Raw genomic sequence first — 72,089 nt, forward strand, 5'->3', positions numbered from 1 at the left:
AAAACCCAAATTTGAATTCAAAGCTTCAAATCCTTTTAATGATTGTCAATGGTGGAATTGCTGCTCTCTTTTCCTTTGCTTTATATTACTGAAATTTGGACATAATTGCAATTGATGTAGAAGAATTGTAGAAGATTTAGTCGTTTTTGATTTGTGAAATCAGGAAAAAGTTTGAAACACAATGTATCAAAAAAGCAGAGACGCTAAATTTGAAACGAAACTGACGAAGAAGATTAATGTGCGTTGTGGAAGATCTAGAAGAATATTTAATCCCCCCAATTTTAGCGCGCTTAAATAAGGAAGCCTACAGTTACAATGATTCCTTATTTAATGCATTGTCTATATTTTGTAGAAATACTATTAGCATGAGGGTAATATGCAAACTATGAACATATTTGGTAATATAGTTTCCTATATGGTATAGGAACAAAAATTTTCCTAAATCTAAATAGCCGTCCGCCCAGTCATTTTAATTAAAATTAGCTGACGAATATATAATATATGTATAATCATATAAAATTAGTTTATAATTTATATAAACCGAGTATGAAAAATAAATAATAAATTCGATCAGTTATTGTGTAAAGACCCAAAATGATGTTGTGTCAAGTACTTTCACAAATAGCCGTATTTAGGACCCTTATTTAAAGAATAATTGAAGTTTATAATATTTTTAAAGTTTAACCGTCTCAAATTTAGCTTCATATTGCGAGACTAAACTTTAGACATATGGCTCATGTTAGTAACTTATATTTATTATGCACACTTTAATTGTGTTGTATTAGTATGCAAACTTTAATTATGGTGATAAAATAAAAATTGGTGGCAACTTTTTGAGGATGTTATGTATTTGGCCTATATAGTAAAACAAAAGGTTGAAACCAAACGTGTGAGATCCAAGGGTGGAATGCATCAATAGTCCCTTTTAAACTTGCTTTTTAACATATATCTACAATTATAATATATTTAAAGATTAATTAATTCATCCAAAATTCAGGATTAAATATTCTAATTTTTGTATTCTGAATTTTGAACTGCTAATTTGGAATTAAGGACTTAGTGCTCTCAATTTTAAGCTGCTAATTTAAAATTTACAGCTTGTTTGGATGGTTGTTACATGTCGTTCCATGATGCATCATATTATATTGTATTGTTTAATGAATATAATGCCGGGATAAATTGTATCGTTTGTCATTATTTGATGATGTCACACACCAACATGCAACACTGCTAAGAAAAAATAGAATACATGTAGAATTATTATGTAAAAAAATTGGATAAAGAATAAAATATGATTATTTAATAATAAGAAAGGACAAGATGAGAAGGAAAAGCAAAGTAACGACGCCATCACACCAAATCCGTAGTCACATAAAGTGACACTTTTTGTTGTTATATAATGACGGATTTAACGATAGGATACAATAAAATTAAAATAACAATCAAACCAAATATTGTATTTAAAGTAATAATACAATAGGTAACAATCATTCTAACAAGCTGTTAAGACTAACCGTCGTTAATTTTTGAATTCTTAATTTAAAATTAAGGACATAAAATTTAATTTTTTGAATATAATTTTTGAATTTGAAATACGATGTCCCGAAATTTGAACTCTGAGGTTTAAACTTTAAACATATTTTAAAGATGATTAAAATGGCTACCTGATGTAATTTCCTGATCCAAACATCACAAAACGGAAACCTGCCATCACACGGCCAACTTTGCCTTCCTCCACCCGCTACAGTCCTATGTCAATTGGGTTAAAGAAAAAAGTATCAGTCACTTTTTTTTTCTTATTTTCTTTTAACTTTTTATTCAGCGAATCTACGGTTGAAATAACTGAAAAGATTATTCTTTGATCAGAATATCTATTCAGAAAAAGAAATACGCGATAAAGAAAAGTTCTTTGTCTGATCAGAATATCTATTCAGCTTCATCAATTCTTGCAGCCTTTTGATTTGAAGGGGTTTTCACAAAAGAAAAAAATGGAGAAAGTAATGAATATATTGAAGCCAAAACCGAACCCTCAACAGCTTTTAAGGGATTGGCAACGTAGGCTCCGACAAGAATGTCGGAATATTGAACGTCAAATCCGAGGTAAAAGCTTTTTTTTTTCCTCTCATTCAGCTTAATTTTTCATAGTCAAGAAGGAAAAGGGTTTTTTGTTTCTGTGTTTTTTTGGGTGATTGTAAAGTTCGATTTTTTATCTTGGGTTTGTGGATTTTTGGGGCTTTTGATCAGATATACAAAGAGAGGAGAAGAATGTGCAGAAAGCAATTAAAGAAGCTGCAAAGAGAAATGATATGGGTTCTGCCAAGGTGATTTACTGCTCTCACTTGAACTCTATAATTTAAAAAAAAATCACATAATTATTTTCGGGTTATGACTGCTATTTTTCTACGCTGATGCTTATATAAGGACTATAGAATGATAGACTGAGAAAGAGTTGAAATTAAGCTCTTTAAATATTGTCATTTTAGAACCTTACTTTATCCACACACACAAAAAAAAGTTGATACTTTGGAAAACTTGTTAACTTTGAAATTTTGTTATTTCTCTTAGTTGCTTGTTCATATTTTTAGTTTTTAGGTTTCAATCTTAGGCGTTTGCTAAAGGACTCGTGAGATCCATCAAAAGTGTATAATTGCGTGTTTCCCCCTGTCTTGCTAATAATCTAGGTCTGTAACATTGGTAAACTGAGAAGTAGTAAATATACTTAACTAGATGTTTGAAAATTTGTTATTTCAGATCAGGAGATGAAAGAATAATTCTTCTTTTTCAAATCTTTTAAATGTTGGCGAAATGAGAAAGAGAAGAAGGATGAGTGAGCTGCTTTTAGAAGATGTTCTTCATCTATGTCAATGTACTTGAACCATTAAGTCGTTTTGCATAAAAAGCTTGGCGTAGAAGTGCATTATTGTAATTCTGTTCTGGTCGTTCCAGGTTGTTGAGAAGTGCTTTGTCCTATGTCATTTAGGAGCTTTCTTATGCAGCTTATGTGGACAAACCACTATGCTTTTTTCCAGACTTCTAGGAACACCTATTTAAGTAGTTAGTTTAGTACTTATCCAAGATTTCTTTTTCTTTTACGGTAAGAGCATATGCTGAATTCAGACTGATATTTTATATGGTTATGAGGCATATTTTTGTTGTTTTTTGTATCCTATTGCTTATTCATATCGGACTGTTGATGTATTTACCGCAGTCACTTGCAAAAGAGATTGTGAGATCTAAAAGAACTGTGAACCGATTGTACGAGAATAAGGCGCAGTTGAATTCAATATCCATGCACCTTGGAGAAAGTGTTGGTATGATCGTAGTCTTGCTTCACTTTTTGTATGTATGTCTATCCTCCTTTTATATTCAGGAGTGTGCATTTGGTCCTCTTAAGCTTCTTGACGAGCAAGCTGTCAGGAGAACAGTATGCAATCATTGAGAACATAGCCTGATAAAGATTGCTAAAGTCAATATAGAAATAATAAAAAATACATGCATTATGCCTCTTATTATATATCGAAAAAGAGACTGAACATCCATTGAGAACATAGCATATAATATATGGAGTGTGAAGATGCATAATATGTATTTTATTATTTATATAGATGTTGAAAATGCAGAAGCAGGATTGTATAGTTTCTTATACTTTTGATTTTCTAAATAAAAGGTGAATATTTTCATTTTACACTGGATAACTGGAAACAATTTTGCCAAAACCGAATATAGAATTCTGCCTTTCCAATTTGATTGTATGAAATAGAGGGAGCAGCTAAGAAAGACACAGACTGGATAAAATAAATGGAAAAGGGCCATATTTGCCTCTCTACTATCAAAAATAAGATATATCTACCTTTTGTTTCAGTTTTTTAGTATAACTACCCCTACCGTCATACTTTTGGATCATACTTGCCCCTCACATGTTAAATGGCTTGGTCCCATATTAAAAAAGACACATGGCTGGCCCTAATTGGATAAAATAGACCCGCCACATTTCTAATTAAAACCCACCAGACCCATACAAATAATCCACCCATTCCAAAAAAAGAAAAAAGGAAATTGAACCCATTCCACCCATTTCCTTCACGTTCACATTCTCCTCTTTCATCCTCTCACTAGCCAAGTGCTCCAAATTTCAATTTGTTATGCTGGTGCACTTCTGTTCTAGCAGTTTATTGTTGAAAGTGCTTTTTGGAGGATTGCATGTCAAACTCGGTCTTCAACTTATAAGTTTGTCTTTTTTCATTTTCCCCGCTTTAGCCTCTTTGAGGATTGCATATTAAACTCCGTTTTCTTGTTGATATACTCTAAAAGAGAATATGAAATAAGAATCTTATAAGTTCATGTCTTTGTTCCTTTACCCTGCTATATATTATCAGTTGCATTTACTTTGTTACTTACATCTGCATAGAACATTATATGAAGCTCTCATATATATTTGATTCCTCTGGTGCTACCAGTATCAATCTGTCCTTGTGAATACACTCATAGGTGCAGTACAAGATTATCTTTTAAGGAGTTTGAACTTATTAGGCGTAGAAGTAGCATTTTGGCTAATTAGAAGATGTTTAGGCCAGTTTTCCACTTCATACTTAATATAAGATAAAGCTATCGGGGCATTCTCATATTCTCATTTGCTAGAGACCTAATTTTCACAAAGAAATCATCAGAAGATTTATCAAGCTAGATTGATTAGCATGGTAATAGTATAAAGCTATTCATACTACACTGATTATTTAGTTTCTTCTATACTTAGTTCAAAGACCCACAAAGCCTGTTCAAAAGGGATTAATATTTGGTTGATAAGAATTCAAAGCAAAGTTTGGATTCAACAGTAGGGTCTAGTTACTGAAACTGGGAATGCTAAGCTCCAGTTTATGCTTTACATTTTATAAACGGGTGTTTATACTTAGAGGGAAAGAGGGGAACGGGAATGGGAAGGAGGTGGGGTATTATAGTATAGATCGGGTGGGTTTTAATTAGAGATGGGGCGGGTCTTTTTTATCCAATCAGGGCCAGCCACATGTCTTTTTTATCCAATCAGGGCCAGCCACGTGTCTTTTTTAAGATGGGACCTAACCATTTAAAGTTGGAGGGCAAATACGATCCAAAAGTATGACGATAGGGGTAGTTATACTAAGAAACTAAAACGGAGGGTAGATCTAGCTTATTTTCAATAGTAGAGGGCCAAATATGACCCTTTTACATAAAATAAAATAACTGGATGCTATTTTGGCAAAACCGATAATTGTATTCTATATCGAGGTTGTTAGCAGCAGCTAGGAAAGTAGCATCTATTAGAATGTCTGTAGCTAGACAACCATATACTGTTGCTAGTTGGACAACAAATTGAAGCCAACCCTCTTGACTTATACTTAGTGTTAGTTTATGTGTTGGCTTCTTCCAGTGTCCCATTGACTTGTAATTGGTTTTGCAGCCATTGCTCGAACAGTGGGACATTTGTCTAAGAGTGCTGAAGTCATGAAGCTCGTCAATAATCTTATGAAGGCTCCAGAAGTGGCTATGACAATGCAGGAATTTAGTAAAGAAATGACCAAGGTATATATCTATTTGGCTTTATCATTTTGAGTTTCAATGATATTCTTGATCTTTTCTCCTGGTTGCGAATCGCCTTTAAACCAGTTTGATTCCAATTCTTAAATATTGCTGTATGCTAGATAACATATCAGAATCAGTGTTTCTCTGTTTGCTATTGGCTGTATTTTTTTGAGCGTTCATACTATATGGAATCCGTGCTTTTATCTCCTTTACTTCTCAAGGAACTTTTCTAGTGTCTCTTTCTAGGTGCCAAATTTTATACTCTCATCAAGTGCACCCCTTCGATTATTTTCAGCTTCTTTACGTGTTAATATGCCTATTGTAGTTTTTCAAAATCTTGTGCAACTTGATCAGAAATTTGTGTTTTAGCTTATTATTGTCTTTCTTAAATGGGGAAAGATATTTGGATATCACATGTCAAGTTTTATTTCCTTGTTTCTCATGCAATTTAACAGCATATGACCCATGTTACATGAACAAGGGTGTGGGATAAAATAAGGAAGAAAATCTAGGAGTCAGATTCGTCATCACATAAATCTTAGAATTCAGGGATATGGTAGGGTTAAACGTACGGGCGCTAAGATACGACTAATAAAATATTTTATAGTATAGAATATTTATGCTTCATTTTATATGATGTCATTTGTCACGCCCCAAAACCGAGGGGCGCGACCGGCGCTCGATCGGGCAGCCCCAGCCAAGCGGACCTGGGTGCCTTTCCTATTCCACGTGTTACCCCGCGTTTCCATTTCCCATTAACCAAGTGAAATAGCCATTTATAAATTTAAACACATTCTTACGAGATTTACATAGCATACATAGTTACTTAGCATGGTTTACAAGTTATACTGCCCAAAATACATAAGTACATAACCCACATTTACTATCTACGGAGCCTCTAGGGATACAAATGAGTGATACAATACTTGCCGGTAACAAGGCTCCGGCTATACCTTACACCAAAAACCAAAACAAGACTCCGAAATAAAAAGCGGCACACGCAAGGCCCCGGGAGGAAAAGGGCTCACCAATGCTTCTGGCGGAAAGTGAAGGGGAGCTACGGTCGGTGGACTGGAGTACCTGCTATGGATCCACCTACAATCATAACACGAATGTAGCGCCCCCGGCAAAAGGGACGTCAGCACATTTGAATTGTACTGGTATGTATGAACAAACTTGCCCTAAGTAAACTCAAACCATACACAAGTAACAAGTAGTCATGGAACCAACAATCAAATACACATGAAAGAAAACCATCAAGCCAAACAAGTTACAATCTCTCCATTTCCCCTTCAACATTTTCACATCAATGATTTCACAACTTTCTCATATTTTCATTTCAATAGTGATTTCGATCACTTTTCCACCCTTATTACCTCGGCCAACCTTATCACCACAACCCACACCTTATTACTTCGTGTTGCGGCGCGCAATCCAATTCCACCGAACAATCACAATTCACAAACAACACAACAACAACAACAACAACAACAATTCACAAAGAACAACAACAACAATTCTCAAAGAATTTCTATAGCCATCAATACTATTTCCATCATATTCAACAACTCATATGCATTTTATGTCACCGCGATAATTGCCAATACAAGCCATATATGTTCTTACCACAGTTGTTCCAACTGCATCATTTACGATTTCCTTCCATCATTTATTTCTCAACTGTTACCACATAACACATTCACAATCACACATTTGGTTTATTGCCAATTACGTACACCATTATATCGGGAGACTTAACTACGATCAATCAAATCATACCAATCACAAGAATTCCACAAATAATCCACATAGATATCACATACCAAATATTCGTACACCAAACAAAGTGACTTTACAAAGGTCAAAGTTAGCCATACATACCTTTCTTGATCTTTCCTTTAATTACTACGATATTCTGGAAATTCTAGCAACTTCAATCTATTTTGAGACATAACAAAATTTGAACACAAATTAGGAAGATATTCATAATTCTAGCTCATTTGAGAATTTTATCAATTACTAGTTGTGCATCTTGATTTCAAATCTCTTTTACAAGATTCCCTTCATTTCCCAACCCAATCTTTACTTGTTTATATTCAACAATCTTCCCACAAACCTAATTTGTACATGCATGAATAATGAATACTCTCACATCCAAGAATCATCTTACTAATTACCCATTTCTAGTTAGATTTCAAAGTTGAAGAATTGGGGAAAAGAAATTCTTACCTCTTTGAAGCCTTAGCAACCCTTTGATGCGATTTCAAGGTGTGATTCAAGGAATAGTAGTGAAATCTTTAGTTTTCCCCTTTCCTCTCTCTAGAATCGCTCTCCCTTCACTCTAGAATACCAGAAATTTCTCCAAAAATAAACCTCAATCGAGTTAAATGAAATGGGGTTCGGGTCTTAAAAACCCGTTTTTTGTACTGCCACGCCGCGTGCGGGGCATGGGGCGTCTATGCAAAATGTGTCTAGAAATGAAATTTCGGACCATACTGGAATTACTACTGGCGCGGCGCGCCGGGCGCCGCATGGGGCGCCGCGGTAGTTCAAATTTCTGCGCTGCTTTGGTAATTTGGTCATAACTTTGTGTAGGAATGTCCGAATGACGAACGGTTTGAAGCGTTGGAAACTAGACTCAAAGACCTTTTATTTAATAGGCTGTGCATCACACAAATCCTTATATAACTGGAGATATAATTGTCCAAAGTGAGGTCTTGTGTGCACTCATTTGCAACTTTCGTCTATTATGAAATTTTATAACTTGGCTTAGACTTAGGCCTCTCCTTAGACCCCAATTCACTTTTAATATGACTTATACACTTATTAATATATCCAATTAATATCCATAATATCCTTAATCCTCATTTGTACGCAAGATAAAAAATTTAGCCTACCTTGACACCACGAAATCTTAAATTACTAAGCAAAATTTTCTGGGGCTTTACATTCTCCCCCGCTTAAGATCATTCGTCCTCGAATGAGGATCAAGTTTCATTCATTAGTCATCCTTATGTAACTTCTGCTTTTCACATTATGAAATATATCATCAGCCCCGAATTTGGCTAACTCCTTAAATTTCCGAAAATTTCGCCAGAGTTTTCTTTGTAACTAGGACTATCCACCTGTCAGAGGGCCCCAGATACATATCCTAACAGCATATACATGTTCCATAGACATAACATAACTTGTTCAACACCAACCATGGCCGCATAGGCAACATACATAATCAAAATGGAATAGTTTAACATAGATCAAATCAAAAGATAAGAGTTTATAGGAACCAAATGCATGAAAGCTATTATATAACTATTCAAACAAATGTGGGTACTTCTTTCTCATTTCTTCCTCGGCTTCCCAAGTGGCTTCCTCAACTTGCTGGTTCCGCCATAATACTTTCACTGATGCAATTTCCTTATTTCTCAGTTTTCGAACTTGCCTATCAAAAATGGCAACTGGGACTTCTTCATATGATAGCTCTTCATTCACCTCAATAGTCTCGACTGACACGATGGTGGACGAATCCCCTACTACCTTCCTTAACATAGACACATGAAAGACCGGGTGTACCAATGACATCTCGGGTGGCAGCTCGAGTTTGTATGCCATCTGACCAATTCTCTGAATGATTTTGTATGGTCCGACATACCTCAGACTTAATTTTCCCTTCCTTCCAAATCGCATGATACCCTTCATTGGGGAAACTTTCAAGAATACCCAATTGTCTTCTTTGAACTCCAAATCTCTGCGACGCACATCCAAATAGGATTTTTGGCGACTTTGAGCAGTTTTCAACCTTTCTTTAATAAGCTTGACTTTCTCTATGGCCTGATACACGAGGTCCGGCCCTATCAATTCCGCTTCTCCAACCTCGAACCATCCGATGGGAGACCTACATCTCCTACCATACAATGCTTCGAACGGTGCCATTTGGATACTAGCATGGAAGCTGTTGTAAGCAAATTCTATGAGCGGCAAATGGTCATCCCAACTACCCTTGAAATCAATAGTACAAGCACGTAACATGTCTTCAAGCGTCTGAATAGTCCGCTCTGCTTGCCCATCGGTTTGTGGATGAAAAGCTGTGCTAAGGTTTACCTGCGTACCCAAACCTTGCTGAAACTTCTTCCAAAAGTGGGCTGTAAACTGAGCCCCGCGATCTGAAATGATTGAGACTGGAGTGCCATGCAACCTGACTATTTCTTTGATATACAGCTGAGCATACTGTTCCGCTGTGTCGGTAGATTTAACTGGCAAGAAATGCGCTGATTTCGTGAGTCGATCCACGATCACCCAAATTGAGTCGAATTTGCGCGGAGTGCGCGACAACCCTACCACAAAATCCATGTTAATCATCTCCCATTTCCACATTGGAATTTCTATGCATTGAGCCAATCCACCGGGCCTTTGATGTTCGGCCTTCACTTGTTGACAATTCGGACATTTCGCCACAAAATCCGCCACATCCCTCTTCATGTTGTTCCACCAATAAATTTCCTTGAGATCATGATACATTTTTGTAGAACCTGGGTGCACGGAATACCTGGAAGTGTGAGCCTCTGCCATGATCCTTTCCCGAAGACCGTCGATATCAGGAACACACAGGCGGTCTTGGTACCGTAGGGTACCATCATTCATGCCAACGGAAAAAGCTGTGGTCTTGTGTTTATGAATCCCCTCCTTCAGTTGTGCTAACAACGGATCGTTAAATTGCTTCTCTTTCACCTCTGCCACGAGCGATGATTCAGCCCCATTCTATACAATTACTCCTCCTTCATTAGAGTCTGCAAGGCGAACTCCCAAACTGGACAATTGATGAACCTCCCTGGCTAACGGTCTCTGATATGCCTCCAAATGAGTCAAACTTCCCATGGATTTTCGACTAAGAGCGTCTGCCGCAACATTAGCCTTCCCCGGGTAATAGAGAATATCAATGTCATAGTCCTTGAGTAATTCTAGCCATCTTCGTTGCCTTAGATTTAACTCATTCTGCTTGAAAATATATTGAAGGCTCTTGTGGTCCGTGAATACATCCACATGGACCCCGTATAGATAATGTCGCCAAATCTTTAGTGCGAACACCACCGCTGCAAGCTCTAAGTCATGAGTTGGATAGTTCTTTTCATGATTCTTGAGTTGCCTAGAAGCGTAGGCTATAACCTTTCCATGTTGCATCAGCACACACCCGAGCCCGACTCTCGAAGCATCGCAATACACCACAAATCCCTTTGTATCCTCTGGCAGGGCTAATACCGGTGTTGTTGTCAACCTTGATTTCAATTCTTGAAAACTCTTTTCACAAGCATCGGACCATTGGAATTTAACTGCTTTCTGCGTCAACTTAGTCAAAGGGGAGGCGAGGGTAGAGATCCCTCCACAAACCTCCGATAATACCCCGCTAAACCCAAGAAGCTACGGATCTCCGTCGGGGTCGTGGGTCTAGGCCAATCTTTTACTGTTGCAATCTTCTGGGGATCCACCTGAATCCCTTCACTGAAAACAACATGGCCCAGAAAGGTAACAGACTCCAACCAAAATTCATATTTTGAAAATTTAGCATACAACTGGTGCTGATAAAGGGTCTGCAGAACTGCCCTGAGGTGATCGGCATGATCCTCCCGGCTCCGCGAATAAACAAGGATGTCATCAATGAAAACAATCACAAAGGAGTCTAGAAATGGCTTGAAGACCCGATTCATAAGATCCATGAAAGCTGCCGAGGCGTTGGTTAGCCCAAAAGACATGACCAAGAATTCAAAGTGACCATAGCGAGTTCTGAAAGTGGTCTTAGGAATATCCTGCTCTTTGCTCTTCAATTGGTGATACCCGGACCGTAGATCAATTTTGGAGAAGAACCTTGCACCTTGCAATTGGTCAAACAAATCATCTATCCGAGGCAAAGGATATTTATTCTTGATGGTGACCTTGTTAAGCTGCCGATAATCAATACACATCCGGAGCGACCCATCCTTCTTCCTGACAAAAAGAACCGGAGCACCCCACGACGACACACTTGGCCGTATGAACCCCTTTTCTAATAAATCCTTCAGCTGCTCCTTTAACTTCCTTAACTCCGCGGCGCCATCCTGTATGGTGGAATAGATATTGGCTGCGTATCTGGCAATACATCAATCCCGAAATCAATCTCCCTATCTGGTGGGATCCCTGGAAGCTCGTCCGGAAACACTTCAAGAAATTCATTCACGACTGGCACGGACTCGGGGGCAGACACTTCTGAAGTGGTGTCCGCCACCCGGACCAAATGGTAGATACACCCCTTCCTAATCATCTTTGAAGCCTTAAGGTAGGAAATAAACCTACCTTTCGGCACCACACCATTTCCCTTCCACTCAATAACCGGCTCATTAGGGAACTCAAGCCTCATGACTCTCGTTCGACAGTCAAGTTTAGCAAAACACGAATAAAGCCAGTCCATTCCCATAATCACATCAAAATCCACCATTCCAAGCTCAATAAGATCGGTCGTGGTAGCACGACCACATACCGTGACAACACAATTCCTATAAACTTGCGCGGCTGTGATAGAATCACCAACCGGAGTTGATACAGAGAACGGCTCATGAAGCTGTTCGGGTTCTACCCCAAAACTTGAAGCAATGAATGGGGTGACATAAGACAAAGAGGACCCCGGATCAATAAAAGCATAACAATCAATGGCCTGAACAGACAAGATACCTGTGACAACATCTGCAGAGAAGCCTCTGCACTCTGGCGACCACTCAAAGCGTAAAATCGGCTAGGTCCACTTCTACCACGAGCTCCACCCCTAATTGCACCACGCCCTGCTGGAGCTGGAGGGCGCGCGGATGACGTAGCAGCTGAAGAACCGGATGGCTGAGCAAATCCCCTACCCGTGCCCTGTCTGGGCGCATGACAGTCCCGCTGGATATGACCTCTCACCCCACATCTATAACACACCGGGATATCCAAATAACAAGCCTCCGTATGGAATCTCCCACACTTGGGGCATAGAGCTCCCCCTGCTGCTGTGATCCCCCTCCTGGACGACCGGACTGATGGGGTCTCCTGCTATCTGAACCTGGTCTCAAGTGACTGCTCTATTGATAACTGTGCACAGATGGCGGTGCGCTTGCTGAGGACTGAGCATATGACTGGGATGACCCTGATGGCCCCCTTCTCTGAACTGGTCTCCCTGAGTGACCCACTGATCGGGCCCTGCTGTTACTCTCCCTTTCTGCCCATATTTTCAACTTCCTAGCCTCTGTGGCTTGAGCGAATCCCACAATCTTCCCATAATTCATATCTGAGTGTAAGGCCGCTGTAGCAGCCTCGTTCACCACCAAGGGACTAAGACCCCGAACAAATCGCCGAACTCGATCACCCATGGTCGACACTAACTGGGGAGCATACTTGGACAGTCTCACAAACTCCATATGGTACTCCCAAACACTCATATTGCCCTGCTTGAGGACCTCAAACTCAGTGGCACGGGCCGCCATTGTCTCGACAGGCAGGAAGTGGTCCATGAATGCATCTACAAACTCATCCCATCTAGCTGGAGGTCTTTCCTCCCCACGGGAATCCTCCCACATCTCGAACCATGAATACGCTGCTCCCCTCAACCTGTATGAAGCCAACTCAACCCCCTCCGTCTCTGTAGCCTTCATCACTCGAAGGGTCTTATACATTTCATCAAGGAAATCCTGCGGATCGGCCTCTGGGTCTGTGCCTGTGAACTCTGGAGGGGCCAACCGCAGAAACTGGTTGACTCTGGAGCTGGCGGAATCTCCCTGTCCGCTGGAGGACGTAGGGGCATCATGGGATCTCTGGGCCTGAGCGGCCACTAACTGGGTCAACATATGGATGGCTCCTCTAAGGTCCCCATCAAAAACCCCGGGACCGAAAGCTGGAACTGCATCAGGATCTGGAATATCAGTGGGAGGGATGGTAACACCCTCTGCCGCAGCTGGAACAGGAATACTTGGATCTGGAATAAATGGGCCAGGCAGATTCAAGACCGGGGAGTCACTCTCACCCACGGCATCAGGTACATGATTCATAGCCACACTTGGGGTGGAAATTATCCCCGAGGCCGAGTCTAGCTCTCTTCTTAGGTGCCATTACTGAAAATTTGGAACAGAGCACGAGTTAGAGGTAAATATTTCCACTTTTCACTTCACCGCACGATATAGAGTAACCAAGAAGAAGGTAATTTCCTAAATGCCCATGTAGCCTCCAACTTATAGATGTGGTCGACAACACACCGATAAGAAGGACTCTACTAGACACGGCTCCGAGACATCCTAGGACCCTTTTAAAACCTGGCTCTGATACCAAGTTTGTCACGCCCCAAAACCGAGGGGCGCGACCGGCGCTCGACCGGGCAGCCCCAGCCAAGCGGACCTGGGTGCCTTTCCTATTCCACGTGTTACCCCGCGTTTCCATTTCCCATTAACCAAGTGAAATAGCCATTTATAAATTTAAACACATTCTTACGAGATTTACATAGCATACATAGTTACTTAGCGTGGTTTACAAGTTATACTGCCCAAAATACATAAGTACATAACCCACATTTACTGTCTACGAAGCCTCTAGGGATACAAATAAGTGATACAATACTTGCCGGTAACAAGGCTCCGGCTATACCTTACACCAAAAACCAAAACAAGACTCCGAAATAAAAAGCGGCATGAGCCACGCAAGGCCCCGGGAGGAAAAGGGCTCACCAATGCTTCTGGCGGAAAGTGAAGGGGAGCTACGGTCGGTGGACTGGAGTACCTCCTATGGATCCACCTACAATCATAACACGAATGTAGCGCCCCCGGCAAAAGGGACGTCAGCACATTTGAATTGTACTGGTATGTATGAACAAACTTGCCCTAAGTAAACTCAAACCATACACAAGTAACAAGTAGTCATGGAACCAACAATCAAATACACATGAAAGAAAACCATCAAGCCAAACAAGTTACAATCTCTCCATTTCCCCTTCAACATTTTCACATCAATGATTTCACAACTTTCTCATATTTTCATTTCAATAGTGATTTCGATCACTTTTCCACCCTTATTACCTCGGCCACCCTTATCACCACAACCCACACCTTATTACTTCGTGTTGCGGCGCGCAACCCGATCCCACCGAACAATCACAATTCACAAACAACACAACAACAACAACAACAACAATTCACAAAGAACAACAACAATAATTCTCAAAGAATTTCTATAGCCATCAATACTATTTCCATCATATTCAACAACTCATATGCATTTTATGTCACCGCAATAATTGCCAATACAAGCCATATATGTTCTTACCACAGTTGTTCCAACTGCATCATTTACGATTTCCTTCCATCATTTGTTTCTCAACTGTTACCACATAACACATTCACAATCACACATTTGGTTTATTGCCAATTACGTACACCATTATATCGGGAGACTTAACCACGATCAATCAAATCATACCAATCACAAGAATTCCACAAATAATCCACATAGATATCACATACCAAATATTCGTACACCAAACAAAGTGACTTTACAAAGGTCAAAGTTAGCCATACATACCTTTCTTGATCTTTCCTTTAATTACTACGATATTCCGGAAATTCTAGCAACTTCAATCTATTTTGAGACGTAACAAAATTTGAACACAAATTAGGAAGATATTCATAATTCTAGCTCATTTGAGAATTTTATCAATTACTAGTTGTGCATCTTGATTTCAAATCTCTTTTACAAGATTCCCTTCATTTCCCAACCCAATCTTTACTTGTTTATATTCAACAATCTTCCCACAAACCTAATTTGTACATGCATGAATAATGAATACTCTCACATCCAAGAATCATCTTACTAATTACCCATTTCTAGTTAGATTTCAAAGTTGAAGAATTGGGGAAAAGAAATTCTTACCTCTTTGAAGCCTTAGCAACCCTTTGATGCGATTTCAAGGTGTGATTCAAGGAAGAGTAGTGAAATCTTTAGTTTTCCCCTTTCCTCTCTCTAGAATCGCTCTCCCTTCACTCTAGAATACCAGAAATTTCTCCAAAAATAAACCTCAATCGAGTTAAATGAAATGGGGTTCGGGTCTTAAAAACCCGTTTTTTTGTACTGCCGCGCCGCGTGGGGCGCCGTGGGGCACGGGGCGTCTGTGCAAAATGTGTCTGGAAATGAAATTTCGGACCATACTGGAATTACTACTGGCGTGGCGCGCCGGGCGCCGCATGGAGCGTCGCGGTAGTTCAAATTTCTGCGCTGCTTTGGTAATTTGGTCATAACTTTGTGTAGGAATGTCCGAATGACGAACGGTTTGAAGCGTTGGAAACTAGACTCAAAGACCTTTTATTTGATAGGCTGTGCATCACACAAATCCTTATATTACTGGAGATATAATTGTCCAAAGTGAGGTCTTGTGCGCACTCATTTGCAACTTTCGTCTATTATGAAATTTTATAACTTGGCTTAGACTTAGGTCTCTCCTTAGACCTCAATTCACTTCTAATATGACTTATACACTTATTAATATATCCAATTGATATCCATAATATCCTTAATCCTCATTTGTACGCAAGATAAAATATTTAGCGTACCTTGGCACCACGAAGTCTTAAATTACTAAGCAAAATTTTCTGGGGCTTTACATCATTGCTCTTTTGAGAGTCAAACAATCTTTTATTACAATCATTTCAAACATATCTTAAATGTTTTTAATTAATTAAAGAATTATGACTTATAGTACTTGTTGATGTAGTTATTAGAATTTAGATGTGAAAGTATTAATTTTTTTGTTACTTGTTGATGTAGTTATTAGATGTGAAAATATTAATTTTTTTGTTCTAAGAAATCCCGAATGACTAGAGGTGCACGGTTCAAAACTCGGTTGATCATGGGCTTGCCCCTATACCCTTCTAAGTATGAAAATATTACTTTAAAAATGGAAGAAATAGTTCCGATTGAGATTGTAAATGAGAAGGCTTGAGACCTCCTTTTCAGCCTCTTCATTCTGTTTGAAATGGATGGAGTATATATGTATGTTGTGTGTATATATTCCAGTAATTAACTAAAAGTCTTTGAACCAAAACAAGTATAATTAAGTCCTTTTAAATACCTAATATTTTATTCCATAAGTATATATGGTACAATAGCAAAGTTTTCGAACACTTTATGTGAATATATATGTAGATAATTATAAAAACTGAAAATCATAACCAGAAAACCCAGCATAAGCATGAAGTCAGCCAAATAATGTACGTTATCCCTTTCCCACATCTAGATCGTGTGAGATTGATGTGGATGCAGCTGGCTTTTGATGGTTCTGTTTAACATAGTATATGACTATGAATTCCTTCATAATTCAGAGAGCATGTGCGCTTATTCTTTAGGAGTTTCATGGAGAAACTAGGTGTTTCTTGTGTGACTAGATTGGCTTCTTCTACAAACCTACCCCACCCTCCAGGTCGGGGGGGGGGGGCTTGGCTGAGAGACAAGTTATTTGTGGATTGGGATATTGTATGAATTATTGTTAACATGAATGAGAATACTCTCAGATGCAAGAGTATCCAATAGGCTGTTCCATAAATCTGTTGAAGATAGTTTAGACTTTAGTTCTACCCATGTAAATACTAAGTTTATATTAAAATCTTCTTGTTGCTGAATAAAACATTAGAGGGCAAGTATTATTTAGTGATTGGTTGTATGCCAAATTGAATGCAACTCACGCTCACATGTTGCACAGTTCGTGAAAGAAAAATGAAAGCTGATCTCAATATGATAGACTGTCCTATTGCCTGCCTCCCCCACAAGAAGCTTCTCTCTCTCACACACACTCACGCACGCACACACATACATTTTCTTTTTATCTGGAAATTACCCGATCTCTTCTTATTGCAGGCTGGTGTGATGGAGGAAATGGTAAATGATGCAGTGGACAGTGCACTGGATTCAGAAGACATAGAAGACGAGATTGAAGAAGAAGTTGACAAGGTTTTGACTGCAATTGCTGGTGAGACTACTGCACAACTTCCTGAAGCAGTCCGAAAGCAGAAGTTAAAGCAACCCGTGCAGACAGTCGAGGATGCAGAGGTACGTCCTCTCATCTTGTGACGATTACATATCATAGATCTTCTCTATGATCAACCAAACTAAATTGACCGACCATTGATTTGTTACTTCTTGCAGGGTGCTGATGAAGAGGAAGATTTAGAAGAACTAAGGGCACGTCTCGCTAAAGTTAGATCCTAAGTGATTTTTAAATTGACTTTCAATGCCTAAGGCTTCGATGTAAAATAAGTTTGTATGTGAAGCACATACCTCTTCTATGGTCTGCCGAGCTCCAGTTTCTTTCTGGAAGAGAGGATAGTAGGGTATCTTCTGTATCTTAAAATCAGTTAACTCATGATTTCTTGTATTAATTATCCGATGTGAGTTATTTTCTTCATATGTTATTTCTGGCCGTTTTTCTTTTTATTATTGTTGTGCTTATGCTTTTCTGAACCTACGGCCTATTGGAAACATGCTCTCTATCTCCTCAAGGTAGGAGTAAGGTCTGCGTACATACTATCCTCCCTAGGCCCTACTATGTGGGATACATTGGGTATGTTGTTGTTCTCTCGAATGGAAAATGAAATACTATGTTAACATTTCCTGCTATTTAGTGGAATTGGTTGTCCAATACGTATTTACGTAGGACGCTCTCTTCTCTTAAATTGTATTAATGTACTTTTATTTTTTATGAAAAATAGTTACTCCATTAAAATAGAAAATTTTCTGATGTTTCAAATTTTGCATAACTATTCATATTATACTTCGGTAGTTTTCATATAACTAAAATAACATTTATAATGGACCACAAAATTAAATCTCCCGAATATATTGTTAATCACACGCTACAACTAATAATAAAACTATGTAATTGTGTAAAAGCTCTTCATAATCTTGATTCCTTTTCTTAGTCGAACTTTGATTTATTGTATTTAGTAAATAGTAAAAGAATTTTTAGAGCAAGATCCATCGCAATAGGTTACTTACCTTCTTTTTCATGTTATCACTCACGCACACTGTAAACTGTAACATGCTGGCTTTTAAGTGAAATAATTGTTTAAAGAAAATCAGTCGATAATTAAATCCAAATTTTATAAGTACTTCATATAAGACTGATTATATATTTTTTCCAAGAGAAAATAAAATTACCTTAAAATATGTATATGGTTTTTTTCCCTCTTCGTAACCACTATAACAACAAAAGGATCATATCGCCTTCTAAATGAGCAGATCGTCCTCCTAAATTATGGCTTTCTATAAAACAAACAGTTGAAATTAGATCATGCTTCGGTTGTGGCATGTTTCTTGTTTTATTGCATTAATTATTAATTTTTTTTAAAAAAAATACAAAGCAACTTCCAACACGATTCCCATTCCCTGACGTAAAATCAAGCAAATATTCCATTTTTATCCGACGGACTTGAATAACAACACCCTTTCTATTATAATATTTTATGGTCAAGAATGGATGAAAATAAAGAAAACCGTTGAAACTGGCGAGCTCGAACCCACAGCTTCCACCTTGGTATATTATTATTATTATTATTATTATTATTATTATTATTATTATTATTATTATTATTATTATTATTATTATTATTATTATTATTATTATTATTATTACTACTACTACTACTACTACTACTATTATTATTATTAATAAAATTATTTACCCTTAAAATTGGATAACAATTAAACTTATAAGTGATTTTAAGGATATGTGATTTCACTTGGCACAAACTGAGAAATATGAGAATTAACGTTAGAAATTAACTGTAAAATAAAGCAAACCAATATAATGAGCGGTTATGGCCTTCGAGCTAGATCGCCCTCGAACCAATAGAGAATGCTAATAGAAAGTATCAACTGAACAACAGAGCTTAAGAGAGAAAATGTAATGTATTGCTTTGTTATACGTGAATATTATCATTACAAAATGATTAGAACCCCCTTCATATAGTAGAGGAATTCTACTTGCTCGATCACGGATATCTCGGCTTTCTGTTATTTGGTTTAGCAGGCTTCCTTCAATCTCGCTTGGTCTCTATCTCGCTTCGGTCTCGATCTTGATCGATCATCGACTCATGAGCTTAGCAATCCATCTTCGTGCCATGGTTCGATGTAATGCGAGGCCGAGCCTTGGTCTGCCACCCCGGTTTCGATTAGCCATACAAAATTAGGGAAGCCTGATTCTGACCGTATACAGATAGTCCCCTCGTTTTTTGGAGTGTAATGACAAGAAACGAATTGAGTCTTCGAAATTCCCCTCGGTTTACCATGATGTAAGCATCGTGACGCAAGTGGTAGAGGTGATCGAAACGTCTTGTCGGTTCAGTTTCCTAGGCATTTAATGCGCGTCAGTCGACGGTCGGCTACTACCAGTGTTGAACCGTCGTTGCGAAACCAATAAATACTACCTTCTTCATTCTTTCAAACTTTACTTTCAATTTCTTTGCCCTCTTCGGATCTTTGTGTTTTCAGTTTCATGGGTTTCTTTACTTGTTTCTTCACAAAATATCCAAGCGTTCCTCCTCCGTTTTGTTCTTCCCCATTTATAAAAATGGCTAAGACTTTAAAAACTGTCTCACACAAGGAAATCGCTTCTTCATCAAAGCCTGTCGGTTCCGTAGCCGCGGTGGATCCTCCCCTAGAGGACTTCGTTCCGACAAAGTGCCCTACTGCAGCCGATTTTAAGGTGGAGAATACACCCTACTCACCGGGTCGATGTGAACTAATGTCGAGATACATATGTACAATTACCGATGGTCTCCTCCAGAAGGTGAAGGAGGAGTGTAACTAGGTAGGCAAAGATGTAGTAGTTCCTACCCCCGAGGAATCTGTCACCACTCATATGGAGGGGTATCTAAGTGTTTATACTTACCCCTTCACGATAGGTCCCTTAGACCCCATCATCGTCACCTTTTGCAAGAGGTACGATGTCACTCTTGGCCAAATCCAATCCATCATTCCGGAGGATCGTGATCCTCCTTCGATTTTTTGTAAGCAAGATCAAAGGTCATCTTTTTACCCTCGGTCACCTTATGCGTCTCTACAGCCCCCAGCTTTATCGTGGAGGCTTGATCAAGCTTTACCGCCGAGCCACAAAACCCCCGTTCTCAAGCATAGATGGGACCCGAGATCGAGGTTGGATGGGCCTATTTGTCCGAATAAAGACCTCGGACCTGATTCCTGCCGAGGACATGCCGTTTCCTGAAAAATGGAACATGAATCGTAAGTATTGCTTTGCCTTGAACATCTATTTTTGATGTTTTACTTCTCATCTTTTTTCCTCATCTAAGTTTTTGTGTTGTAGTTGTGGCCCACATGCCAGAAGTGATCCCTGATCTCGAGCAATGAGTCAAGGGCCTAGTGTAGCAGAGGTCATACTCCGAGTGTGCTTGGATGGAAATATCGAAGGGCCAAGGGGAGGCTCGTAACCATGGTAATCTTCTTTTATTAGAATAGTTCTCATTCGGGCTTTGCACTGAACTTACTCATCTTTTTCCCTTTTTAGGCCTTGGGAAGGACGTAGCAATGAGGCCTACCTCTGCTGAGAAGAGGCGTTTTCCCCTTCACCTACCCCAAAGCAGACTAAGGAGAAGAAGAGAAAAGGGGCTCTAAGCTCTCCGGGCCCGGAAAAGAAAAGACCGGCCCCATAAACCCAAGGGGAACGTCATCTGCCTAACTATGAAGTCAATCAAACAGCCGAGGGATGAGGCTGAAGGGGACGAAGAAGAAGACGACTCCAGGCTGGTGACCCGTGTGCGAACTGGCATCGAAATTCAAAGAACTATTGGGCCGGCGAGAGCTGAAATTGCTTTGCCTTGTCTTGACGAAGTCCCCGAGCTAGTAAAAGCTGAAGACTCTTCACCTCGAGTTGAGAGGCTACCGAGGAAGCAGTCGATACTGGTGTAGAAACCATGCTCGAGGCTTCTCGAGATGAAGGTGGAGCCCCAAAAGACTTACTTGGGGAAATATGGATTGGAGATTCCCCCTCGTTGCCTTCGTTCTCTGATTCGATGATCAAAGACGCTCAGGCGTTGGAGACTTGCCACAGTGAAGGGGTCCAAGAAGCAGAAGACCCTTTCTGTAGTTATTTTGTTGAAGTGGAAGATGTCACCTGTCTGGGTGACTTGGATGTACCGAGGAAGAGCTTAAGTGAGGCTTCCTTGAGCTTTAAACTGACCAATCAATTCCCGGCCCCCAGTGTCAATCCCGGGCGTAAGCGATCACTTATCATCTCGGTCACTGAAGAGGACCAAGCCAAGATGGATGAAGTGGAGGTTGCTTGCTTGTTCTACAACGCCCAACATGCTCTGAATCGGGTAAGTTCGAGGGCCATTCCATTATTTCTTTAAAACTTTGAATTCTAAATGGTTTCATCATTTTCTTCCTTACTTGTAGGCTTCAGTGTTGCATCACGAGGCTTTCCTTCAAATCCGAGAGGAGCGTAAGGCTGAGGTTCAGGACCTCACTAAGAAATGCGATACTTACAAGCTTCTCAATGAGAAGCTTTAGGTAGACTTGGTGATGGCTCGAGATGGGCATGCTAAAATGGCAGAACAGGTATTTTGAGTCCTTCATAATAGTGAGGAAGAGTTGGAGATAATAGCTAATGATTCGATTCTGCAGGTTCGACAGAGGCTCGAACATATCAAGGACCTCCAAAGGCAAATAGATAAAGTACGAGCCGAGGCTGAAGAGTTCAAGGGGTGCATGGACATTTTGGCTGCACAAAAGGAGGCCGTCCAAGCAGAGTTGGAGTCAGCCGAGTATCAACTTCGAGATGCAAGGGAGAAGGCCTCGGTACAAGCAAATAAAATCGAGGAGCTTCAGTCGAATTTAGCCAACTTAGCCAAAGAGCTCGAGGTGACCAGATCTGAAGCGGCCACAACCATTGTTAAGGCTCAGGCTAATGCGACCCAATACAAGGCCAATGCTGAAGCCACCTTAGAGCAGGCCAAGATCATAGTGGATCATGCGAGGTGGCAAGCTTGAAGGAAGGCCCTCAAAGGGGCCCGTGATCAGAGTTTTGATATATCTGATGAAATCGAGGTTGCCAAGGCAGAGGAAGCAAAGGCTCTAAAGCAGGATTTTTCCGAGGAAGATTCCAAGGATTTGAGCGACTCTGGTAGTGGAGAAGACTCCGAGGGAGAAGAAGCTTCTTCCGATAAGGATCATGCTGCTTAGGCTTTGTAGTTTTTGATTTTATGTTGAGGCCGATTGGCCTTTGTAAAACATTCTCAATCGGTCCATGGCTTATGAATCTATTGCCCCTTTTTTGTTGTCTCTTGTAAGGGTTAAACGCCTTAGTATGAAGTTGCATTCAGGGATATAAGGTTCGGGATGGTAAGGACCGATAATAAGCCTTACCCTCAACCATTTTTGATCGATGGACCCCGAATGATTATTAGAACTTGAATTTATATAGCCCTTAAGCTTAATGGTCGATTGAGGACCTGCTCGAACTCGAAATAAGGTAGCCCTTAGGCTTTCTAGTCGAGTGAGGATGATTTCTCAAACTCGAAGTAAAAAGTAACCCTAAGCTTAATGGTCGAGTGAGGACCTGCTCGAACTGCCTTTGTAAAATGATCGTTTAAACATACATATAAGGCTTTCTACCCTTTTCGGCTTTCAAATTTTTTCCTTTGTTTTATCATTCGTGTTCACAAAGGTTGTGATGCCTTAGCATGAGATAATGAGGTTGTGTTTGAGGGTTCGAACAAAACCTTGCTTTTATTGCCTTTCTAAGCGTTATCGGGGTTCGATGTTACCGAATTTTTTCCCAAAAATATCTTAAGTTTAAGATTCCGCCGAGGGTATCCTTTTGAATCGGTTGCGAAAGAATTTTTTTCTTTTTTGAAGGCTTGTTTTTGTTAAGAATTTCGGACGTCTCCGAATATTGTTAAATTGGCCGTAGCCTTTGATTTCGGTGTAGCCTAGTGAGCTTGCTTTCCCGAGTTATCCAGGCTTGCCTAAGATAATAGTCCCCGAGTGGGTACGGCCGTGGCCTTTAAAATTCAAGGGTTGCCTAAGAGGTCTTATGCCCTCGATGTTCAATGGCTCGATTTGTTTGAGTTTTTATGGCCGACAGTCCCCGAGTATTGTAGTGATTATCCGAACTCCAGTTGCAATCAACCCTTGGGGTCATTTTCATAATAGATCGAAAGCATGAGGTTGTAAAGTGGAAAATTTTCCAAGATATTAAATAGTTGCAAGGAAAGTATTTCTCTTTATTCTTGTCAAAAATAATCACACATGCATACATGTTTTACACTAGGGCTCGGGCAATCTATGTGGGCACGGTTTTTTTTGACCGTTTGTCCCTTACAATAAATCCTACCTATTGAGACCCCTTCATTTCGAAATAAATTCCTTGGTAGAACAATTCAGTATCCGAGGGTAATCCCCCCCAGTATTCGAGGTTGATTGTAGAGAAATGTCTGATACTATAAACACAGTCTTTGATACTGATTCGTGATCAGTCTTCAATTCTAAGGTAGCACAATCCACTGTTACTTCGTTAAACACCTTTCTGAAAAACCCATTTGGGACAAAAATGGTTCAAAGGAAAAAGAGTGCAGCACGTGCTTTCTGACCTAAAGGCTCCATACCGCTCCTCCTCGAAAACTTGTAAGTGTTAGTCAAAATATAGAAAGAATTGAAATGGGATCGTACCTCAGTAGTAATATCATTTGAGATGAGTTATGTTCCAATTATTTGGTAGCCGAGCTCCGTCCATTGTTCCGAGCCTATAGGATCCTTTTCCTGTGATTTCAAGAATCTGGTAGGGCCCTTCCCAGTTTGGACCCAATTTTCCTTCATTTGGATTTTGGGTGTTTAGCGTTACCTTCCTTAGTACCAAGTCCCCGACATTAAAGTATCGACATTAAAGCAATTTCGGATGGTATCCCGAATCGTCATATGATATGGTCCCAAATGAAGTCGATGACTTCTTTTTCCCTGACCTTCTGGTAGGCCTGCTCTTCAACCCACTTAGAGAAATAGTCAGTCATAAATAAAACAAACTGAGCCTTACCTGGTGACGATGGAAGAGGGCCGACGATGTCTATCCCCCACTTCATGAATGGCCATGAGGATAAAACCGAATGCAGTAGCTTCCCGAGTTGATGAGTCATCGGAGCATGTCTTTGACATTTATCACATTTTTGCACAAACTGTTTTTGCATTTTTTCCATATCTAGTAATAGCAAGCTCTGATTACCTTTCGAACTAGTGATTCGGCGCCTGAGTGGTTCCCACCCATGCCTTCGTGGACTTTCCTCAAAACATACTCGGTATCACCCAGTCCAGACATATCGCTAGCAGACCATCGAACATCCTTCTGAGTAAGGTTCCATTCTCTTACAAGCTAAATCAGGCTACCTTCATTCGCAGGGCCCTCAATTCCTTTGGATCTGAAAGAAGTATTCCGTTCTTCAAATACTTTATGTACTTGTTTCTCCAATCCCAAGTCAAGCTTGTGGAATTGATCTCGGCATGGCCTTCTTCGACTAGTGACCTCATGAGTTGTACGATAGCCGCCGAATTGAGTTAGTTGTCTTTGACTGACGAGCCTAGGTGGCATCGGCTTCGCTATTTTGCTCTCGAGGCACATGTTGCAAAGTGCATTCTTTGAACCGGTGTAGAGTTACTTGTATCTTGTCAAAGTATCTTTGCATTCTTTCCTCCCGAACTTCAAAGGTCCCGTTAACCTGATTCACAATGAGAAGGGAGTCACATTTGGTTTCGATCACCTTTGCTCCCAAGCCTTTGGCTAGTTCGAGGCCTGCAATCATGGCCTCATATTCAGCCTCGTTGTTAGTCAATTTTACAGTTCTAATAGATTATCTAACCACGTTACCTGTGGGTAGTTTCAGCACGATGCCGAGTCCAGACCCCTTTGCATTCGAAGCACCATCCGTAAAGAGGGTCTAGATCCCCGAAAATGTACCTGAATTGACTAAAAATTCTTTTCAACCTCGGGTACTAGGGCCGGCGTAAAGCCAACCATGAAGTCTGCCAAGATTTGAGACTTGATGGTTGTTCGGGGTCGATACTCAATATCATACCCGCTGAGTTCCATGACCCATTTGGTCAATCGCCCCAAAAGCTCGGGTTTATGCAAAATATTTCAAAGGGGATAAATTGTTACAATACATATGGGATGACATTGAAAATATGGTTTTAATTTCCTAGAGGCGCTTATCAAAGCAGCGCTAACTTTTCTAAATGAGGATACCTAGTTTCGGCCTCACCTAAGGTCCGACTACCATAATAGATAGGGAATTTGCATACCTTGTTCTTCTCGGACCAGGACTTCACTTACCGCTATCTCCGAGATTGCCAAGTACAAGTAAAGTTGTTCGTCCACTTTCAGGGTATGAAGTAGTGGCGGGCTCGATAAGTACCGCTTTAGTTCCTCCAAGGCCTGCTGGCATTCTGGGGTCCATGCAAAATTGCTCTCTTCCTAAGCAGTGAGAAGAATCGGTGACTCCTATCTGAGGATCTCGAAATGAATCGCCCTAGGACGAGTATGTGCCTCGTTAGCCTCTGCACAACCTTTACATTATCTACGACCGTGATATCATTGATAACTTTGATTTATCGGGGTTGATCTTGGTCTCCCGATTAGACACCATAAAGCCGAGAAACTTGCCCGAGCCAACCCCGAACGTGCACTCTTCTGGGTTCAGCTTCATATTGTACTTCCTCAGTATATTGAAAGTCTCCTGCAAATGCTTCAAATGACCCTCTGCTCGTAGGGACTTAACTAGCATGTCATCAATATAAACTTCCATAGATTTCCCTATTTGTCATTCGAACATTCGATTTACTAGGCGTTGATAGGTCGCACCAACATATTTTAGTCCAAATGGAATTACATTATAACAGTAGGTGCCATACTTAGTGATAAACGAGGTCTTTTCCTGGTCCTTCGGGTTCATTTGTATTTGGTTGTACCCAGAGTAGGCATCGAGAAAACTGAGAATCTTGTGGCCGGCCGTGGCATTGATCATGCGATCGATATTAGGCAATCCTTAGGGCATGCTTTATTTAGGTCTTTGTATTCTATGCACATCCCAAGTTTGTTTCCCTTTTTAGGGACTACTACCACATTCACTAACCATTCAAGATATTTTACTTCCCGGATGTATCCTATTTTGAGAAGTTTGGTTACCTCATCTTTGATGAAAGCGTGTTTTACCTCGAACTAAGGCCTCCTATTTTGTTCATCAGGTGGAACTTCGGGTCCAAGCTTAGTTTATGAGTAGTGATCTCCAGTGGGATCCCTATCATATCGAGATGAGACCAGGAAAAATAATCCATATTAGCTTTAAGAAATTGAATAAGTTTTTTCCTAAGCTCGAGAGTTTACCTCGTGCTCAGGTATACCTTTTGATCGGGAAGATGCTCGATCAGTATGATTTGTTCTAGCTCTTCGACTATTGATTTTGTGGCATCAAAATCATTGGGGATTATGAAGGATCGAGGTATCATATAGTCATCATCCTCGTAAGTTTCCTGCTCCTCTGATTGGGTCGAGGCTGGTGACTCTGGTTGCTATTTGGCCTCTTGTTTTCCCTTTAAAACCGATCTCTTTGCTGATGAAAGTGCCGATACCGGTATCACTTTATCGATTGCAAACATCTCCTTGGCGGTGGGTTGTTCCCCGTATACTATTTTGACTCCCTCCGATGTCGGGAACTTCAAAACTTGGTGAGGGTCGAGGGTACTTCTCTCATGTTATGGATTTAAGGCTTTCCGAGCAGTGCGTTGTACCTCCTGTCACCCTTGATCACATGGAACTTTGTTTCTTAGATGGTCCTGGCTACGTTTATTGGTAAAACAATTTCACCTTTGGTGGTTTCACTTGCCATGTTGAAGCCGTTAAGTACTCGGGCTGCGGGCACAATTTGATCTTGTAGGCCGAGCTATTCTACGACCCTTGATCGAATAATATTGGCTGAGCTGCCTGGATCAATCAAAACAAGTTTAACTTGAATTTTACTCATAAGGACAGATATTACCAGTGCGTCATTGTGGGGTAGTTCGATCCCTTCTGCATCCTCGTCATTGAAAGACAAGGTCCCTTCCGGAAAGTAGTCCCGAGTTTGCTTTTCCCTTGTGATTGAAACCTTGGTGCGTTTAAATACTGGTCCTTGAGGAATATCGACCCCTCCAATGATCATGTATATCACGTGTTGTGGCTCCTCCTACTCGTTCTGCCTACTGGAATCTCTATTTTTGAAGTGATTCTTGGCCCGACCGCCTAAGAATTCTCGAAGATGCCCCTCGTTAAATAATTGGGCCACTTCCTCGCTTAGCTGCTTGCAATCTTCTGTTTTATGACCATGGGTGACATGATACTTGCATATTTGGTTGGGGTTTCTCTGGGCCGGATCGGTCTGCAGAGGTTGAGGCCATCTAGTATCCTTGATACATCTGATGGCTGATATGATGGTTGATACATCTACACTGAAGTTATATTCCGACAATCATGGAACTTCTTTGGGCCCGACATCCCTATCAAAACCACCCTTGATCATGAACCCCCGTGAAATTTGACCTCGATCATTTCTCCTCTCATCCCGTGCAAAGTTTTGTACGAACTCACTGCCTCTATGGTCTCCATTGTATGGTTGATATCAATCTCTATTCGACCTTGGCTCTCAATCGATATCCCTCTTGATTCTATCCACGAGCTTGTTAGGATAAATGGACCCTGAAAGAGTCCCTAGTTGATCATCCTTGACCCTGATCCTCGACTAATATCGATTATGTACATCAGCCCAAGTGACAGCTGGATACTCGATCAAATTTTGCTTCAACTACTTTGAAGCTATGGAACTCTGAATGTTGAGACCTTGAGTGAAAGCATGAATAACCCAATCATCGGTGACCGGTGGAAAATCCATTCTCTCCATTTGGAACCAAAATACGAATCCCTAAGCATCTCGTTATCTTTCTGCCTTACCTTGAAAAGGTCTGACTTTCTTGTTGCAACCTTAATGGCTCTGGCATGTGCCTTTATAAAAGAATATGCAAGTATAACAAACGAATCAATAGAATTGGGCGGTAAATTATGATCCCATATCATGGCACTCTTCGATAGAGTCTTCCCGAATTTCTTCAGCAATACGGATTCAATTTTGTCATCTTCCAAGTCATTTAGTTTGATGGCACACGTATACGAGGTGACGTGTTCATTTGGATCAATCGTCCCGTTATACTTAGGAATCTTGGGCATACAGAACTTCTGGGGATTGGCTTCTGAGCCGCACTTGAGGGGAAGGGTTTTTGCACAAACTTTTTAGAATCTAGCCCTTTCAATATCGGTGGTGCCCCCAGGATTTGGTTGACCCTAAAGTTATAGGTTTCTACCTTCTTATCATTTTCCTCGATCTTCTTTTCTCTTATCTCAATTCACTTCGTCAACTCTTCGAGCATTTTTAGGATAGCGGGATTTGTCTCCGATTCCTTCTCATTCGATTTTCTCGAAGTCGATTCGACCATGTGCACAACTTCTTGGGATGACTCAAGTTCGATCTTTCTCGATGTGTGGTTCTGATTTTGGAGCTGAGCTATTGCTGCCTGCTAAGCCTGCAACATTTCGAAGATTACTCGCAGGCTAATCCCGCTATCTTCACCGCCATGGGCATTTTGAGTAGTTGATCGGGTACCCCCACGAACACTGCTTGTGGGATCTATGGCCACATTTTCATTGATGGCTACATATGAACTGACATTGATTAGGTCTGCAGCCAAAACTCCATCGAGGCCAGTAGGGAGTGCAACGTTTCCTATGCAATGTTCTTATTCTCGCCGTGGTGTCTGAGATAATTGTCAATATGTTGAGGTGCTGACTGAGAGTTTGAAATCTTTCAATCCTGTAATCAAAGACACTTCAAAGAACAAGCGTAAAATAGTGTGTGTCACGAAAAGTTGTACTAGGCAATCACTATTATCCTTAGCCCCATGGTGGGCGCCAAACTGTTTACCCTTAAAATTGGATAACAATTAAACTTATAAGTGGTTTTAAGAATATGTGGTTTCACTTGGAACAAACTGAGAAATAACTAAGTTACATGAATCAATAGTGAATTACATGAGTTGGGTGATATAACTGCAAGATGGAGTGTTGGACTATTTAATCTGATTTTGAGATATTCTCGCTTTGTACCATACGACTCTTGTAAAATTAATCTTTTTTATGCGGCGCATAGTGTAAATTTAGAAAAGGTATGTAGTCATGTCTCGGTGTATCGTGTAATGATTGACACAATGTTCGTATGTTGGAAGCAGGACTGACAGAGAATTCTGGATGTTGGAATTGGGCTTTAAGCTTGTTTGCTTGAATAATAAAGAATATCTTCAGATTTTGCTCGAGCTAATGTGCTCAACTGAGTCGTAGTAGTACGGGTAGGTGCTTGAGGTGTTAAACAGTAATTTCGGACAACTCCAGCGCAATTCTCAGCACGTTCGAGGACGAACGTATGTTTAAGTGGGAGAGAATGTAATGACCCGACCGGTCATTTTGAGCGCTAGCGCGTCGTTCGGAAGTTTGAGGCCATGAGTAGCTTCACTTCAGGCATTATGACTTGTACGCATGGTCAGAATTGAATTTCGAGAAGTTCGGAGTTGATTTGGAAAGAAAATTCTCATTTCGAAAAGCTTTAAGTTGAAAGAATTGACTAAGGTTTGATTCTTGAGTAAACGACCTCAGAATCGGGATTTGAAGGTTCCAACAGGTTCGTATGATGATTTTGGACTTGGGCGTATGTCCGGATCGGGTTTTGGATGACCCGTGAGCGTTTCAGCACATATTATGGAAGTTAGCATTTATGGAAGAATTACATAAGTTTGGGTTGAAGTGCATTTCAGTGTTATCGATGTCCGTTTGGAATTCCGAGTATTGGAATAGCTCCGTATGGTGATTCTGGTATTGGGAGCGCGATTGGAAGTGAATTCGGAGGTCCGTGAGTCATTTTGGAGTCAATTGGCGAAAGTTAGAAAATTTGAAGGTTTTTGAGAAGTTTGACCGGAAGTGGACTTTTTGATATCGGGGTCAGATTTTGATTCCGGAAGTTGGAGTAGGTCTGTAATGTCGAATATGACTTGTGTGCAAAATTTGAGGTCAATCAGACGTAATTTGATAGGTTTCGGCATCGAATATAGAAGTTTGAAATTCTAAAGTTCATTAAGCTTAAATTGGAGTGCGATACATGATTTCGACGTTGTTTGATGTGATTTGAGGCCTCGAACAGGTCCGTGTTATGTTATGGGACTGGTTTGTGTGATTCGACGGGGCCCCGAGGACCTCGAGTGTGTTTCGGGGTAGTTTCAGATCATTGAAGGTTGTTTTGCAATAGCTGATGCTGGTGTCTGGTGTTGTTCTTCTCTTTCACGAGGATCCTCTCGCGTTTGCGAAGAAGGATTTGGCTTCAGGAACTTTATTCTTCGCGTTTGCGAAGAGATCCTTGCATTCGCAAAGAAGGAAACCTCTGTTGCAGAGGTCTGACTTTGGAGGCTCATATCTCGCAATCTATAAGGAATTTGGGGATAATCCAAAAATAAAAGTTGTAGCCCTTTGTGCCTAGTTTTTAGAAAAATAAAACCTTTTAGCATTTGGATTTGTGTACAGAATGTAATGATTGGTACACTACAAGCTATCCGAGAAGATGAAGAAAACATTTGTGTTGCATAGGGCTAACTTTGGAGGCTTATAGCTCGAAATTTATAAAGAATTGGGAGATGACCAAAACAAGAAAGTGGTAGATCTTGGTTTCTAGTTTTCAAAAAGTTAAACCATTTTCTATTTTGAGTTTGTACAAAGAGTTATGGCCATTATACTAGAGGCTATCTAAGAAAAGATTGGAAAATAGTTTTTGGGAATTTTCTTCTTCGCGAACGCGATGGGGGTCTCGTGAACGCGAAGAAGAGTCGTTTGCGCAGTGTTTAAGTGTAAATAAATGGATTTGGCTCATTTCATCTCATTTCCTCCATGGGAGCCGACCTAGGAGCGATTTTGGAGCTCCATTTTCATCATCCATGTCAAGGTATGTGATTCCCACCTATTGCAAGTTAATTACTTGGATTATATCTAAATTTTAACATGGAAAATCATGGGAAATTAGTGAAAATAGGGGTTTTGAATAAAAACCTAGAAATTTGGTATTCTTGGATTTTGACCACGATTTTGGGCACGAAAGAGTAAATTATATATTTGAGTTCGTAAGGTTATGGCTAAAGATTATCTTCGAAAAACTTCGAAATCCGGGCATGTGGGCACGAGGGCAATTTTGTCAACTTTTTGATCGGGCTTAGAAATTGTTATGAATTGGACTATTATGAGTGATTTAGCATAAATTAATGGGTTTGCATAATTATTGGCTAGTTTTGGAGCGTTGTGCATCGACTTGAGCCTTCGGAAGGGCGTGGAACGCCGGTTATGGAACGTCTGAGCGAGGTAAGTCTCCTTTCTAACCTTGTAAGAGGGAATTGCCCCCATAGGTGAAATAATTGGTTATGTACTTCTATTTGTGGGGGCTACGTGCGCGCGAGGTGACGAGAGTCCGTGCGTAGCTACTATTATGTTTAAGTCCGGATAGTCTAGGACCCAAAAGCATGCTATACTTGAAATATTTGTAATCTTATTGACAATTTAAATTGCTTAAATCATATCGAATTAGTAAATGAATTTTCTAAAAGGTTTAACCTCATTTTCTTAACTGTTAAAAGAGAAATTTCCATTTCCTTGGATAATTGTTCCCTGATGACTTCTTGATTGACTGTCTATGTGTGTTTAATTTTGAAACGGGCCAAAAGCCTCGACAAATTAAATAGATGCATCTATGGTTCGCGCCATTCGCCCCTCTGGCAGTGCACAATTTAAATATTTGCTGGATCGGGCCGTACGACCTCGACATGATTTGCGCATGTTTGTAATGCTTGCTTGAGATTTACAAATTGATATTGGCTCCTTCGTCTGAGATAAATTGATAAATAATGGATTATGAATTTGGAGACTTCTAAACATAAAAAGGAATGTTTACTTGTTTCTTGTCTTACTTGAGTTTACTGTCGTTTTTAATAAATCCATGATTATTCGCATTATCAATATATTATTATTGGACCACTAGTAAGTGTCGAAGTCGACCTCTCGTCTCTACTTCTTCGAGGTTAGACGAGATACTTACTGGGTACACGTTGTTTTTGTACTCATACTACACTTGCTGTGCATTTTTGTTGCACAGGCACATATATGTCTAGTGGCCTAGTTGGGCGCAACGGCATGGTTGATACGGAGACTTAGGTGAGCTGCACCTTTTGAGACGACCGCAACCAGCATAGTCTCCTTCAGAGTATTGTACTGTATTTTCTTTTCTATCCAATTTGTATTCCGGACAGTTGTTGTATTACATTACTTCCTAGAAACTGCTCATGCACTTGTGACACCGGATTCTAGGATGGTTATGGGATTGTTCAATTCTAAATTGTAAACATTTTTAATTATTCTGTAAAAATTACCTTTTATTTGTTAAAGTGAAGGAAAATCATAGTTTTCAAAATTATTAAAACGAAAATTTAATTAAGTATTTATGGTTGGCTTGCCTGACAGTGGTGTCCGGTGCCATCATGGCCCTTAGTGGATTTTGGATCGTGACAACATGGTATCAGAGCACTAGGTTCCCTTAGGTCTCATGAGTCATGAGCGAGTCTAGTAGAGTCTTGCGGATCAGTACGGGAACGTCTGTACTTATCTTCAAGAGGCTACAGGGCTGTTAAGAGTACTTCCCTTCTTGATTCCTCATCGTGCGATTTGATCCTTTGAGGCTTATGCCCTTGTTTCTTTCCTACTCAATCTTACGCGATGCGAAGCGCTTATTATAAATCGAGAATTGAATAATTTTAGTGGTACTACAAGATGTGGTGCAGCAAGGTACTCCCTACATAGTGGATTGGGCTATTGTCGTCACCTGGCGGAAGGATATTCTGTCATTTCAGCTCGGTAGTTGCACTTCTGAGAGCTTATAGGTTATGCGCAGATTGCTATGATTGCTCATGATTGGTTATCACATAGTATTGACGTGATAATGATACTTACCTATGTGTTAGGGGCAGTGAATGACTTGGAAGGAGGTCTACTCAGTACATGATTCAGAGATTCGGTATTTCATTTTCGACAGAGGAAAAGCTGTTGGCCTATGAATGTTTAGATTTGGATTGATGGAGTAACGAAACTGGTGTTTTCAAGTATGGTGGAATTTTCATCTGCGACGTGGTATCATCGTCCTCGATTGGATATGCTAAGTTCATAGGTGTTATGATCTTCCACGATTCACCTTTGAGGCAGGTTATTGTGCAAAAGTATTGGAGAAGCGGCTGTCAGATATCGTGGGGTACGATCGTTCAGGATTGAATATGTGTTTCTAATGTTGACGGCTAGTGCGGTGCGATCAGAATCGGCTTGAAGTCTGTGGATAGATTTAAATATGAATGTGGGCTCTATATCAAGCTAGATGTGTTCATTTTAGCATAGCGTTCCTTATGAAGGAGTATTCGAACGTGGGATGTTGTTTCGTCGTCAGCTATTTCATGTATTATTACATTGTGCCGTGTGAATTGTGAAACAACTTGATAAATTTCTTATGCATTGAGGTTTCGCGTAGCGATAGTGTCATATGAGCAGGATGGCTCTTGAGATCCAAATCATATATCGCACCTCAGTTGTGCTTGAGTTTTGTAGCTTATGACACTATATGTCTCTCCAGGTTTGGTAATATGCACTTAGCGTGCTTGTGATCGATATTTAGTATTTTGTAATAATGAGCAATTTAGGTCGATGTGGATCTCCTTATGCGAATTTTATGTGTGGATCCGGTGGCACGCCGCCACGGGTATGTTGTTTGGATCGGGTTGCACGCCCCAACAGTGTGATGTTGAATACAGTTTATATTTTTTTTTATCTTTTGTGTGTTTTGTTTCCCATTTTCTGAGGAAAGCTCATATTAGTTGCGAGTTGAGTAGTCCCTTCCAGATTTCATTTTCTTCATGTATCACGTTTGAGGTTGTAGCCTATTAGCACGCTATGGCATCATATGGGACTTTTGATCATGTCCGGGGCGGCTTATTGCCTGAGCAGTTCGTACTAGGTGAGACAAGATTTTTGGATCTAGGATCAGTGCAATCGGACTATATGAAGTGTATTAAAAAGCAAATACCATTATTTGGTTAAGAATGAGGTAATGGTTCTTGTCAGGGGTACAGACTCAACGATTGTTGACTCGACAGTTGGTTATGAATTTTACATGTTTCTTCCATCGTGGCGGTATTGTAAGAGTTAGAGCAACATCTATGTATGTCATGAAGTGCAATGGGAACATCAGAATCGTGGAAATTTCAGATATTGTTATCAGAGGATGTTATTATGGTCATATGAGTTATGCAGCGCATAGTGTGAATTCAGAAGAGGTATGCAGTCATGCCTCGGTGCATCGTGTAGTGATTGACACGGTGCTCGTATGTTGGAAGCAGGTCTAACAAAGAATTCCAGATGTTGGAATTTGGCTTTAAGCTTGTTTGCTTGAATAATAGAGAATATCTTCAGATTTTGCTCGAGCTAATGTGCTCAACTGAGTCGTGGTAGCACGAGTAGGTGCTTGAGGTGTTAAGCAGTGATTTTGGATAACTCCATCGCAATTCTCAGCAAGTTCGAGGACGAACTTATGTTTAAGTGGGAGAGAAAGTAACGACCTGACCGGTTGTTTTGAGCTCTAGTGCGTCGTTCGGCAGTTTGAGGCCATGAATAGCTTCACTTCACGCATTATGACTTGCACGCATGGTCAGAATTGAATTTCGGGAAGTTCAGAGTTGATTTGAAAAGAAAATTTTCATTTCCGAAGTTTTAAGTTGAAAGAATTGACTAAGGTTTGATTTTTGAGTAAACGACCTCGGAATCGAGATTTGAAGGTTCCAACAGGTTCGTATGATAATTTTGGACTTGGGCGTATGTCCGGATCGGGTTTTGGATGACCCGTGAGCATTTCGGCACCTATTGTGGAAGTTAGCATTTATGGAAGAATTTCATAAGTTTGGGTTGAAGTGCATTTCAGTGTTATCGATGTTCGTTTGGGATTCCGAGTCTGGGAATAGCTCCGTATGGTGATTCTGGTATTGGGAGCTCGATCGGAAGTGAATTTGGAGGTCCGTGAGTCATTTTGGGGTCATTTGACGAAAGTTAGAAATTTGAAGGTTTTTGAGAAATTTGACCGGAAGTGGACTTTTTGATATCAGGGTCGGATTCTAATTCTGGAAGTTGGAGTAGGTCTGTAATGTCGAATATGACTTGTGTGCAAAATTTGAGGTCAATCGGACGTAATTTGATAGATTTCGACATCGAATATAGAAGTTTGAAATTCTAAAGTTCATTAAGCTTGAATTGGAGTGCGATTCATGATTTCGATGTTGTTTGATGTGATTTGAGGCCTCGAGGAGGTCCGTGTTATGTTATGGGACTGGTTTGTGTGATTCGATGGGGCTCCGGGGGCCTCGGGTGTGTTTCAGGGTGGTTTCGGATCATTTCAGGCTGTTTTACAATAGCTAATGTTGGTGTCTGGTGTTGTTCTTCGCGTTCACGAGGATCCTCTCGCGTTCGCGAAGAAGGATTTGGCTTCAAGGACTTTCTTCTTCGCGTTCACGAAGAGATCCTCGCGTTCGCAAAGAAGGAATTCTCTGTTGCACAGGTCTGACTTCGGAGGCTCATATCTCACAATCTATAAAGAATTTGGAGATGATTCAAAAAGAAAAGTTGTAGCCGTGTGTGTCTAATTTTCAGAAAGGTAAACCATTTAGCATTTGAATTTGTGCATAAAAAGTTATGACTAGTACACTACAGGCTGTCCGAGAAGATGAAGAAGAAATTTTTGTTGCATAGGGCTGACTTTGAAGGCTTATATCTCGAAATCTATAAGGAATTGGGAGATGACCAAAACATTACAGTTGTAGATCTTGGTTTATAGTTTTTAAAAAGGTAAACCATTTATCATTTAAAGTTTTGTACAAAAAGTTATGGCCATTATACTAGAGGCTGTCTAAGAAGAGTTTGGAAAATGGTTTTTGGGAATTTTCTTCTTCGTGAATGCGATGGGGGTCTCGCGAACACGAAGAAGAGTCGTCTGGGCAGTGTATAAGTGTAAAGAAATGGATTTGGCTCATGTCATCTCATTTCCTCCATGGGAGCCGACCTAGGAGCGATTTTGGAGCTCCATTTTCATCATCCATGTCAAGGTAAGTGATTCCCACCTATTGCAAGTTAATTACTTAGATTATATCTAAATTTTAACATGGAAAATCATAGAAAATAGTGGAAATTGGGGTTTTGAAGAAAAACCTAAAAATTTGGTATTCTTGGATTTTTACCACGATTTTGGGCACGAAATTGGGAGTAAATTATATACTTGAGTTCGTGAGGTTATGGCTAAAGATTATCTTCGAAATATTTCGGAATCCGGGCACGTGGGCACGAGGGCAATATTGTCAAATTTTTGATCGGGGTTCGAAATTGTTATGAATTGGATTATTATGAGTAATTTAGCATAAATTAATGAGTTTGCGTAATTATTGGCTAGTTTTGGAGCGTTGTGCATCGACTTGAGCCTTCGGAAGGGCGTGGAACGCTGATTATGGAACTTCAGAGCGAGGTAAGTCTCCTTTCTAACCTTTTAAGAGGGAATTGCCCCCATAGGTGAAATAATTGGTTATGTGCTTCTATTTGTGGGGGCTACGTACACGCGAGGTGACGAGAGTCCGTGCGTAGCTACTATTATGTTTAAGTTCGGGTAGTCTAGGACGCAAAAGCATATTATACCTGAAATATTTATAATCTTATTGACAATTTTAATTGCTTAAATCATATCGAATTAGTAAATGAATTTTCTAAAAGGTTTAACCTCATTTTTTTAACTGTTAAAAGAGAAATTTTCATTTCCTTGGATAATTGTTCCCTGATGACTTCTTGATTGACTATCTGTGTGTGTTTAATTTTGGAACGGGACGAACACCTCGGCAGATTAAATAGATGCATCTATGGTTTGCGCCATTTGACCCTCTGGCAGTGCACATTTTAAATATTTGTTGGATCAGTCCGTACGACCTCAGCATAATTTGCGCATGCTTGTAATGCTTGCTTGAGATTTACAAATTGATATTGGCTCCCTGGTCTGAGATAAATTGATAAATAATGGATTATGAATTTGGAGATTTCTAAATATAAAAAGGAATGTTTACTTGTTTCTTGACTTACTTGAGTTTACTGCCATTTTTAATAAATCCATAATTATTCGCATTATTAATATATTATTATTGGACCACTAGTAAGTGTCGAAGTCGACATCTCATCTCTACTTCTTCGAGGTTAGACGGGATACTTACTAGGTACATGTTATTTTTATACTCATACTACATTTGTTGTGCATTTTTGTTGCGCAGACACATGTATGTCTAGTGGCCTAGTTGTGCGCAGCAGCATGGTTGATACCGAGACTTAGGTGAGTTGCACCTCTCGAGACGACCCGCAGCCAGCAGAGTCTCCTTCAGAGTATTGTACTGTATTTTCTTTTTTGTCCAATTTGTATTCCGGAAAGTTGTTGTATTATATTATTTCCTAAAAACTGCTCATGCACTTGTGACACCAGATTTTGGGATGGTTATGGGATTGTTCAATTCTAAATTGTAAACATTTTTAATTATTCTGTAAAGATTATCTTTTATTTGTTAAAGTGAATGAAAATCATAGTTTTCAAAATTATTAAAAAGAGAATTTAATTAAGTATTTATGGTTGGCTTGTCTGACAGCGGTGTCCGGCGCCATCACGACTTTTAGTAGATTTTGGATCGTGACAAAGTGCTTCAATCTCTGTAGATAAAAGTTGAAAACATCAACATATTTGTCAATCGGGTACCTTGTCATGTCAAGTAATTTGCTGAAGTCAAAATTAGAATAAAATTTTAACCCCAAGGACTGAACAAATGGAAATTATAGCCCAATTAATTTAGTACAAGGAATTTCGCATCGCAAGAATAAAAATACACTAAACAGGCACAATATGAGAAAAGGAAAGAAGAAACAAAAAAGGTTACAATTCTAATACCTGTGAAATTTTGGTTTACACAAAGAGCATAATAAGAATCTTCATCGTCCTCCTTAGTTTAACTCCCAAATTATACATTGACTTCTCTTGAAGATCAATTCCAAGTTTAAATGAATTCTTCTTTGCTGAGTGTAAGTATATTATTGAGCTTTACCTTTCACACACAAAAAACGAAGCGAAAGATGGAGTTTAAAGAGGAAGAGTGTAGTATTGCAATTGTTAATACTTTAATTGCTACTTGTAACTGTAAGGTAGTATCTGTTTGTAATCTTAATTATCACTATTATTTTCATTAATTAAGAGTTGCAATCGTTGCATTCCTATACATTAACAATTGCAACCGTCACATTCCTTCTTGGATATTTAAGTTGAATAAAGCAGTTTTTACAACAAAATAGGAGAAAAAAGAAAAAAAAACAGCAAAAAAGATAAATCACATTTTGTGGTCTAGGAATGATGCCACGTCATTGATATTTTTCCCAGCTTTATATTCAGGCGAAATGGCTTTCTGGCCACTTAAACTTGCATCCGTTTGTAAAACCGATATATGAACTCTTGGGTTTCCCATTTGAACATCTTTACTTGAAAATATGACTACTAATAAATACTTGTGATGGTGTGTGTTGCTCAATCGATGCTGACATGGATTTAATTTATATTTTGTATAGCCACATCATTCATTCAGTCACACTTTGTTGACACGTGTATGTTCTAGGTTATCTAAGGATTTTATTAGCCTCATGCAATTATAGCCAAATTACATTCTTTCTCATACATCTCATCCCAAATTCTCACAGTAGCCTCGCCGGAACTCCGACTGATTCTTCTCCAAGCCCATTGCCAAAACCCCCAAAACAATAGACAATAGCTAAAAACAACTCGAAACTCATTGTCGAACAAAACAAAGACAAAAAAAAGAGGGAGAAGAAAGAGTAAAAATAGGGAATAAGATAGCGAAAACGACACAAGCGTCGGCGATGGGTACTACCTCCACGACTTGCCGTCGTCATACAATCTGGTGCTTAAAGAAGTTCTAGGTCGAGGTCGCTTTTTGAAATCAATTTTGTGTAAACACGATGAAGGACTCGTGCTCGTAAAGGTATTTCAAAAAAGGCAATTTCATTGATTTGCGAGATTATGAGCAGCGTCTCTCCAAAATCCATGACATCTTCACCTCCCTTGATCATCCACATGTTTGGCCTTTCTAGGTTTGGTAATCTCTTCAGTAAATTTTGGCTTATTGACTTTGAATTTAGAAGGGAAAGACGACAGAGGTGGGAGGGAGGGGAATTTAGAAGGGGAAAGGGATTTTCCTGTGTCATTTGTATTTTATTTCAGTTCTCATATTTTTTTTAATAAAAACAATATTATCCACGCGCTTTTGCAGCGTGATTTGCACATAATTTAGCCATGTCAGCTGCGACGCTTCCACATAGGCACAGTCAACGGTCAAATGTGTTTATTAATATTTATTACATCAAGTTGAAGTGTTCAAATGGGAAAGGTGCAAGTTTATGTATCGGTTTTTCAAAGCCCTACAAGTTTAAGTGGCTAGGAAGCCATTACGCCTTATATTTATATATAGATTGCTATTACTACCTATCGCTTAATCGTTTAATTGTTATCTTGGCTTCAATCGTTACTACTTGTTGCAACTAATTCTTTTTATCTTTTCTTTAGCCGAGGGTCTATCCAGAATAACCTCTCTGGCCTTTCAAGATAGAGAGTAAGACTTCATATATTGTACCCTTCCCAGATTCCACTTATGAAAATTTTGGATTTGTTGATATAGTAGTCAATATATAAATTGCAATTCTTTATTGCGACTTATACATTTGCAGTACGTATTATAAGTTGATGTTGGTAAAACAACTTTCGAATCTATACTATATCAAAAGCACGAAGGCCCTTAGCAATGTCGTTCGCCTTTTACCCTTTAAAGATTAATTTCACACTAGATAAAATAGTCATTTCATTATTTTTCTATAGTTAGGAATTTGAAATCACCTAAAATTTTGGACCTTAAATCCTTCCTTATTTGAACTCGGTAGAAACTCCTAATATTTAGAAATTTATAATCGATTAAGTTTTACATCGTATAAATTATTTCCTTGTTTGAAGTACTAACATAAGTATAATTAATATCTTTCACGTTCATTTTATGACTCTTTAGGAGATTAAAATTAGCTTAAATTAGTTTTAGTTCACTGCAGAAACAAGTTACTTACTTATATATATTCACACTTTTTTAAAAGTTTAAAGATAATTGTATACTTAATATTTGAACTTATTAATCAATATGTATTAGTTTTGAAGTCAAAATTCACCATCTTTACTAAACAAATATATGTGGATATACTATTAAATATTTTATTCAAATATGTTATCGATCAACTCAATCATTCAGAAATAGCATGCGATATAACAGAGTGAAATAAGAGATAGGATTTTTTAAAATTTTTTAATCAGATAAACAAAAAAACAAAAAAAGACCTATTGCACAATTTTACACTTAACTCAAACAATATCGAAAATCACAATGACTTCATCATATGCCACAACACGAAATGTATATACAGTAATGCAATTTATGTTGCAACCATGTTGATTAATATTGATTTATCCATATCTATATATTGGTCGTCTTTTCCCTTTAAATATATATTACACGTTGATTAATTTATTATTTAATTATTTTATAATATTTAATACTTTGCTATCAATAAAGAATTATTGCTTATTAAATCTTTTGTATTGAACTATTCGAAAGTCCTGATATTTTGGACATCAATATCAAGAAGTTGAAAGGTAGGGGTTTTGAAACAAAATTGGTTTCATATCCAAAAGTAAAAATAGAAACTAATAACTTATTTATTAAATCTTATCTTATTCGAACTATGTTAGTCTTGATATTAAAAAGTTTACAAAGCTAAGAATTTTGAATAATATAACATGGCTCTAATTCAGTTGATATTATATTTGTACAATTTTTATATCACACACAAAAATAGCTTTCTCTCCAAGGATTTTTTTATGTATAAAATTTGAAAACTACACTCAACAATTAATAACAAAAAATGATTAAGAGTATAAAAGAAAATAAGATAACTGGGATAATTAGAGACAACGCCAAAATTCATAATGAAATATATTTCTTCCTTGATTGAGCTAGCTAAATGGAATTAACTTTCATTATTTTCATAAACGTACACTTTTTAATTTTATTTTGTTATCCAAATGCATTATTTATTAATTTTTAAAATTTATTGATATATGGTACACACATAAATTACGTGCCTAAAAACTAAGAAGGAAGTATATAAATAAAAACATAATAACTTGTGAAATCGAATAAAATTATATAAGTGGAATAAATTTTTATATGAATATAGAGATGATTGAGTACTTTTAATGCTGCATAAGAGTTTACTTAATGAGTTAGCTAAATAGGATATCATTATTTATAAGAATTTACACTTTTTCTTTAACTTTTATTTTCTAATTTTTAAAAACTTTATACGAATTGAAATAGCAACGGGCGCACGACTAGTATCCGGAAAAGTCCCGACACGCCATTCCAGATTCAACTATTTACTCAGCAGCTTTCATCTTCCGCAACCCATTCGAACATGAATCCTGATACCTCCAATAACCAAACAAATCCCACGAAAAGACCATTTGCAGAAATAGACAAACCAGCAACAATAAATTGCATGGTTGTAGCCATTGATCACAGCAACCTTTACTACACAGTCTGCTCAGTTTGTGAAAAAACTCTCTCTGACCCTTCTCCCAATACCCATTTTCCCAATTCTTCACTTCCCTTTTGCAAATACTGCAACTTTAACAATAATGGCTTCTTCAACCCTGCCCCTTCCGGTTCCAAACGCCTCTTTCGTGTCCTTGTAAGTAATTTCTTTCCTTTTTTAAAAAAAAATTATTCACCTCTGAGTTTTTTTACCTTATAGTGACCTGATTGTGAGTATATGTACTCACAGTGTGAAGATACACTATCAGTGTATAATGTTGTTATAACAAGTTACTTATCAATTTTACTTGGTAATCAGTTAATGTTTACCTGTATCACCTTATAAGTGACCTGATTGTTTAAATAAAATTTTACAATGTTTTAAATTTTTATTTTTATTTTTTTTGGTTGAAATTTTGGGTTTTTGCAGATGTCTATTGCTACAGACAAAAAGGTGGTTGTGGTGATAATGTTTGATAGAGCGGCTAGGGTTTTGTTTGGTTGCTCTGCTGATGAGTTCTTTGATTTTGCCAAGACTCATCCTTTTGCGGGTAAACTTAAATTAATTTCCATATTTTTTGTTATTTCCCATTTCTTCAGCTTGTTACAGTTGCATTACATTTTGCAGTTAACAATGTCACTTTCATCTACGCTTGAGATAAGTAGTATTCCCTCCGACCCACTGTATGTGACTTCTTTGACTAGGACACGAAGTTTAAAAAAGAAGAGAAGAACTTCTGAAATTCGTGGTCTAAAACAAGTAATGGACATTTGTGTTGCTATAAATCATCTAGTTAAGGGAACCAAGAAGTCTAAAGTTAAATTATTTTTGTATATAGGAAGATGTCGTTCTTTTTGGGACAACCCAAAAAAGGAAGTGTGCCACATAAATTGGGACAGAGGGAGTAGTAAATAAAAAATGCAATTTTTCCCTAGCTTCTATCATCATGTTAAGAGTTATAATTTGCTTCCCATTTGCTTTGGTAGTTATGTAATAAATCCAGTGTAATCCCATAAGTGGGTTCGGGGGAGGGTAGAATGTATGCGGACCTTATCCCTCTCTTGTGTAGATAGAGAGGTGGTTTCCGATAGACTTGGGAAAAGTATAGTCACAACATAGTTGAAAAGAAATATGGAGCAATAACAAGAAGCAGTAACAACAACATAGTAATAAGATAATCGAAGCAAAAGAGACAAACGGTAGTAGTAGAGATCTAAAAATCCACGAACAATGATGATACTACAGGTTTGAAAAAGTAAAAGCTCGACTATCTGCTAACCTTTTACTCTAATTCTCGACCTCCATTCTCTCTTATCTCTCAGTAAGCTACATATGTGCCATGTCATGCCTTAATCACCTCTTCCCATTGCTTTTTTTGCCTACCTCTACCTCTCCTTAGCCACCATGGCCGACCTCTCACACCTTCTCACTTCCCGCATCTTGTCCATCACGGGAGCCACTCCCACCGTATCTCGAATATCCTCATTCTTAATCTTTATCTCTCCAAGTATGCCCACATATCAATCTCAGCATCCTCGTTTCCACTACTTTCGACTTTTGGACATGCGAGTTCTTAATTGGCCGACACTCTCGCCTCATCAACAGAGTCGACCTAACAACTACTCTATATAACTTACCTCTAAATCTTGGTGGCACATTCTTATCACACAAGACGCCTGATGCGAGCCTCTATCTCTCATTGCTTGGTGACATATCTTGGTGACATATGTGCCATGTCATGCCTTAATCACCTCTTCCCATTGCTTTTTTTGCCTACCTCTACCTCTCCTTAGCCACCATGGCCGACCTCTCACACCTTCTCACTTCCCGCATCTTGTCCATCACGGGAGCCACTCCCACCGTATCTCGAATATCCTCATTCTTAATCTTTATCTCTCCAAGTATGCCCACATATCTATCTCAGCATCCTCGTTTCCACTACTTTCGACTTTTGGACATGCGAGTTCTTAATTGGCCGACACTCTCGCCTCATACAACAGAGTCGACCTAACAACCACTCTATATAACTTACCTCTAAATCTTGGTGGCACATTCTTATCACACAAGACGCCTGATGCGAGCCTCTATTTCATCCACCCCACTCTAATACGACATGTGACACCCTTGTCAATCTTTCCATTACCTTGGATTATTGACCCAAGATACTTGAGACTTCCTCTCTTAGGGATGACTTGGGTATCAAGCTTCACTTCCACTTCAGCTTCATGAGTCACATCACTAAACTTGCATTCCAAGTATTGACTTTTTTTTTTTTAAAAGAAAGAAATACAAAATATGAAAACATTTTTGTAGAAATTGAAAATTCTGATGAAACTTATTCTCTCCGTCCCAATTTATACGACAGTCTTTTCATTTTGAGACGTCCTAAAATGGTTGACACGATTTTATTGCAAATTCATTAATCTATTCAAATTTCATATTTCTGTTGAGATTTTTCTCCTTCAAACTAAACTTTAACCACTATTTTAGTATTTTCTTCCATTATTGCTAAACATAGTACATAAATCAAATTAATATCTTTGTGTCCAGTCAAAACTGGGATGGAGAAAGTGTTTCGTTAGGCTGACAAAGGCGGTCCAAGAATCTTATATCCAATTATTCTTCTGATGTTTTCGTGTGCCATTATGAAGAGGATTTAATTCTTCTGACTGATGTGAGAATGTTTTTATGCAGCTGCAGCTGCGGGTAGAGCTTTGGAAGGAGAAATGTTGAAAGTCACCTTGTCCCAACCAAAGAATGGGAATGCACGACATCTAAGAGTGGTATCAGTTTTGCCATTGCGGACAGGTTTTCAGCCTGTGATTGAGACCTTGAGGGAATTATATCGAGCAAAAGGTGATTCGTAGCTATTGTATTCAGGTGTTTGTGTATGAAATTTTTCTTGAGCAGCCTTAATGTTTGTGTACAGATGAATGCATCTTTTGTCAAGCATTAGCTTTCTCCTTTAACCACATGTTTGAGCTTGGCAGATCATGGGGCACGTCTCTTCAGAAAATATTCGCTTTAAATGAATGTGAAGTCAATCTTGAGAGCAGCCCAAAATTTGTTTAGTGAGCCATCTAACTGCCCCATGCTATATGTGCTATTCAATTATTCAAAGAGAGGATATCTAGATTTAAAAAAAAAACAATCTTGATGTAACTAAACTGGTTTAACCGATAGGAAATGCAGGTGATAAGTATATTGTCTTTCAAGCTAGAGAATTTTCTTTTAAGTTGGGTATAATGTCGATAAACGTCTGTATCTGAGCCAGACAGATAGGGCCCTAGATCAGCCATGTATTCATCTTGGTGGTAATTTAATAAAAAACACAGTAGGTGCAGGGGACAAGCACACAGTTTTTTAAACTAGTCCAAATATCTGATTGTAAAATTTCCTTTTAAGTTGGTATGTCAATACAGCTTGTACCAGAGTCAGAGGGGTTAGGGCATTGGATCAGCTGTGTATTCGTTTTTGCGATCAGCTATGTGTTAATATAGGTTATCAAGAGAAACTATATAAAGTTATACACCTAGCTGTGACAATTAATTTGTTGTGCTCGTACTGCTTGAGCTTCACCAACAAGAGGGGAAAAAAGGATGAAAATTTTGTAAGTATTGATCAATATTTCAGGGTTTAAAGTGTTCTTACGTCCTGAGGTTTGGGGAAAAATACTGAAACAACCAGTTCTTGATCTTGGTTAAGCTAAAAAATAGATTAGTTATATTGGTCTAGCTGTTCTGTTTAACCTCCTTCCACATGAGGAAATTGCAAAAGAATATTGAAGATTGATAATGAATCAGAATAGCTGAGATGTTTTCTCAGTTCTTGTTGAATTTGCCTGTGTATGCCCTTTTCTTATACCAAGAAAACTGTTTGTTGCCCCAATAGCCTTTTGTGAAAAATGCTTGGCAGATCTTAGATGCAAAAGGTTTTACATGATTAATTATTTCGACAGTGGGCGATGCACAATCCAAGGTAGGGGGATAACAAATCTCAATAGCAAACAGTGTGCTTCACTATATATTATTTTTAATCCAATTTTAGAAGAATATATTCACCTCAAAGATATAAACATTTCATAAACAGGTGAAATGTATCTACATGATTTTCTATGTTTTGATGGAACTATAAGCTGGAAAAATGTTAAATCTGTTTCAGTTAAGTGTGGTTCTTAAATTGATGCTTCACATGTGAGCAAGATGATCTTCTTAGGACAATTTGCCTTGAGTAGTCCACCTCTGGAGCATTTCGAGTGCTGCCTTAGGTTGGTCCATTGGCACCATATGACCTGCATCATTGACTTTGAGGAAAGTCAGAGGTCCATAGCTCTTTTGAATTCCTTTCTCCTCACCATCTACTGTGAAAGAAACAGATGGTGCAGCCGCAAAGTTATTCTGCCCAGACCACTCCACTGCATGCACCCAGTTTGAGTTCCCTGTCCATGTCAAGAAACAATAGTTTAGTCATTAGCTCGTACCTTTTAGATTATTATATGAATCTATTTCTGTCACAGGTGAATGAAGCTTACCAAGCCAGTTGCAGATAAGGTCATACTCTCCAGCGTAAATGAGTAGATTGACACCATCCTCAAGAAGTGAAGGAATACCTACTTCAAGATTCTTCATCCAGTCCGTCTCCATTGCCTGATAAACTGTAGAACTACACGATACAAAGTCAATGCTGTTGGGAACACCAAGGGCTTGCTTAACTTGGTCATCGTTGAGGTAAGTTTCCATTCCCGAGAAGTCATAGCAGAGGTTCCCCTCACAGATCTTGCGGATGTCATAGTACTGCAGGTTAAGGTCACAAATCCATGTAATGGTTAGAAACAAAACGTGTTTATAGTTATATAACACCATTGTCTCATTGAAAAAGAAAGTATTAAGTTCTGCATTCTTACATTTTTATCGCCCACAACGTCCATTATACTGTTGAAGATGTTTGTGCAACGACCAAATGCATTCAAGCAAGCATCATCACTACCTTTTCCTACAAATATATTCGCCAACCATGTAAAGAATATTTTCTATTGCATTTAAGGAAAGGTTCTTGAGGATAAGGGAAAGAGATTCAAAGGTTTGTTTTTTATTTTTTGAATTTAACTTCGATATACTGACAGTTTAACATAAACACTAAGTGGGATAAAGAGTTACCGCAAAGCCTAATTTCTTGTTGACATTGTGGATATAATTCATTTATGGCGTCGTAATCAGTTTGATTGATCAATTTCATGTCCAATGCATAGTCAGTGTAGGCTTTGTACTGGATTTCTGGGTTGGTTAGTCCATTACCAATGGCAAATCCCTGATCAAATAGGCATACACATAAGTCCAACAACAACAAGTTGAAAAATACTGAAGAATGACATACTATTAAAGATAAAAGGTACCTTGAGGTTTATGTTAATTCCTTCTTTGTTTTTGTTTCCTTGGTTAACACGAGAAGCAAATGCAGGAATATAATGCCCAGCATATGATTCTCCAGTAATGTAAAAATCATTATTTACATAATCAGGATGTGCCTTGAAGAATTCCTATTGTCAAATACATCATATATTTAGAATAGCATTAATCTACCATTTCAAAGTACAGCAAACAAAAAAAATTAAAGAAAAAAGGGAGCAAACCTGTAAGAAGTCATAAAGGTCATTGCTTACACCCGTTTCATTGTGACGAACGTCACTATCATCAGTACTATAGCTGAAACCAGTTCCCGTTGGTTGATCAACGTATATAAGGTTTGAGACCTGACAATTAACAATAATTAACATGAGTACTATTCATATTTTTAACTAATGAAGAATTAGCACAAAAAAGTCATATAAGTTAGTAAGAGTTGAACTACTTTTGAATTCATAAAAATTTCTACTAAGTCACAACTAATGAAGAGCAAAACGTCAAAGAAGATAAGTTAGTTGGTAAAAAGAGACTTTACATGATTGAAAAAAGTTTAATATAACAACTTGCTCTTTATCGTATCCAAAATATCTAACCCAACTTTTCTTGAAATGAATTGTTTATATTAAGTAACGAAATATACAAAGTATTAAAAGAAAAAAAAAAGGAAAAGAACAAGAACCTTGTCCCAGCCGAAATCATTCCAGACAAGAGACATGTTGTCAGATAATTTAAAAGGTCCATTTTCATAAAACAAAGCCAATTCACTGCTACATCCTGGCCCTCCTGTTAACCATATCACTACTGGATCATTCTTGTTGCTCCTCGATTCAAAGAAAAAATAGAACATCCTACAACAAAACAAAACATTTGCATTAATAAAACAATTAAACAAAAACTCAACAATAAAAGACAAGCCCGGTGATAAAGCATTCCGCAGTGTCCGGAGAAGTGCCGTAACCCTAGGAATATGATGTAAACAACCTATCCTAATAGAAGCATTAGTGACTGCTTCCACTGCTCAAACCCATGACCTATAGGTCACACAGAGACAACTTTACCGTTAATCTAACACTTCCTATCAAAGAAACTCAATAATGACATTGAAATATAATGGGCAAATATCACTTTTAGTCTGCGCCAGAAACTATTTACATTCGATAGCCAAAAAAGGGTACAAAATTTGTATAACTTTTGTGTATAACATATAGGATATATATATATCTATATATATATATACAAAAAATATGTACTTTTTCGGCTATTATTTTGATAACGGCTATACAATGACATTTTCTCAAATATAATCATAATATAAAATCAATACCTTGCAGCTTTAGTATGTGCAAGACGAAAATAACCAGCGTGATGACCCAAGTCTTGGACAGTTGCACCAGAATCACCAAGATAAGGTAAATTCAATTTCTTTTCAAATAATCTCTCTTCATTGGCTAGTGCAATATTATCATTCGAAGAAATAATATTGATATTATGTTTAGGAAACAAGTTAAGTTGTCTGATAAATTTTTCAGCCATTGTTACTGGGAATTTTTTCTGGTTTATTATAGGCTTATGAAAAGGCAAGAAAGACTTTGATGATAATGAAAGAGCAATATGAGAAAAAGAAACAAGAAACAAAGCAAGAAAGGGAATTAGAGAGAAAGAAGAAGCCATTTTTTTCCTAAAGATTTTGAATATTTGAGTTGTAGAAAGAGTGTTGAAGTTTATTTATAAGGAGGGAATATGAGTGTGAAATGAATTATTATACTGTGTGTGTGTGTGAAAGTGAAAGAGGGAGGAAAGTGGGGGAAGAAACATGGGATTTAACAGTTTGTTTACAATGCTACTAATTTGGACAATTATTAATTTTTGGGAGGGAAATAGGTGCATGAAATAGGAAATGATATATATTCTCCGTTCACATCTTTTTACTTCTTTTTTGGTTTTATCTATTTTTTCTTATAATATTACAGCGGGTTCGATACTAATTAGGCGTTTTTTGTAATAAATTAATTTCACATTTTGATTTATCATTTCTGAAAGAAAAAGCGAATTTATTCCATACAATTAGCATTATTCCACGGGTTCGAGCCGTGGAAACAACCACTAATACTTGCATTAAAGTAAGTTGTCTACATCATACCCTTTGGGGTGCAGCTCTTTCCGAGACCCTGTGTGAATGCAAAATATTTTGTGCACTAACTTGCCTTTTTTTAATAAGCATTATTTTTAAAGTAAATATTTTGGCAGCATTTCTTTTTCTTTACAATGCTGCTAATTTGGACAACTCAAGTTAACTACTTAATGAAATGTTAAACTTGTTTAATGAAATAGTCCACTTAACCTAGAAGTCAAGGAGCAAAATGAGTTGTAGTTAGAAATTTCTGAAACCTTCAAAAATAGCCTAAAATTATCAATGCATTAAACTATCTTAGGAGAGAGATTATGTTTGTGAAGGAAAAATCCTTAATTGGAGGGAGTTTCTTAATTAGCATTAAATATAGGGAGGTAAAAAAAATTGAAATATTACAAGTTTCCTTTCAAGAATAAAAGAAACAAAATCTTATAAGAAGTGAAATCTATGTTTCTATACTTTATTATGTCTTTCTTCTGAACTTCTTCGTCCCATTTTGTTTTATTAGATTTTACTTTTCATTAGTTCTGAAATTTTAACTACATATTTTAGTTTTTCCCCTTTAAGGTGTTACTTGTATTATTTCCTCAATCATTAAAGAAGTTCACATGAATATTATAAATGGATTTAGCGATAATTAAGGATGTTAAATGACACTATATAAATTTAATAGGATTAGAAATTTTAATTATGAAGGGCGGTGTGTTCACAATTGCTTAAGTGAAAGCTGTCAAATCCCACTAATTGCGAAAATTATTATAATTGGGGGAAATTGATACTATAATTAACAATTAAGTATGTGGCTTTAGAGAATCCAATATACTTACGCAATTATATCGTCAATTGAATGCATTTAATTAATCGAATCTGTTAAGCGTAGCCGTCGATCAATTTTCTATGTTCTTTTAACAATATAAATGAAAATAATTGCTTAATATTCTATTAGTTAAGAGAGTTTGGTCACGAGAATTGTGTCTGTGTTTTTTTAGTATACTAGTATCCATAAATGTGCGTTGCACGTTAATGACATGTGATGGTTTAAATATTTAAATCATTTAAAAGCCAAAAAATATTATTAAATTAGCATAGTACGTGAATTCAAAATGAAAGGACATCATTAGAACTTACACAAATGATCAATTTAGTCATGTTAGTTAGATAATTACGTATTACAGTTTAAAAATATTTGATGTGATGGTATCTTACTGGACACTTCTTTATAGATGATGTGTTTTTTGTGTATGTTTCTTTCTAATGCTTTGGTTGCTCTGCCATAACCAGAACTCTTGTTGTCAATATTGATATTACTCTTGAAAGTGCAACATATAGTTGTTCGTGCAAGAAAATATATTGCAATAAATATAGTTTAATATTTAGGATGTTTGTTCTTGTGCTTTATTTATCATACTTGTAAAATATAAACATACCTAAAATTATTTTCACACAAATTTAAAAGGATATTCTTTAGTTTCGGAAGACGAAAGTTGAATTCGAGGATAAAAATATACTTAGAAGTATATTGACCAGTATCATAATTTTCCCATGTATTATGTTATTGTCAAAACTTCTATATACCATCTATGTGCCATTACATAAACTATTCGGCGGATCTAATTTTTTCAGTAGCATGATGGGCATATTTTTTTTTTCAAAATCAATATATATGCAATGCAAGATCAATTTTAACTTAGTATATTATATATATGGTGACACTAACATATGTAAGAATTAATAAACTTGACAACAAACATGTGTGGTAGAAGGCCATTTGGTATTAAAGTACTTAAGTATTCTTCTTGATAGCAATTATTGGTATCATCTCCTGCTGAGTCAAAAATAGAAAAATATTTTATTTTTACCACACACACATATATATATAAACTATTTTTACAATATTAGTTATAAATATATGATTACTAATTAATGTATATTCATGAAAAAAATATCTTAAATATCAAATATAATATTATTTATACTTATAAAAATTTATAAGGAATATATTTATTATATTAACTTTTAAGTTTTGATAATTAATTTATTTAAAATTTAATTTAACTGTGTAATTACACTTGTGCAACCAAACCGTAAATTTGTAATTACACTGTAATTATACTATGACAAACAAACAAGTCGTTGTAATTACACAACTATGTAATTATTAGGCTGTGTAATTACTATCGTAATAATTAAATCAATTCCAATTACCCGGTAACTTTCCAAACACACCCTTAATTTCCTGGACATTGGGATCCAGCATTTGAAACATTCTTATTTCTCTTAAGAGGAACGTGGCCCTTAAAAAACGTATACGGAACGTATATTCAAGGACTAATGTCCCTTAAACCAATGAGAAATTAAGCCTATTCTTGATCAAAGAAATCAACACTTTATTTAATTTGGAAACTTAAATTATTATGCTTGTTTACCCTTTAAATGGATAATAATTAAATTTATACGCGGTTTTAAGAATATGTGGGTTAATCCGATACAAGTGATTAATAATGATGATAATTGGTACCAACTGGAGAAGTGACTTGACTTTAAGAAATGTAGACCATCAGCTTAAATTTCTAAATCGATTAACTAAAAAACAAAAGAGCAAAAAACATAAGTAGGCAAAATTTCAGGAAATATTCCACTTGGGTAGCAGCTAATGTATTTTACACATTAGGCCACTAAATATTTATATTTCTAGCAAGAAATCTTATAAAGATACCCCTAAAATCAAGCATCAAAATCTTTCGTTTCCTTTATAGTTTCAGTTTCACTTGGATTCTGCTCCACAATTAATATGATTCCTAAGTTAGAGTCTGATAATTGGGTTATACGTAACGGCAATAATCTCTCCCATTCTATATATTGCATATATTATACGAGAAACAAACTAGCAGAAAGAAAACAACTAAATATTTGGTTTATTTGTTCTGCCATGGATAACAAAATCACTATTTTGGTTCAACATAGCGGGGAATGGGATATGCAACACAGGTTTAAAATTTTTAGCGTTGATGGTTTGTTGATCAATATAGATTGGGATTTTAAATCTTTTCGTTCGGAGATATCAAAGATCCTTGGAGTTGATGCAAACAGTGATACGATGGATATTGAATTTTCCACCAATAAATATATACGACGACAGGAGTTTGGGCTTGTACGTGAAGTTGAAAAGGAAAAATTTGTCATTCACTGATTATCCTTTGTGTATAAGTAAGAAGGAGTCAGTTAATGATGGTACATGCTCGAATTCGGTTGTAAACGAATCGAACTTCAATGTTTTTCTGAATTTGACAATGGTTGACAATCTGGAAACCACTGAATTTTTTAGTTCTGAAAATGAGGAGGACTATGATGTTATGCAGATCAATGAATATGGTATTATTGACAACAATAAACATCAAGAGGTTATTGAAGGCCAGTTATACAAAAACAAGGATGTACTGCAAAATGTTATGAAACATCTTGCAATCCAAGAGAAGTTCCAATTTAAGGTTGAGCGTTCAAATAAGACCAGGTAAACATGAAGTTAATGTCATGTTGTATGAAATTTAATATATAACAGTTTCATAAAAGGATGCAGAAGGACTAAAAATATGCAACATATTATCTGAAATAAACTTAAATTACACATGTATATTTTTCAGCTAGTATCATTGAGAGACTAACAGTAACGTTTGTGTTTTCGGTTTGTATATGCACGAATTATACTTGGAATTATGGTTGTTTTATGTCTATATCAGTAGGTTTCAAACTAGCTTTTAGCTAAGTTACATTGTTATTTTATAATTGAAATCAAAACAGTTATTAATATATGTAGTATAATCATATTGCAGGTATTATCTCGTATGTGTGGATAATCAATGCTCACGGAATCTCAAGCCTAAACACCTCGAATATATTTAAGGTGAGAAAGTTTGAAAAAGTTCACACATATGAAAATAATTCCAGATTATTTTCACAATGGCAGGCTACCTCAAATCTTGTTGGAAGTTTGATAATGAACAAGTTAGATGATCCTAAACTAGAGTATACTCCGACAGAAATACAACGTGACACCAAAAGGGAACATGGAGTTGATTTGAACTATATGAAAGCATGGAGGTCGAAGGAAAAAGCTTTCGAGCTGCTGAGAGGTAAACCAATCGATTCGTACAATAAGGTGCCGAGGTTTCTGTATATGTTAATGCATACAAATCCTGGATCTGTGACAAGGTTGGAAAAGTCAGATGACGGCTGCTTCTTATATGTATATGTGGCACTCTACACATCAATTAGGGTGGGAGTGCTGCATCCCTAATGTAGTTGTTGATGACAGCTTTTTAAAATCAACGCACAGAGGGACCTTACTAATGGCTTGCATGCAAGATGCGGCAGGTTAGTTCAAGTATACCTTCATTGAATATAATGTGGTAACTAGAAATCACATGTAGTATATTTTATTTATTGTATAAAGCTTGTATTATTAATAATATCCTTATACTCTTACGTAAAATCCATTTTTCCATTTAATATGTTGTACAATATAAACTTAAGTAAAGTTATTTTTTGTGATGTTCAATCAGGTAAAATATTCCATATCAAAATTATTGTCGCCATAAAGAAAATTGATCGTAATACCGGCAAATCCGCGTGAAAATTATCGGAAGCGTGAATTAGTGAATGCTAAATAGGAGAAGAAGAAATATCCAGAGTATATGAAGGCTCCATCAGCGAGATACGTTGATGGAGATACAAAACTAAAAAATACGGAGAGAGAGAAAGTAAGAAAAAAGGTACTTCCTTGATTAGTGCAATCCCTTAATTTATTAAATATTGAGACTAATTTTTATAATCTGCTACAAATGTAAAAAAAAAGTGCTTTATGAAATAAACGAGAAATGCTATTATTTATTTAAATAATAATTAAAAAAGGATCAAGCATGTAAAAATCTCAAAACAGGAGCGGTTTCTAGTGTATAGGGTCAAATGATAATGCCGTTAAAATGGGCTTGGCCCATGAGGCCAGCCCAACCCAGCCCGCTACCTGGATAGGGTTGGGTTGGAATTATTTTAGCCCATTTAAAATTGAGGCTTATAAGCCCGACCCAAGTCAGCTAGCTGGCCCTTGAGGCTTGACCGAGGCTGGGCCTGGGCTGGCCCGTGGGCCAAAAATTAATTAAATTCATATTTAAAAAAGTAAAAACTAAAATAATATTAACTATAATCCACATTTTCCAACCTTAGAATTCTCATTTATCCTTCTATATCAACTAGAATTCATATTTTTGATATGCATGTAGTATGACAAGATTAGTTTTTCTTTCGCTTAATTAACAACGAACTAGGAAAGTTTTAAGTGGCCAATAGTAATTTTTTTCAAAAGAAATATTACTTTAACGGGCCAATGATCAGTTTGGTTACTTTAATATATTATTAATTATTAAATTGCTCTTCAGTATAGAAAAAGGTCAAGTTTTAATACCCAAAGAAAATTGAAAAACACTAGCAAATTTCATAAATTTTAAAAAATTTCATAGACTATAATGATGAAATCAACAAATAATGTTAAACCTAAATTAAAAAATCATAACATATAAACTTATCGAAGCACTTCCTGAATCTAAGGAAAGTGAAAGAAAAGTACTAAAAAAATATTCATGTAACGTTACAAAAAGAAGAGCTAGAGATATAGAGAATTTGCATTTCAATTACGAGATTCCTTATCAAATATCAAGATTCTTGTACACTCTAAATAAACAGAAGTCGTTCATATGATTAAGAGATTATGTCACGAAAAAATATCTAAAGATTTGAAGAAATATTTTTTTCTAAAAAAGTTGAAGGGCCGGCCCGCCCTAGCCCGCAACCCTTTTAGGACTGGGCTGGCTGGCCGTTTTAAGGCCCATATAGATGGAGGGCCAGCCCGCCCTAATCCACCAAATTTAAAGCCCACGAAACTTGAGCTGGGTTGGACTGGGCTATCCCATTTTGACAGTTCTACAAATTATGATTGAAGAAGTCTAAACAAGTCAATAATTGATCGATTATTGTGTCAAATACTACGTCTCTGTCACTTGTAGGATCAACACACTTACTATTGCCTCCACCACCACTAGAGGTTGTGGTGGTATTACGAAAATGCGATTCCTTTATCTTTAATAAACACTTTCTTCTTTAATAAGTCTTGTACGATATAAACCTAAATTAGATAGTCTCGTAATTTAAATACTAGACGGTTAAAAAAATTAATTGCCCGACCACTATTACTGTTAGCTCCTTGACAAGGTTCCTCGGCAGGTATGGGTTGTGACAAGGATTTTCATAATGGCTTTGGCACACAACCTGAAAAAGGGGGGAACATCATGACAGACAACTCGGTATGACGGACTATGCGGGGTTGACAAACACACCTTGAACGGAAGTAAGACGCATTTCACTTGGACGTGCGGGTTGGCATAACAATGGCAAGGCAAATCCATGTCAAAGTAAGGGCAAAGACATGGTAAGGCAATGCAGGACAAGCAATGACAATTGATGCGGGCAGATTTGATCAAGTTAGGGTCGACTTGACATAAGCGGACAGCTGTGGCAATGAGCGTGTGCGGCTAAGTCAGTGGGCGGCAAGTTGTGGCCATGACATTGGTGTGGAGCAGTGTCAAAGGGCAAGGCTGGGCGCAATGCCAGCCTTGGGCACACAACACCTGGGCAAAACAGGCACATGCAGTGCACATGCAGCAGTTGCGAAACGTGTGCAAGGCACATGAGAGGCAGTTGGTGGTTACAAACCACATCTAAAACATGGCTGATCATGGGCTAAAAGTGTGTGCACGCTTTTATAGTTGTCTTAACATGTTTGCCCATCAGTTGGGGCTTGTAAACTGATTGTTTAAATCCTGCCTTATAAATATGTGCACAGGCTAAACAAGGCAGAAAAACTTAGTCTTGTGGCAAGTGTTACCCAATTTCGTCTAAGTGTATTCCTAAGGGTAGGAAATTATTTTTGGGGCAGGGAACTAGAGTTTTTGATCACGCCCAACTTTGCCTTATAAAAAAGAACAAAGCGGTCGTTGCAAATATAATCCGGTTTATAAGTCCGGAGTCGAATCCCACAGAGAACTAAGGCTTAGCTACAGTTGTTCACTATCACCAAGAATACAAGCTTGAAAAATTCTTACCTTATAGATATTAAGATTCTTGTGTTTAACTAACTAACTAATAAATTAAAATAATTAATTAACACTAAAGATACTACAGGTTGGAGAAAAGATTAAGGAGGTCTAGAGTTATGATTCCCCAATTGTCGGAATCCTTCCCGTTATGTCTTCTATAATTTCGCCTAAGTATTCTCTACCGATCATGAGCGCTCTGCGTGTTGTAATTCTCTTCCGAGTAATTACGATAATTTACTAGACATACTCTCCCGAATTATGCTAGCTAGCCTTAATTACAGCTCACTTAGATCTCACTCAAGGTTTCGTTATCCCTAATCTCACCTTTCTCACATACGTCGGGAGTGATGTTGTTCAACAACTACCTAAATATGCACTCTCTCCCGAGTAATACATACTAAATAGGCACAGCTAATTGAGGGCCCTTCAATCAACTACTATAGTTGAACAAATAGGGAAAATACTACAACTCAATTATATAAAAACATAACAAGAATTTATCCTACAAAAGGTTCCATCAAAACCCTAAATAACAGATTAGCTATTCATAATAGTATGCAAAACTACAATACTAAAAGTCATAACCAACAATGAAAAATAGGAAGAGGAAGGAAAATCTCGTAGAAGAATTCCTCGCCTTGCTCCTATTGTGTCTCTACCTCCTTAGGTCGAATCTGTGTCTCAAATTTGTCCAACATCCTCAAACTACCGTTTTTCCATGTATATATACCAAGTAGGGTTGGGCCTAAATAATTACACCTTCTCCTACGCGAAAAAGGACATATTTTCCGGACAGGACGTGCGCGGCCGCTTATCCACTTTGATTCTGCCTGACGAGCGCGGCCTGAGCGCAGCCGTGCATTTGACACGCACTTTTCACCCTGTTTTGTTGGGAATTTGGAAAAACTTAAATCATAAAAGTTATATCCCTTTGAGTATCTTTCCAACCATATATTTTGGAGCCCAAATAGAGTTCTGAACGACAAGTTATATGTATTTTACTAGACAGTGTGCAATATGACTACTCGATTCGTCGAGCGTTCTTAACTATCATCTGTTGATCCCCGAACACGATCCCAACTTAATTCCTTAGGCTTTTACTCAGACTTCAAAGCTCTAAATCACTCAAATTCATTTCATAACATCTATATAGCTCGAAATCACTCCTACAAGGCATAAAACACACCATTAGTGCAAAACACTAGCGATTAAAGCTCAAACTCAATTAAAGTGCAGTAAATTAGAGTGTAATAAGCGACTAAAATGCGCAATTATATCCTATCATCAGTGTTCCTTGTTCTTAGCCATAGGCGTTTAACCATAAAATAGGAATTTCGGTCAAAACTTATTTTTAGAAGAACTCGGGTTACTGATAATCAAATAAAGAAATAATTGTGTTACGAGAAAGGAAAAATTAGACTGAGAAGTAGCCGGGCATGTAATATAAAAGCAATGTATATAAGTATATTCCAATAATAACCAGTGTGTCCATACAAATGTTATTTCTCTCCCTTTTATAGCTATTTCTAAGTACAATGTTTCTTGCCTCTCATAATAGAGTCATTATGAGAATTTAATAACATTAATAAAACGTTATAATTGGCAATTGTAACCGTTTCATGAAGATTCTACTTTGATATCGAACAACTCATTATTTACCGCTAATAGAAATTCAATCGGAGTTCGGGTTTCATTTAAAAAGCTTCTCACTAACTCTTCGTATCCCCCAGCGTTAAGTTGAGGAGGTAATTGGTTGATTTGTAGTGCTTCTAAGAGACGGATTCGAGCATAGAGGTCTATCTCCATATCCTCAAGCTCTGGGAACTGACGACCCCAAAGAAAATGAGAATTGGAGAGAAGTGGGGGCGCCGGATTATCCTGCCTAACTGGAAGTGAATTTGTATGGGATGAAGTTTCCTATCATTTATGCTCATTAATTGACGATATTACTGTCACGATCCAAAATCTAACCATGGTCGTGATGGCACCTATCGTGTTACAAGGCAAGCCTATTTTCTAAAATATTACTACTAAACCGATTATAAAAAATTAATAAAATATTTTAACATTTAAATTTTTCATAAACTAAATCAAATCTAAATATAATATAGAAAAATACGGAAACGAGCCCCAAACATCAGGGTGTTACTAAGTCATGAGCGTCTAAAACTATAAACTATGATATATAAACTATCTAACTGTCCAAAAGAAGAAATGACAAGAGGAGTACCAAGGTCATGCAAACACTAGCAGCTACCTTGCAATCTCCATAGATAGCCGGCCTGAACTCAACGATCGCCGGGCTCTAATTCATCTGGATCTGCACATAAAGTGCAGGGTATAGTATGAGTACAACCGACTCAGTAATAACAGAAATAACTAAGGAACTGAGCAGTTGTGATGAACTAAGTAAAACAGTCCAATTATTTATTTTCACAATTTAAAAAATAAACAAAAATAAAAAATTCCATAACTCAGTAAATGCCACAAAGAAATTTAACAGATAAATACAGCAACAACACAAATAAATACAACCTCACAGCAGTGTCACTCCATCACTCATCACTTGCACTCAACACTCAACACAATTAAAACACTCAATACTCTGCGCTCACTGGGGTGTGTACAGACTCCGGAGGGGCTCCCAAAGCCCAAGCACTAAGCACGGACAACTCACGTGCCATCATATCAATACCTGGATCCGCACGGTCAACTCACGTGCTACGTAGACAACTCACACGCTATGGTATCAATATCTAGACCTGCACGGTCAGCTCACGTCCTTCGCGGACAACTCACGCGCTATGGTATTAATATCCTCACAACCAGGCCCTCGGCCTCACTCAGTCATGTACCTCTCTAGCCTCACAATGCACCACCAATAAGGGGACACAACCCACATCAAGTATCACAATATATCAGCAAATTAAGAGAGACTGAAGTAAACATGTACAATAATTTCTATGACTGAGTACAAATAATGTGAGCATGAATAAACCCTAAGCATTATCTCTAACATGAAGGCAGACAAGTTCAACAACAAGTAAATGCATAAACACAGATAATGGTTATTAGACCTCATAGCCTCACGGAAAGGACCAAGTCTCAATCCCTCGAGGTATACACCCACACGCCCGTCACCTAGCGTGGGTATCACCTTCGAACAGTCACATGACATCAAGTTCTCCGGGTTTATACCCTCAAAGCCAGAATTAAAACTGTTACTTACCTTAACAACGTAAAATCCTACTCCGGGATGTCCTCGTCCCTCGACTCAGTCTCCAAGAGCTCCAAATCTATCCATAATCAGAATAATACTATTAACATAGGCTAAAGAATCGAATTCCACAATAAAAACTACATAAATAGGCCAAAAATCTGAAATCACCCAAAGCCTGGCCCCTGGGCCCACGTCTTGAAACCAGTCAAAATGGCAGAATAATAAACCTCGTCCTTTCCCGAGTCTAACCATATAAAATTTATCAGAATCGGACTCCATTTGGTCCCTCAAATCCCTACCTAAAACTTTAAAAAACTTTGAAATCATCAATCAAATCCCAAAATGAAGATGGATTCATGAGATATAACCAAAACCGAATAGAGAACACTCAGCCCAATTCATATGGTAAAAATTGCCTCCAAAATCGCCCAAATCCGAGCTCCCCAACTCAAAATATGACCGAATGAACAAACCCTTATTTTATATATTTCTGCCAGCTATTCTGCCTCGTTTTTCGTGCCAAACAATCCCAAAACTCGCTTTTTATGCCTCCAATAGATTCTTTGTGAAATTCTAGTCAAGTTAAGCTTTTTAATCACTCAATTTGACCTCATAATGAAGGAGATATGTTGGTTACAATATTTGCAAATAGTGCAGATTTTTAATTACGCCGTTAGTGGCAATTTCGTAATTAATCTGAAAAATCTGGCAACCTAATTCTTAGTAAAATAACTATAAAATCCTCATACAATGTCCAAATTCGACGATTCTTTTTGCTAAGGGTCCGTAATTACGATACGGATCTAATGCTTCAACCAAAAAAGAAATCGGAGCTCATTTGTTCAATATGATATCATTTATGCTTGAAGAAACAACATCGAAATATAAGAAAAACGAGCGCAACACAACCCAAACCTATTTGAAACTCACCTGAGGCCCTCGGGACATCAACCAATAATTTCAACAAGCCATATATCACTATCCGAACTTAGTCGAACCTCCAGAACACTCAAAAGAACACATAAATAAGCATAGATGGGGGAAATAGGGCTATAACTCTCAGAACAAACGACCGGGTCGTTACAATTACGAATCTGTACTTTTTGCTGTCTTGGTTCATTCTACCGGTGTCTCTTCAAATTATGAAGAGATCCGAGTGAGCGTTCCTTCTTGTCCTTTAGACACTTCGCTCGTATCTATTAATACTCGCGTCTTTTTAAGTACTCTTTGCCAGCTGTCACTCTTATAATATTCCACGTGTTTTGCCATGTCAGCCACATAATTAATTCCAAGTGTTATATTGATTTTCCCCAATACAATAGGGTTGGCTTATTGTGTTCTTGTATTCATATTTTAATACAAGTTGGGAGAAATTCCGGTAATTTTCGTGTAGGCCTTTTTACTTTATTTGCTGCCTAAATCTGTCTAAGTCTCAAATGTTCCTAAAATTATTCTAAGTGTTGGAAAGGCTAAAGTCAAGGCTGGGCTTGACTGCCACACGGTGGTGAACCTCGGGCAGATTTCGAGTGTCATAAATCACCCCTGTGACACTTACCACCACCCCTTGTTAGTGAATAAAGAGAAATTTTCATAAAACACTATCTTTTAGTGGTAATTAGCTATCTATAGATACCATTTGCTATATTACGGATTGTAGATATGTTTTTTATTGTTATAAGATGTATTAGATGTATTTACGCTTCTGTATTCATGAATACAGTAGCAAAAATAGGCGTGAATCAGGGAAGCCCAGCTAATCAGTTGTTGTATTCGAGTGTATTCGACTGTATTTATGGAGTGAAATATGGATTACAGCTGGACAGATTATTGTATTCGACTATATTCGGCTGTATTCACGGCGTGAAACAGGGGATTACGCTGTTTTTAAACGGAAAGTGAATCAATTAACATAAATAAACTCCTAATATAACTCAACAAACTCAATTATAACACACAAAATTTGTATTTGCAGTTATAAAAAAGATTCTCAATCGAAAAATACCCCAAAAATATAGCAATCTTCAGAGAAATTATATAATACATATGAATACATAAATTATATCAATTAAAAAAACATATGAATACATTCATGGCATATAGCGAGACAGTGAATACAACGAAATACATAGTATACAACGGGATACATTGAAATACAATAAAAAAAGGCTGAATACAATGAAATACATGGAATACAACGAGATACATTGAATTGCAATGAAAAAAACAATGAATACAATGAAATACATGAAAATACAGCGTGATACATTGAAAAAACATTAAAATATATTAACAGAAAATCAAGTTGCTCAGCCCCAAATTCCGTCGTCTTTGTTCAAGAACAAACTTAATTTCCGGCGAATCCACCGTCGAGCAAAAATTCTGAATCTCACTGTTCCCACGCCGCCGTCGATCAGAGGCTTTATGTCCTTTGGATTCAATATCGGTTGCAGAAATTACTAACACTGCTTGGGGACCCGTGACCGTCTTGTCAGAGGAGACAACCATAGCCGCACGACCATTTTTCTTATTCTTGTTTCTGTTCTTCGCCATAGCTATGCGAACATGGATACTTAAGGATTTCTTCTGCAGTTGTAATTGCAACAGAAGGGTTTAGGGTTCAGCAAATCAAAATAGTCTGGCTTGTCTTGTCGGATTGCCTGATGGGCAAGGAGACTGCTCACTAGCTGGAAGTCTTCGTGGTATACCAGGCAAAAGCACCGTTTGTGACTAATGGTAGGTGATGTTGGTGAGAGGAATTTTGAGATTGAGCATCGTGTGGAGGAAGAGAATGGCATGTATCAAAGTAGAGAGAGAAAGAAAATAGTGTAATTGAATTACGTATTTAGTGGCTTAGGGGTAGGAGGTAACCAAAATTAGATATTTTGGTATAAACATTAAAAGGTATCTATAGAATATAATTTTTTTAAATGGTATTTATTTAAAATAAACAAGGTGTTAACCTTTGCTATAGGTGGTAAAAATTCCACGAATAAAAGAGAACAAAAATAAGTTGGACCTAAAAATTAATTTTTTTTGTTCTCACGATGGTGAATTCCATACACTGTTGATTTCCGCTAATGCAAGAGCAGGTAGAGCCATATACTTTTCAAAGCTACAATAATCTCTTTTTTTAAATACTAATGAGACAATATTTCACTATTACAACTTATACTTAATAATTATATATATGGTGTTTGTGTTGAGACTGGTTTTGAATTCTTGTGACGTCAAAGATTCTCTTTTTTGTGCCTTTGATCTTTGTATAAAGCACTAGTAATCGATATCAGATAGAAACAGCTACATAATAATATCTGAGGAAGTATGTGGGTGAAATTAGAGTAGAATATGTTAGTGAACAAAGGATAACGTATATATATAAAAAAATGGCATTTTCACAGTGGAATGTCAATGTGGTCCACCCAGGAAAAAAAAGGAAAAGAAAATTGATAGTGACGCCAATGACAGAAGGCAAACCGTCCAGGACGGTCAAAGAGAAGGAATGACCCGCTTTTAGGTTGGTAAATTTACTAAGAAACAACAACTAACAACGTAAAATTCTATAAATGGGTTTAGGGAGGATAATATATACATAGACTTTACCCCTAACCTTAGTAGAGAGACTATTTCCATAAGACTCTCGACTTAAGATAATAAGAAAAATAAAAAGGAGAAAATAGGCTTAAGATAATAAGAAAAACAAAAAGGAGAAAATATTAGTTTCACCACAGAGATGATAAGAAAAATAGGAACATAAAATACAGAAGGAAAAATACAAAACAAAAATGATGGCTAGTAAATAGGTCCTGCACCGAAAAGCGAAAATAGTAAGACACGACAATGCCCCTAGCTATTTCAGACAAAAATCCTATCAGACTAGGCTCACAACAGTACAAGATAACGCAAGACTCAGCTACTTCCTAGCCTAAAACCGTAATACTCGACCTTCATAACTTTCTATCAAATTTACGAAGAAAGGGCACATGATATCTAGGCGAGTTCTATATCGGAATGAGAGAAAAAAATAAAAATACGAAGCATAACGCAAGTTATAGTACACGCACTTCTGGACTCAATAATAGTGTAGCCTAAAAAATAAATCTGTAAGGTTTAATGTTTATTATGCCAAAACGAACAATACATATATACCATGAACTTGGACGATGATAATTGACTCAAGGAAAAAGAACGACGTTGCAACTTCGAAGCATTTTATGTTTTTACTTGGAATAAGCTTACATTGACTCCATGGAGGCAAAAAATGTCATGATACGATTTCTTCTATAGGTCATGATGGCGCCCAACGCTACCGCTAAGCAAGTCAACAGTGAACTAATCATGTGACTGTTTCTTTTAACAATTTAGAAATAATTGATTCGTTTGTCATGGAGTAAATAAGAAGTGAGAAGTTTAATAAAATAAGGAATAAATAATTTTAAGAACGAATGAGGTGAAGTAATTACTCAAAAATCATCAAGTGTCTACTAGCATAATTTCCCAGACATGGTGTCACAAGCGTATGAACTACTAGTAGAATATACAAAAATACTAAGCTACTGTCTGAAGTAAAGTAAACAAAAAATAAATACAAAAGAAAGGCTTTGGGTGCTGCAGAATGGGCTCGGAAAGCAGCTCACCGTAAAGTCTCGGAGTATCAGGAGTGCGCGCCGGGATGATAACCAGATGCACCTGCCTCAGATCCTGCACGGTTAGTGCAGAAGTGTAGCGTGTGTACATAAACAACATGTACCCAGTAAGTATCTAGTCTAACCTCGAAGAAGTAGTGACGAGGGGTCGACTTTGACACTTACTACCGGCCAACAATAAAATACCGAAATTCTAAATAAGCATGGGCTATGTAAATGATAATGAAAACTCAATAACAAGCAGTAAATAAATAATAAATCCCAAATCAATTTTCATTATTTAATGATTGTAACCTCTCAAGCCAATAAAATGATATCAAGCATAATTAGGCTCCAAGTATTATTACGCTCGATTTATGCCGAGGTCGTATGGGCCGATCCAAAATTCAAATATATATATACTGTGCACTGCCAAGGGTCAAACGACACGAACCATAGATGCATCTATTTTACTGTCGAGGCGTTCGGCCTGCTCCACAAGAAGAGAAGATACTTTAAGAACATCTGATTTAAAGGTTATTACGAGGCTAATATACAAAGAAGTACAAATTCCTATTAATGGTCAAGTGACCCGCCAAAACTTAAGTAAATAAAATTCGATCTTTTACAATTTCTTTATCAAGTTCTAATATAATTTAAGCACTTTAATTAACAAGTAGGGTGCAAAGATTATGAGTATTTCATGATTTGGGTCCTAAACTATCCGGACATAAGCATAATTAGTAGCTACGTACGGACTCTCGTTACCTCGCGCATACGTAATCCCCACAATTAGAAGCAAATATTAATTCAAATCACCTATGGGGTAAATTTCCTGTTACAAGGTTAGACAAGAGACTTACCTTGTCTCAAAGCTCTGTTTTCGGCCTCAAATTCACTTTAAAGCCTCAACTCGATGCCGAAAAATCTGAAACTAGTCAAATATTACATAAATCAATCAACACATGTTCAAAAGTTAATAATTTAACTAATAGAGTTATTACCCAACCCAAATTGGAAGATTCCTAAAATTAACCCTCGGGCCCACATGCCCGGATTTCAAAAATTTTCAAAGATAATCGTTACCCATAACCTTACGAACTCAAATATATAATTTCTACCCGATTTCATAATCATTTTCGTGGTTAAATCCCATTTTTATCAAAATCTAGGTTTTTCATCTAAACCCATGATTTTCACAATTTTTACACGTTAAAATCTACATCTATGTTTAACTCATATTGTATAGAAATCAATTACCTCAAAGTGCTAGGTGAAAATCCTCTCCAAAAGCTCCAAAATCGCCCAATGAATGAAAGAAATGAGTCAAAAATGGTTTAACTCCCGACTTAAATGGACCTCACTGCCCAACGATTTTAGCACCTACGATGCCTCTACCGCACCTGCGGTTCCGCTTCTGTGGACAAAATCACGCAGGTGCAGACCAAGCCTAGGTCGACCTCCCCCGCTTCCATGACCAACGGTTCACATCTGCGAGCCCACTTCTGCGGCAAGCGCGTCGCACCTGCGACCCCCATCCACTTTTGCGATAGCCCTCTTCGCACCTGCGCCTTCGCTGGTGCGGTACCTGCCCCGCTTCTGCGGTCACTCGGCATCCTACATTAGGCTGCTTCTGCTGTCCTAGGCTCGCTTCTGCGAGCTCGCACCTGCGGCTGGCCCTCTGCAGGTGCGACTGCACCAGAAGCTGGGTGCTTCAGCTGTTCAACCAAAGCCAAATGTCTTTAGCGCACCGTTCGAATTGCATCCGGGGCCCCCGTCCAAATGTACCAACAAGTTCGAAATCATAAAATGGACTCTCTCGCACCCTTGAAATGCAACAAACAACATTAAAACAATGAATCACAACCCAAAACCAATAGAATCAACTTATGAACTTCAAGTTCTCCCAACTTACTTCGAACGCGGTGAAACATACTTAAACTACTCGGAATGACACCAAATTTTGCGTGCAAGTCTTAAATCACCATACGGAACTATTTCCAGTCTCGAAATCTTAAACAGTCCTCAATAACACCAAAACCTACTCCAAACAAAATTTAAAGAACTTTAAAACCTTTAATGAGCCAACTTTCACTATTAAGCGCCGAAACGCTCCTGGGTCATCTAAAACCCGATCCGAATGTATGCTTAAGTCCAAAATCATCATAAGAACCTATTGGAATTGTCAAATTCGGGTTCCAAGGTCGTTTACTCACAAAGTTGACTCAAGTCAAACTTAGCCCTTTTTAGCCAACCTTAAGGAACCAAGTGTTCCGAGTTTAACTCGAACCCTTCCAAATCCCAAACTATCCACCTACGCAAGTCATAAAGCAGTTGAATCACATATAGAGAGTCTTATTTAGGGGAATATGGATGTAGAAAGAAAAATGAACGATTGGATCGTTATATTCTCCACCTCTTAAACAAATGTTCGTCCTCGAACGGGTCTAGAATCATACCTGGAGTGCTGAATAAATGTGGATATCTGCTCTGCATGTCCTCCTCGGCCTCCCAAGCCGCCTCCTCTACTGGTTGGCCCCTCCATTGAACTTTTACCACGTAAATCTTCTTGGACCTTAACTGGCGAACGTGCCTATCAACAGTGGCAACTAGCTCCTCATTATAACCCAGGCTCTCATCTTACTGAACCATGCTGTAGTCTAACACATGTGACCTGTCGACATGATACCTTCGGAGCATAAACACGTGAAAAACCGGATAAACTTTCGGTAGACTAGGAGGCAAAGCAATCTCATAAGCAACCTCCCCAACTCGTCTCAACACCTCAAATGGGCCTATAAACCTTGGGCTCAACTTGCCCTTCTTCCCGAACCTCATGATTCCCTTCATCAGCGAGACCTTCAAGAGAACTTTGTCGCCCACCATAAATGATAAATCACGCTCTTTCTAATCTGTGTAACTCTTCTGTTTGGATTATGCTATGCGAAGTCACTCCTGAATCAACTTTACCTTTTCCAAGGCATCTTCCACCAAATCAGTACCATATAACTTAGCCTCGCTGGGCTCAAACCATCCGATGGGCGAACGATATCGCCGACCATCTAAAGCCTCAAATAGAGCTATCTCGATGCTGGACTGATAACAGTTGTTGTAAGTAAACTCAGCCAAAGGCAAGAATCGATCCCACTGCCCTCCGAAGTCAAGCACACATGCTCTGAGCATATCCTCCAAGACCTGAACTATTCACTCCGACTGCCCGTCGGTCTGTGGATGAAAGGCTGTGTGGAGCTCTACACGGGTCCCCAACTCACTCTGTACTGCTCTCCAGAAATGAGAAGTAAACTGAGGGTCTCTATCTGAAATGATGGAAACAGGCACACCATGCAGCTGAACAATCTCCTGAATGTAAATCTGGGCCAACCTCTCTGAAGAATACATAGTCATAACTGGAATAAAATGTGCCGACTCGGTCAACCTATCGACTACAACCCAAACTAAATCAAACTTCCGCAAGGACCACGGTAACCCAACTACGAAGTCCATAGTGATGCGCTCCCATTTCTATTCAGGTATAGTCATCTGCTAGAGTAGGCCACCTGACCTCTGATGCTCATACTTAACTTGCTGGCAATTTAGGCACCTCGCAACATACTCAACTATGTACTTCTTCATCTACCACCACCAATAATGCTGCCTCAGGTCGCGATACATCTTTATAGCACCTGGGTGAATAGAATACCGAGAATTGTGTGCCTCCTCTAGAATCTTCTCCCTTAACTCATCAACATTAGGAACACATAGGCGACCCTGTAGTCGCAAAACACCATCCTCACCGATAGTAACCTCCTTGGCACCACCCTGTAGTACCCGTCTCCCTGAGAACCAACAAGTGTGGATCATCAAATTGACGAGCCTTGATCTGCTCAAATAGTGAAGACTGGGCAACGACGCATGCAAGAACTCGACCGGGATCTGAAATATCCAACCACAAGTCGGTTAGCCAAGTAATGAATGTCCAAAGCTAATGGCCTTTCCTCTGCTTAAATAAATGCCAAACTACCCATGCTCTCCGCCTTTCTACTCAAGGCATCCATAGCTATATTCTCCTTGTCGGATGATAAAGGATGGTAATATCATAATCCTTTAGCAACTCAAGCCACCTGCGCTACCTCAAATTGAGGTCTGTCTGCTTGAACAAATGTTGTAAGCTATGATGATCAGTGTAAACCTCACAGGACACCCATAAAGATAATGCATCAAGATCTTAAGAGCATGAACAATCGCGGCCAACTCTAAATCATGTACAGGGTAATTCTTCTCATAGGGTTTCAGCTGACGTGAAGCATATGCAATAACTCGCCCCTCCTACATCAATACACAACCCAAACCAACGCGTGAAGCATCACAATACACATTATACATCCCTGAACCGGAAGGCAACACTAACACCGGTGCTGAAGTCAATGCGGTCTTGAGCTTCTAAAAGCTTGCCTCACAATCATCAGACCATCGAAATGGAGCACCCTTCTGGGTCAATCTAGTCAAAGGTGTTGCGATAAATGAGAAGCCCTCTACAAACCGGCGATAATAACCTGCTAATCCCATGAAGCTCTTGATCTCGATCGCTGTAGTGTGATGAGGCCAGCTCTGAACTACCTCGATCTTCTTGTATCCACCTTAATGCCCTCACTCGATACAACATGCCCCAAGAATGCTACAGAATCTAGCCAAAACTCACACTTGGAGAACTTAGCATATAGCTTCTATTCCCGCAAGGTCTGAAGCATCAATCTCAAATGCTGCTCGTGCTCCTCCATGCTACGCGAGTAGATCAAGATGTCATCAATGAAGACAATGACAAACAAATCAATATACGACCTAAACACCCTATTCATCAAATCCATAAATACCGCTAGGGTGTTAGTCAAACCAAATAACATCACTAGGAACTCATAATGGCCATATCTAGTCCGGAAATCCTTCTTCCGAACATCCGAATCCCGAATCTTCAATTGACGGTACCCCGATCTCAAGTCGATCTTAGAGAACACTCTGTCACCCTATAACTGGTTAAACAAATCATCAATACGCGACAACAGGTACTTGTTCTTAATGGTAACTTTGTTTAACTGGCGGTAATCAATGCATATCCATATAGTCCCATCTTTTTTCTTCACAAATAACACTGGTGCACCCCAAGGCGATACACTCGATCAGACGAACCCCTTTGCTAGAAACTCCTCAAGCTGTTCCTTCAACTCCTTCAAATCTTTTAGAGCCATGCGGTACGACAAAATCCAAATATTCACAAAAATTGATGTCACGATCTAGTGGCATGCCTGGAAGATCATAAGGAAACACATCGGAGAACTCCCGGACCACGGGCACTGAATCAATCATCAGAGTCTCTGTAGTAGTATCCTGAACATAGGCTAGATAAGTCGAACAACCCTTCTCGACCATGTGTCGAGCCTTCTGAGTAGAGATAATACGACTATATGAACTGATAGATGAACCATTCCACTCCAATCTAGGAAACTCTGGCATCACCAAGGTAACCGTCTTGGCATGGCAATCAAGGATGACATGATATGGAGATAACCAGTCCATGCCCAAGATGACCTCAAAGTCGGTCATATCAAGCAACAAAAGATTCGCTCTAGTCTCGTAATCATAGAATGTAACCACACAGGACCAATAGATCCAATCCACAACAACAAAATTGCCTACAAGAGTGGACATATAAACACGAGCACCCAAGGACTCACGAGAAACACCCAGGAAATGAGCAAACACAGATGAGACATATGAATATGTATACCCTGGATCAAATAGTACTGAAGCATTCCTACCGTAGACAGAAATAATACTTGTGATCACAGGATCTGAGGCCACTGCATCTGGTCTGTCCAGAAAAGCATAAAACCTATCTGGAGCGCCAATTGACTGGCCTCTACCTGATTGGCCTATAATTGGCTGGCCTCCACCTCTAGGACGGACCCTACCCACCTACCCTATGCCTTTTGGTGCCTTGCGGCTGGTGTTGTAATCATGGGCTGATGACCCTACACTGCCTTGCATCGAAGCCTGGGCCAGAACCTCCGCACATGACTGAGATCCCCGCACTCGAAAAACCTCTCGATACGATGGATTGCTGACCTGAAGTTTGACCCTAATAGCCTGAATACCAACTAGAGGAACCCTAAATAGCTAGTGGGCGGTAGGAACTCTCTAGCATGGCTCTGAAATAAGGTCGCACTAGAGCACCCCGAGGAGGCGGTTGTGCTAGATATGTGGGCTTGCTAGGCTGACCTCTCCCAAACTGACTCTTGCCCCTAGAAGGGGCACCACTAAACCGTACGGAATAACAGAACCACATGTCCTGTGACATCTGAACTCGGCCCCGCTCCCTCGATCCTTCGAGCTATCTCCACGACCAACTTGTAAGAAGTCCCCATCTCAACCTCTTGGGCTATAATGGCCTAGATACCAGAGTGCAAACCCACAACGAACTTCTGCATTCTCTCTGCATCAGTAGGAAGTATCATAAGTAAATGGTGGGACAACTCAGAGAATCTCGCCTCATAGTCGGTCACTGACATATGATCCTGCTGGAGCTGCTCGAACTGAAACAACAACTCTTCTCTCTAAGAGGGTGGAATATACCTATCCAGAAAGGTACGTGTGAACTGGTCCAAGTCAAGGGAGGAGAACCTGCCGGTCTGCCGAGTAGATATGACTGCCACCACCTACAAGCCCTGCCCTCAAGCTAGAAAGTAGTAAAGTCAACCCCATGAGACTCTAATATCCTCATATTGTGTAGTTTGTCCCTGCACCGATCAATAATGTCCTGGGGGTCCTCATGTCGCTCACCTCCAAAGACAGGAGGGTGTAGCCTGTCCATCTATCTAATAGCTTCTACGGGTCGTCGACCGCAACTGGTCTGGGATTAGGTATAGCTACTACCACTGGCTGGGCTCCACCCACGGGTAGTGCATCTGGGGTCTGATACACGGCAGGTGTAGAGGTCTGTGCACCCCCTCCCACCTGAGATATGGCTGGGTCCGCTGGAAATAAACCAGCTTGAGTCATGTGTCCATGAACTATAGCATACG

At 38.4% G+C, this 72,089-nt stretch overlaps 3 protein-coding genes across 5 annotated transcripts; 2 read left to right on the plus strand and 1 right to left on the minus strand.

The window, feature by feature from the left end:
* The first annotated feature begins 1,683 nt into the window (after positions 1 to 1,683).
* Positions 1,684 to 17,989, plus strand: LOC107826633 (vacuolar protein sorting-associated protein 24 homolog 1-like). Its single transcript, XM_075237228.1, has 6 exons — positions 1,684 to 2,100; positions 2,245 to 2,321; positions 3,209 to 3,311; positions 5,435 to 5,556; positions 17,443 to 17,634; positions 17,731 to 17,989. Exons 1-6 carry the CDS (start codon positions 1,989 to 1,991, stop codon positions 17,791 to 17,793), a joined length of 669 nt encoding a protein of 222 aa, XP_075093329.1. The 5' UTR covers positions 1,684 to 1,988; the 3' UTR covers positions 17,794 to 17,989.
* Positions 17,990 to 42,268: 24,279 nt separating this feature from the next.
* Positions 42,269 to 47,374, plus strand: LOC107824459 (uncharacterized). 3 transcript variants are annotated; one of them, XM_075237231.1, is made up of 4 exons: positions 42,269 to 42,649; positions 42,923 to 43,043; positions 45,194 to 45,373; positions 47,010 to 47,141. In XM_075237231.1, the coding sequence occupies exons 1-3, from the start codon at positions 42,374 to 42,376 to the stop codon at positions 45,358 to 45,360; spliced, it is 564 nt and encodes a 187-aa protein (XP_075093332.1). In that variant the 5' UTR covers positions 42,269 to 42,373; the 3' UTR covers positions 45,361 to 45,373; positions 47,010 to 47,141. The 3 variants fall into 3 exon arrangements, with proteins under 3 accessions (XP_075093332.1, XP_075093331.1, XP_016506705.1); XM_075237230.1 differs by having other exon boundaries at positions 42,272 to 42,649; positions 45,188 to 45,373; XM_016651219.2 differs by having other exon boundaries at positions 42,276 to 42,649; positions 45,188 to 45,349; positions 47,010 to 47,374.
* Positions 46,540 to 49,566, minus strand: LOC107824458 (serine carboxypeptidase-like). The gene is given in 8 exon segments (NM_001326133.1): positions 46,540 to 46,931; positions 47,025 to 47,286; positions 47,397 to 47,485; positions 47,650 to 47,800; positions 47,886 to 48,029; positions 48,123 to 48,242; positions 48,575 to 48,743; positions 49,220 to 49,566. Coding segments are annotated over 8 exon segments (1,509 nt in total). The 3' UTR covers positions 46,540 to 46,704.
* Between the last annotated feature and the right edge of the window lie 22,523 nt (positions 49,567 to 72,089).

Source organism: Nicotiana tabacum, chromosome 18 (genome assembly GCF_000715075.1).
Source record: "Nicotiana tabacum cultivar K326 chromosome 18, ASM71507v2, whole genome shotgun sequence".
In the NCBI taxonomy this organism is placed as follows: domain Eukaryota; kingdom Viridiplantae; phylum Streptophyta; class Magnoliopsida; order Solanales; family Solanaceae; genus Nicotiana; species Nicotiana tabacum.

Coding starts and splice junctions, on each gene's coding strand:
- LOC107826633 (XM_075237228.1), top strand. CDS start 1,989: ATGGAGAAAGTAATGAATATATTGAAGCCAAAACCGAACCCTCAACAG. Junction 2,322..3,208: donor ATGATATGGGTTCTGCCAAG/GTGATTTACTGC, acceptor TATTTACCGCAG/TCACTTGCAAAAGAGATTGT. Junction 17,635..17,730: donor AGACAGTCGAGGATGCAGAG/GTACGTCCTCTC, acceptor TACTTCTTGCAG/GGTGCTGATGAAGAGGAAGA.
- LOC107824459 (XM_075237230.1), top strand. CDS start 42,374: ATGAATCCTGATACCTCCAATAACCAAACAAATCCCACGAAAAGACCA. Junction 42,650..42,922: donor AACGCCTCTTTCGTGTCCTT/GTAAGTAATTTC, acceptor GGGTTTTTGCAG/ATGTCTATTGCTACAGACAA. Junction 43,044..45,187: donor CAAGACTCATCCTTTTGCGG/GTAAACTTAAAT, acceptor GTTTTTATGCAG/CTGCAGCTGCGGGTAGAGCT.